Genomic DNA, 72,089 nt, shown 5'->3' on the forward strand with positions numbered 1-72,089 from the left:
TTGACACAACACTGCACATTATGACTCTAGTCACATATACCACAAAGTCCTGGGTTTGCTTGCATCCCACTCAACTAGGCCTCCAAATGGTCAAAACTATATCTTGCCTCTCCACTGTGTTGACTCCACTGGTGGTAAAATGTCATTTTCAGGCCATCTTCCACAGCGCAACTGATCTGCACATATCGTCAGCTGCTTGAGTCGAATTGGGTTGGCATGCTTCACACCTCATGTCAAATCACCCTATATCATGGTCACTTGGCACAAATGGATAACCTACAACTTAACTTTGTTCAAGATCTCTGCTTACTGTAACACAAAACCTTTGGAGGTAAATGTCACAATTCAACCAGTAACAATGTACGTTTTTTTATCAACAGGAGAACTCGGAACAGACTACAATTACCCCCCAGGATGAAGCCCTCAGTGATGACAAAACTCCTGTGCTTCTGGATGTGGAGGATGGTTCTGGTCCACCTGGGCAACCTGGTCAGATGACAACAGTGAGTCTTACTGTGGCCACAACGTCACATCCAAGCCCTCTTCCATCAACATCACAGGAAACCCTTTGCCCCCAATCTGTGTCCATAGCACAGTGTCCACCATCTTATGCCCCCCAGTCCTAGATCCTGAGTTGCAGTGCAATACTTCTGACCATGAGGGTCTAGCAACAATTTGGAGAGGGCACCCTGTGGTAAGGGCACCAGCCTGTGGGGCAGGGGGCATTAAAAGGATGCTGTGGGCCAGCAGGGTGAGGCCACTGGGGCTGCTCTTGGCCAGGACACCATCAGACACATCTTGGGTGTCTGTCAGGAGTCCCAAGGTGTGATAGGCCAGGTGTTCACCGAACTCCAGGAAATCAAGCAGCTACAGAGGAACCTGCATAAGGACATAAGTGAACAAATGGGGCCCACAATTCCAACATGTCCTCCCTAACAGGGGTATTGAGGGACATACATACCACTCTGAGCAGGGCTTTCCAAAATCAGACTACCCCTTCCTTTGGCTCATCAACATCAGACCTATCAACATCGGTGCCAGCCACAGGAAGGGAGGCTCTGCTAGAGGAAGAACCAGCCACAGACACTGCTGCCTCTGTAGCAGCTGATCAACCCCTGCCCCCACAAGCGGGGAAATCCAGCAAAGAATCCAGGTGGTGCAGATGAAAAAACACCAACCACTGCCAGCAATAATCCTCTTTCTTAAGGTCCTCCTTTGTGTACCACACATTCACTCTGTGAACTGATCCTGACCCACATTCCAGTTTCAATAGGAGGAGTACTCAGGACTTCCAATGGTGTGGCATCTACTCCAGTGAGTTTATTCACCATGACTGACCCCTTCACATATTTAGGGCCATATTTATACTTTTTGACGCACAACTGTGCCAACGCAGTTGTGCGTCAAAAATGTTAACGCCGGCTAACGCCATTCCAAAGCACCATGCGGGCGCCTTATTTATGGAATGACGTTAGCCGGCGCAGCTGACTGGTGGGCGTAAAAAAAAATGACCCACACCAGGCTGCGCCGGCGTAGGGGAAAATGGAGCTTGGGCGTCAAAAAATGGGGCAAGTCAGGTCTGAGGCAAAATATTGGCCTCAACCCGATTTGCGCCATTTTTTTTTACTCCCAACCCCCATTGAAATGACTCCTGTCTTAGCACAGACAGGAGTCATGCCCCCTTGCCCAATGGCCATGCCCAGGGGACCTATGTCCCCTGGGCATGGTCATTGGGCATAGTGGCATGTAGGGGGGCACAAATCAGGCCCCCCTATGCCACAAAAAAATAAAAATACTTACCTGAACTTACCTTAAGTTCCCTGGGATGGGTCCCTCCATCCTTGGGCGTCCTCCTGGGGTGGGCAAGGGTGGCAGGGGGTGTCCCTGGGGGCATGGGAGGGCTCCTTCCGAGCCCACAGGTCCCTTAACGCCTGCCCTGACCAGGAGTTAAAAAATAATTTTTTTTGACCCGCCCACTCCCGTGCGTCATTTATGCACAGGAGTTTAAATAAGGCGCACATGCCTTGGAGTCATTTTTTAGACGGGAACGCCTACCTTGCATATCATTAACGCAAGGTAGGTGTCCTCGCTAAAAAATGACGCAAACTCCAAGATCTTTGGCGCTAGACGGGTCTAACGCCAAAGTATAAATATGGAGTTAGCTTTGCGTCGGATTTGCGTAAAAATACTCCAAAGCTCATGCATCAGGTGGTATGACACAGACATATGTCAGTGTTTTGGCACAGGCACTGTGGCGTACAATGATGCTACACATCTACAGGTACATACAGGTCATTTAAAAAGAGTGCTTAGCCAATGTGAATGACTTGGTGGTAAGCTAGGACTACATACTTTATGACCACATGATGACACACATGGTGTATCAGGCCCACCACAGGACACAAAACAAGTCCAATGGGCACTTCTAAACTTCCATCCAACCACTATGCACACAGTCTTGGCACAGGTCTCATACAGCCAAACTATGTGACCTACAATACCTGGAATAATCCATGTCCACTTTGTATGTCAGAACAGCAGTCCATACCTACCAATGTCACAACTCTGAAATGCTCACAAGAAGATGTCATGGTGAAGGTACCTGTACAGATAACAGAACAAGAAGTATAGGCTTGGAACCATACATATGACACAAGTCACATAGAGAGCATCTGGAAAACAAAGTACATTGCTATAATTCTGACACAAACAAAACAACATCATCAAGGTAGGGATGTGTCAGAAGCTTTCTTATCAGTCAGCCTTGGCTGATTTTTGCAGTGTATCAACTCCCTAGCTGTTTGGAAAACACTCCACTCCACACATTCTTGTACCTATAGGTCATTGTATAGTCACTGTTATGACATCACATGACATACTCACACTCATGAGAAGCAGCTGTGGATGAGATCTTCTCGCAAGTCAGCTCCTTCCTCTTCACCACTGTCATCTTCAGTTGGCATTTCAGGATTCTCACCCGGTGGCAGTGCAGGCTCCCCCTCTTCTGAGATGTATGGGATATTCCTTCACAGGGTGATATCGTGGAACATGAAGCATGCCACAGTGATCTGACACACTTTCCCGGGTGAGTTGTGGAAGGCTCCACCAGTCCTGTCCAGGCACTGAAATCTGGGTTTCAGGAGCCCAAAAGCCCACTCCACTGCTCGCGTGTTCTTCCATGGGACTCGTTGAAGCGGACTTACCCTGGCGTAGGTGGATCCCTCAGTGGCGTCAGTAACCAAGGACTGTTTGGATATGTTGAGTCTCCTGTTAAGGAATGGCACATAAGTGCAACGAGTCATTAACTTTGTGATTGTAACACCTCACATTGTACACACACAATCAGGACAGACATGACTTACCAACCAGCCAGGCCTTGTCTGGCTGCAGTTGTGACATCAGCTGGGGTATGGTGCTGTTCCGCACTACAAAGGAATCATGGGCTGATCCAGGAAAATGGGCACACACATTTAAGTTGTAGTGATCTGCCAAACAGGCAACTTGCATGTTAATGGGATGGAAGTTTTTTTTATGTTGCAATAGACTTGTTTAATGGCCTGTAGTGGCACCAAGCCAACATGTGTGCCGTCAATGGCCCCACCAAATGTGGGAGGCTGGCAAAATCATAGAAGTCAGCCTTCAAATTGGCTAATCCTCACGTCAGAGGAACCTGACTTAGCTGTCAATGTGTTTCAACATTGCTAATAGGAAATCTCTCAACACCGTACTGAGCATAGGTTGGGACAAACCAGCAGATAAGGCTACGGTATGTTGGAAGAACCCTGTGGCCAGTAAGTGTAATATTGTCATAACTTGTACAATGGGTGGTATGCAGTATGGATTACTGATAGCTGGCACCAGATCTAGCTCCAACCGATTGCATAAATCCACTATTGTTTTCTTATTCAGATGGTACAGCTGGATGACGTGGTGTTCCTCCTTGGTCTGAAGGTCTGGCAGTGGACAGTAGACAGGAGGTTGTCGCATTCTCCCTCTCCCAGGGTACGTATGTGTGAAAAGATATGATTTGGAACATTAGTCACTGTGTCCACAGCAACATACATGCTGCATGCCAACAATATCATGTAACAAAGCATTTCCGAATGGATAGACATGACAACTAGTACACATCACCCCTGGCAACTACAGAAGGGTCAAATGTGACCCCCATGGTTGTGTACACGTGTCCACAACAAGGATTCGGGCGACACCCAACTATCTGCTACACAATTGCTCCTCGAAATGTGACTGTATTTTCGGCCATCAAAAATACCATCAGCAGTGGTGGACAGTGCACCGCTGTCATATGCCATCTGTGTCCTGCAACACACTAGACTGGTGGTTGTGTAGTAGGACCCACATAACAAGACAGAATAAGGATGTTTGTGATGATCCTACATATATATTGTAGGTATGATGCATTTTACTGGGCCATATACAGTATTTCAAACTGCCAAAATGGCAGATGCCTGACCTACTCCAGTGGACATTAGGAACCACGCGTGGCTGCTAGCGGAAATCATCTGCACGATTGGCAGTTCCATCCGCAACAGACACAGCAATAGGCTAACGTTGTTGCATGTGGCTGTGTCCGTCGGCGGTGATGACCGCCTTCGTGGAGTACGTGTCACGGCGCTGTGCAAAATCAGTCACTTGACTCATGACACTGCTGCCAGCAACACCTCCACTACTTCAGCTGCTGTGTGCCACCTCTGGGGGAGCAATCATACCACGTTCAGTGGGTGTAATGGCCCCTGCCTTCTCTCTAGAGGAGCTGGAGAGGCTTGTGAGCAAGGTCCTTCCCCTGTATGGACAGCTCCATGGCTCACCAGAGGATGCACGATTGACTCTGTTCAACACTATCCTTTGCTTCCTCACAGGCTACAATGTGCCCCTGTGTGTCCGTTAGACTTCTTGTCTACCTGTTGTTGCAGTTTGTGTTGCATCAATGGGATGTGCATGGTGCAAGTATTTGTGACCAGTACTATATGTTGAGTTCATTCACATTGCGTTGTGTGATGTTTTTTCGGGGCCTAGATCCTCCTTGTGGTGGATGCACATAACTAGGCAAGGAGACTTTACGACTATCCAGTGACATTTCTTTGTTGATGATGGTTGTAAATGTTAGTCAACATGTAAGTGCATGCCAGCATGAGCTATGTATGCATCTTGTATGAGTCATTTGAGGATCTTGTAAGCAATGTGTATAGTGCCATAGATCTTTCACCCCACATCTGGCCTTGCCAATCTGTTGTCTGAAAGGCATATCATGACTCACTCTGCCCTTCACGTTGCCACACAAGCCCCATTGATGATGGGCACATTATTTGCTATATAACATTACAAAAGTGGCTCAGCTAAAAGAACTGCCACAGGATGGAGCGGAAAAAGGATTTTCCTGTTGGAAAAATCCTCCCCGCCCCAGGGAGGTGAGCATTAGGTGAGCATTAGGTGAGCATTAGCAGAAGTGTTGCTTTGAGGAAAGTGTGACTACAAGCACACACCCCTCTCGGAGGAGCTATGATATGAGAATCCAAATACTAGTGAGTATCAATGACGGACACCATAAACGATAGGTATCATCTTATGACACCACATTAGTAAGGTGAATTGCACCATATCACAGTGCATGTATTATTTATGATTTCATTAAGGGTAGCCAAACAGTGAGTGGCACCAGGGAGTCCACCTTGGTCTTGAGGAGGAGCCTAGGGGTAAGACTCTGAAACATGTAGACTAGGAAGTTTTAGGAGGCTGGACTGGCTTGTAGTGAGTACCAAGGGGTACTTACACCTTGCACCAGGCCCAGGTATCCCTTATTAGTGTATAAGGTGTCTAGCAGCTTAGGCTGATAGATAATGGTAGCTTAGCAGAGCAGCTTAGGCTGAACTAGGAGACGAGTGAAGCTGCTACAGTACCACTAGTGTCATATGCACAATATCATAAGAAAACACAATACACAGATATACTAAAAATAAAGGTACTTTATTTTTATGACAATATGCCAAAAGTATCTCAGTGAGTACCTTCAGTATGAGGATAGCAAATATACACAAGATATATGTACACAATACCAAAAATATGCAGTATAGTATTAGAAAACAGTGCAAACAATGTATAGTTACAATAGGATGCAATGGGGACACATAGGGATAGGGGCAACACAAACCATATACTCCAAAAGTGGAATGCGAACCACAAATGGACCCCAAACCTATGTGACCTTGTAGAGGGTCGCTGGGACTGTAAGAAAATTGTGAGGGTTAGAAAAATAGCCCACCCCAAGACCCTGAAAAGTGAGTGCAAAGTGCACTAAAGTTCCCCAAAGAGCACAGAAGTCGTGATAGGGGAATTCTGCAGGAAAGACCAAAACCAGCAATGCAACAACGATGGATTTCCTGACGAGGGTACCTGTGGAACAAGGGGACCAAGTCCAAAAGTCACGACCAAGTCGAGAGTGGGCAGATGCCCAGGAAATGCCAGCTGTGGGTGCAAAGAAGCTGCTACTGGACAGTAGAAGCTGAGGATTCTGCAGGAACGACAAGGGCTAGAAACTTCCACCTTTGGAGGATGGATGCCCCACGCCGTGGAGAGTCGTGCAGAAGTGTTTTCCTGAAGAAAGACCGCAAACAAGCCTTGCTAGCTGCAAGTCGTGCGGTTAGGGTTTTTGGATGCTGCTGTGGCCCAGGAGAGACCAGGATGTCGCCAATTGCATCAGGGGACAGAGGGGGCGCCCAACAGGACGAGGAGCCCTCTCAGAAGCAGGCAGCACCCGCAGAAGTGCCAGAACAGGCACTACGAAGAGGAGTGAAACAGTGCTCACCCGAAGTTGCACAAAGGAGTCCCACGCCGCCGGAGGACAACTCAGGAGGTCGTGCAATGCAGGTTAGAGTGCCGTGGACCCAGGCTTGGCTGTGCACAAAGGATTTCCGCCGGAAGTGCACAGAGGCCGGAGTAGCTGCAAAAGACGCGGTTCCCAGCAATGCAGTCTGGCGTGGGGAGGCAAGGACTTACCTCCACCAAACTTGGACTGAAGAGTCACTGGACTGTGGGAGTCACTTGGACAGAGTTGCTGGATTCAAGGGACCTCGCTCGTTGTGCTGAGAGGAGACCCAGGGTACCAGTGATGCAGTTCTTTGGTGCCTGCGGTTGCAGGGGGAAGATTCCGTCGACCCACGGGAGATTTCTTCGGAGCTTCTAGTGCAGAGAGGAGGCAGACTACCCCCACAGCATGCACCACCAGGAAAACAGTCGAGAAGGCGGCAGGATCAGCGTTACAGAGTTGCAGTAGTCGTCTTCTCTACTTTGTTGCAGTTTTGCAGGCTTCCAGCGCGGTCAGCAGTCGATTCCTTGGCAGAAGGTGAAGAGAGAGATGCAGAGGAACTCTGATGAGCTCTTGCATTCGTTATCTAAGGAATTCCCCAAAGCAGAGACCCTAAATAGCCAGAAAAGAGGGTTTGGCTACTTAGGAGAGAAGATAGGCTAGCAACACCTGAAGGAGCCTATCAGAAGGAGTCTCTGACGTCACCTGCTGGCCCTGGCCACTCAGAGCAGTCCAGTGTGCCAGCAGCACCTCTGTTTCTAAGATGGCAGAGGTCTGGAGCACACTGGAGGAGCTCCGGGCACCTCCCAGGGGAGGTGCAGGTCATGGGAGTGGTCACTCCCCTTTCCTTTGTCCAGTTTCGTGCCAGAGCAGGACTGAGGGGTCCCTGAACCGGTGTAGACTGGCTTATGCAGAAATGGGCACCATGTGTGCCCATGAAAGCATTTCCAGAGGCTGGGGGAGGCTACTCCTCCCCTGCCTTCACTCCATTTTCCAAAGGGAGAGGGTGTAACACCCTCTCTCTGAGGAAGTCCTTTGTTCTGCCTTCCTGGGCCAAGCCTGGCTGGACCCCAGGAGGGCAGAAACCTGTCTGAGGGGTTGGCAGCAGCAGCAGCTGCAGTGAAACCCCTGAAAAGGCAGTTTGGCAGTACCCGGGTCTGTGCTACAGACCCGTGGGATCATGGGATTGTGCCAACAATGCCAGGATGGCATAGAGGGGGCAATTCCATGATCATAGACATGTTACATGGCCATATTCGGAGTTACCATTGTGAAGCTGCACATAGGTAGTGACCTATATGTAGTGCACACGTGTAATGGTGTCCCCGCACTCACAAAGTCCGGGGAATTGGCCCTGAACAATGTGGGGGCACCTTGGCTAGTGCCAGGGTGCCTACACACTAAGAGGGTCATTCTGACCCTGGCGGCCGGTGGCCGCCAGGGCCACCGACCACGGGAGCACCGCCAACAGGCTGGCGGTGCTCCAATGAGCATTCTGACCGCGGCGGTTCAGCCGCGGTCAGAAGCGGAAAGTCAGCGGTCTCCCGCTGACTTTCCGCTGCTCTTTGGAATCCTCCATGGCTGCGGAGCGCGCTCCGCAGCCATGAGGATTCTGACCCCCCCCTACCGCCATCCAGTTCATGGCGGGAAAGCCGCCATGAACAGGATGGCGGTAGGGGGGGTCGCGGGGCCCCTGGGGGCCCCTGCCGTGCCCATGCCAATAGCATGGGCACGGCAGGGGCCCCCGTAAGAGGGCCCCGAAAAGTATTTCAGTGTCTGCCTTGCAGACACTGAAATACGCGACGGGTGCCACTGCACCCTTCGCACCTTCCCACTCCGCCGGCTCGATTACGAGCCGGCATCCTCGTGGGAAGGTCGTTTTCCCCTGGGCTGGCGGGCGGTTTTACTGGAACCGCCCGCCAGCCCAGGGGAAAACTCGTAATACCCGCCGCGGTCTTTTGACCGCGGCGCGGTAATTTGGAGGGCGGGATCCTGGCGGGCGGCCTCCGCCGCCCGCCAGGGTCATAATGAGGCCCTAAGTAACCTAGCACCCAACCTTTACCAGGTAAAGGTTAGACATAGAGGTGACTTATAAGTTACTTAAGTGTAGTGTAAAATGGCTGTGAAATAACGTGGACGTTATTTCACTCAGGCTGCAGTGGCAGGCCTGTGTAAGAATTGTCAGAGCTCCCTATGGGTGGCAAAAGAAATGCTGCAGCCCATAGGGATCTCCTGGAACCCCAATACCCTGGGTACCTCAGTACCATATACTAGGGAATTATAAGGGTGTTCCAGTATGCCAATGTAAATTGGTAAAATTGGTCACTAGCCTGTTAGTGACAATTTGTAAAGAGAGAGCATAACCACTGAGGTTCTGGTTAGCAGAGCCTCAGTGAGACAGTTAGGCATCACACAGGGAACACATACCTATAGGTCACAAACATATGAGCACTGGGGTCCTGACTAGCAGGGTCCCAGTGACACATACCAAACATACTGAAAACATAGGGTTTTCACTATGAGCACTGGGCCCTGGCTAGCAGGATACCGGTGAGACAGTGAAAACACCCTGACATACACTCACAAACAGGCCAAAAGTGGGGGTAACAAGGCTAGAAAGAGGCTACTTTCTCACAGAAGTAAGGTACATTACATCCCCCACTTCCGTAGCCCCTTTTAAATCATGCCGCCTCCAAGAGATCCAAGAGGAATTACTAAGAGACAGGTATTTTTAACTCACCCAAGACCCCACCACTCCTATCCCTCCTGTGATTCACATTGACAAGACTGCATCAGTGCTCCTACATATCCCGTAGGTCGTAGCACTCCCGCTCTGTAGCGGAACGGGAAGAAATCCAATGATGAAGCATGCCACCAAAGGGTAACCCTGATGGGTGAGGGCTTTTCTAACAGGAAAATCCTTTTTCCTGTCCATCCTGTGGTAGTTCTTTTAGCTGGGCCTCTTTTGTAATATTATTTAGGCTATAAGGAGAACAGACCCAGACCCACAACCTCCTTCTCTGTCTTTGTTTTTGTACACATTATTTACTGCCATGCATGAAAGTGATGGAAATGTGAGTGTCGTGTAGGTTTTGTATGCTTAGCCCGCAGATACCAGTGCCTGTCAAATGTACCTCCCAGTATGGGACATAGTCCAGGCTGTGGAAGAGTCACTGTGGCTATGCAACTGTAGCACTGTGCCCACTTACTGTGGACCTGCAGATCCTGTCAGGTGGCCAGGTCTAGTTTCAAAACTTGCCCTGAATGCCTTAGTCCATTTACTAGGTTAGGAATGGGTACTGAGATAAATTCAAGAATTAGTCTACATGTGTGTTTTGCATCATTGTCAATGTGTGTCTTTGACCCGGTCCTTTACTCCCACAGCTCTGTTGTAACCTTCACAGAAGTCATAATTGTCCTGTACAGCCATTTTGCACAAATGACAGACCCACAGTGTACACTATGTAGATTCTTGGGAGGCCATGAAATGTGACTAAGGGGGTCATTCTGACCTCGGCGGTAAAAGGCTCTTACTGCCGGTCAGAAGACCGCCATCATACCGCCGCGGCCGCAGTAAACCGCCGCGGCCGCGGTAAACCGCCACGGTCATTCTGACCCACAACTGCCAAATCGCCAAAAACCCGACATCCACTGAAGGCCGCCTCATCAGCGGTCAGCGATAAACTGGAGATGACCAAACCTCCACCGTCACGCCAACACAAACACGCCCATGCCATTACGACCCACGAATCCACGCGGCGGTCTTTCAACCGCGGTATCCCATTGGCGGTACACACCGCCGCGGTCAAAATACACACACATTTACAAAACACAACCACATTGGACAATTCGAAATACACATACCTGATACACATACATACACCACTCCCACACACCCATCACTATATAAAACACACACCCACAACACCCACAAACCCCCACAACTCGAAATTCAGAGACAAGGCGCAAAACACAGAGAGAGAGCACAGGGAACGCAAAGCCCAACACACACAGGAACCCAACATCATCACCCACACCACATATACGCACAAAACACCACACACCACCACACTCATCACCACAAACACCACCCCACACCTCATCCACACCACCCCATGGCACCCCAAAGACACCCCAGGTTCTCGGACCAAGAACTCAGGGTCATGGTGGAGGAAATAATGAGGGTAGAGCCCCAGCTCTTCGGCACACAGGTGCAGCACACCACAATAGCCAGGAAGGCGGAGCTATGGCAAAGGATCGTCGACAGGGTCAACGCTGTGGGACAGCATCCCCGAAATCAGGAAGACATCCGAAAGCGCTGGAACGACCTACGGGGGAAGGTGCGGTCGATGGTGTCAAGACACAACATCGCTGTGCAGAAGACTGGCGGCGGACCCCCACCCACTCCACCCGAATTCACAGCATGGGAGCAAGAGGTCTTGAACATCCTGCATCCTGAGGGCCTCGCTGGAGTAGGCGGAGGAATGGACTCTGGTAAGTCTAATCTCAACTACTTCACCCCCCCCCACCCACCAGCATGCCAACCCACACCCCCACCCTCACCCCCAACCCCCCAGCACACATCCTCCCTGTTAATGTCTCACCAGCACAACCCACCCAACCCAACACCAACCCCTGAATGCCAACACAAACCATGGACACCCATCACCTAAGCATGACCACTGCACATACCCATCCCCCCCCCCCAAACCACCCTCACAACTCCTCCCACAAGGGACTGCCAGCACTGGGGGACAAGGGCACCCACAAATCGCACGCCATGGCACACACAAAAGCAATAACCATACTCTTTTACCCCTGCAGGGCCCGAACGCCAACACACCGGCCAGGAGGGTCCAGATTTGTCCATCCCACCCCCAGAACAGGCCCCCAGTGATGACAGCAGCTCTGTCGACCTAGAACCTGATGACCAGCCCGGACCATCGGGGACCTCTGGACAGTCGGTTACCCTCAGTCAGCCACAGGCCACAGCAGACCTACCCCCCTCTGGAAACACCAGCACAGCACCCACCCAGCGGGCCCATGCTTCTGTCTCCAGGACAGGTCAAGCAGCGGTGTGTCTACCAGTACAGGGCACCCAGGCTAACCCACAACCCCAACAACAACAGGGACCTGGGGGCAGTGGTAGTGGGCACACCGTCCAGGGGACAGAGGCCCAGGAACAAAGGGGAACTGGGAGGGCTGCTGTGCGACAGAGGGAGGACAGGCCTAGGGAACCCACTGTCCAAAGAGGCCCTCACCACCATCATGGGAGCGTACCACCACTCCCAAGAGACGATGGCGACGGTCCTGGCCAGGTTCCAGGAGATCCAGGCCATGCAGGAGGGCCAGTACATGCGTTCCGGGAAGAACTGCGCAGCATCAGTTCCGCAATGGGTACAATCGTGGTGGCACTCAACCAGATTGTCACCACATTGCGGGACCATGTGGCCCCCCCAAAGGGCCCCTGCCACTAGCATGGAGGAAGAACAGCCCACCACCTCCGCCGGCGCTAGTGGTCAGGAGGCCCCGACACAACAGCAACGGCCCACCCGGACCCCACCCCCTGCAGAACAAGAACCACCCCGCAAGAAAGGCCTGAGATCTAGGAAGAAGACAGAGTAGGATGTCAAGACCCCCGCCATGCACGGAATCCCCCGGATGTCATCGCACTGTCCCACTTGTTCACCCTGTCCAACCTTGAACTGCCCCTGCTCCACCTTCCACAGGCATATGGACCATGGACCTGTAGGAACGACAGTCTGGACACTGCCATGGACATGCCTCCACCATCACCCATCACCCTTTTAGAACTATACACCTATTTGAAAACTTCAATAAACACATTTTTTGCACAAAAACAAACTGGATTCTGCTATCTATTTATTTAAACCAAATGTATTCGAGATAACCAACAAAACATTTCTATTAACATTGTGATGACAACATACCAGTGTCACACAGCGGTAGTCCATGGGGAAAAAAAACAGAGGGCACTCCGTGGGGATCAGATCACTGAAATAGGAAGTGAAATACACAACTAAGTTACCATACATTGGGGTGAAAGGTCAGACAGTAGAGAGCCTCTACAGTTACAGATATAATACAATGCAGGAGTAGGGGCCAGATGTAGCAAAATAACATTTTGCGACTTGCAAATAGCGAGTCATTGCGACTCGCTGTTTGCAAGTCGCAAAATGTTATGCAGAACGGTGTCTCAGACACCGTCTGCAAGTCGGTATGGGGTCGCAATGACCCACCTCATGAATATTCATGAGGTGGGTCGCAAATTGCGGCCCCATACCGACTATGGGCACTCGCAAACATGGAGGCCTGCTGTAGTCAGCAGACCTCCGTGTTCGTGACTGCTTTAAATAAAGCAGTTTTTTTTTTTTTAAGTGTAGCCCGTTTTCCTTAAAGGAAAACGAGCTGCACTTAAAAAAAAAAACGAAACCTTTAGTTTCGGTATTTTTTCAGGGCAGGGAGTGGTCCCTTGGACCACTCCCTGCCCTAAAAAAATGTTTCTGGGTCCAGTCACAAACTGGAAGGGGTCCCATGGGGACCCCTTCCAATTTGCGAGTGGGTTACCATCCACTTGAAGTGGATGGTAACTGCAACACCATTTGCGACCGCATATGCGGTCGCAAATGGTGTTGCATACCACTAGGAATCGCAAATAGGAAGGGAACACCCCTTCCTATTTGCGATTCTGAAATGCATTTTGCTAGTCGGTCCGACTCGCAGAATGCATTTCTGCATAGGAAAATGTGATTTGCAACTCGCAAACGGCAGTTTTTGCCGTTTGCGAGTTGCAATTCCTTTCCTACATCTGGCCCTAGATTCTTACCTGTGTGTCACTGGAAATACTGCAGTATCACTCTGTCCCTGTTGTGTGTGTCGTCCTCTTCGTCTTCCTCCTCTTCACTCTCCGCAGGCTCCACAGCGGCCACAACACCACCATCTGGACCATCCTCCTGCAGGAAAGGCACCTGGCGTCGCAAAGCCAGGTTGTGAAGCATGCAGCAGGCCACGATGATATGACACACCTTCTTTGGTGAGTACATTAGGGATCCACCAGTCATATGCAGGCACCTAAACCTGGCCTTCAGGAGGCCGAAGGTACGCTCAATCACCCTCCTAGTACGCCCATGGGCCTCATTGTACCGTTCCTCTGCCCTGGTCCTGGGATTCCTCACTGGGGTCAATAGCCAAGGCAGGTTGGGGTAACCAGAGTCACCAATTAGCCACACATGGTGTCTCTGTAGCTGTTCCATCACATAAGGGATGCTGCTATTTCGCATGATGTACGCGTCATGCACTGACCCTGGGAACTTGGCATTTAAATGGGAGATGTACTGGTCAGCCAAACAGACCACCTGGACATTCATCGAATGATAATTTTTTCGGTTCCTGTACACCTGTTCATCGTCTTTTGGGGGAACCAAAGCCACATGGGTACCATCAATGGCACCAATGATATTGGGAATGTGTCCAAGGGCATGAAAATCACCCTTCACTGTAGGCAAGTCACCCACCTCAGGGAAAATGATGTAGCTCCGCATGTATTTCATCAGGGCAGACAACACTCTGGACAACACCTTTGAAAACATAGGCTGAGACATCCCAGATTAAATGGCCACTGTAGTTTGAAATGATCCACTGGCAAAAAAATGCAGTACTGACAGCACCTGCACTAGAGGCGGAATCCCTGTGGGTTGGCGGATGGGTGACATCAGGTCTGGCTCCAGCTGGGCACACAGTTCCTGTATAGTGGCACCGTTGAGTCTGTAGGTGAGTATGACGTGTCTTTCTTCCATTGTCGACAGGTCCACCAGCGGTCTGTACACGGGAGGATTCCTCCATCTCCTCGCAAGTCCCAGCGGACGGTGCCTAGGAAGGACAACATGGAGCACCGAGTCAAGCAACCCACAGGTAAGTGCCCGAAGCATGCACAGTACACAAATCTCTCGGTATTGAATGGCTAGTATGAATGTCGGTGCAAGGCCTAGCCATGTGTGACGCAGTAGGAATAAAGCCATTTGGGCCCTGGATATGGCGGCTGCCTGACCTGTGAAGTGTGACAATGTGAAGTGAGGTCATTGCGCAAGCGTGGCACACCGTGGCGGTAGGCGGTCGCAGTCCGCGGCGCAAAGCCGCATTGGACAACATTGAACCCTATGGGTTTCAGGAGCCAATGGCGGTGAGCGCCGGCGGTCGCGGTACGCACCGCTGCGGTACGCACCGCTGCTGCCGTAACCGCCATTTTCTCTATGCTTATTCACACGAGACCTGATCATCCACAGGAGAGGACCCATACTGCAAGTGCTGCTGTGACCTCGGTCTGGAAGTGACAATGGCTGCTGCGACTGGGGAAAGGGCCCCCGACTTCCGAGTAGTTGGAGAAGCTCGTGGACGGGGTCCTCCCCCAGTATGCGCTACTACGGGCCTCCAGACCAATAGGTGAGTACACGGGGGCAATGCATAGTGCCCAATGCCTGGGTTGAGTGGGGAGGATGTACGATGGAGGCGAGGGCAGCGAATGACGAATGCATGGCACGACAGATGAGAGCATGTGCCACATGGCAAGGTTGGGGAGGGGGGGCCACTCACATCGAGCATGCAGAAAAGTGATGATGTTTCTCTTCCCCCCCTGTACATGTCACATAGGTCAGCGCCCATCAGAAGATCGACATTTGGCGTGCCATCGCCAAGGACGTCCGGGCCCTGGGGGTCCACAACAGAAGGGGCACCCACTGCCGCAAGAGGTGGGAGGACATCCGCCGCGGGAGCAGGAAGACCGCGGAGGCTCTGCTGGGGATGGCCTCCCAACCTAGGAGGGGTGCCAGTCGTACCTTGACCCCCCTGATGTCCAGGATCCTGGCGGTGGCCTACCCCGATTTAGATGGGCGCTTGAGGACATCACAGCAGACACAAGGGGGTGAGTACCAGCACATTCGGCTATTTAGCGCGCAGTGGAGGTGCCTGGGGGGGGAGGAGGGCTGTGGGTATCCCTAGGCCAGGGCGATTTCTGTATGATAGGCCCGTCCGTGAGGTATGGTCCTGTGCCTCCGCCCCCCACCTCTGTAGGGTGCCTAGTAATGCGATTCATGGACCAGTGTATACTGTGTGGGCAGTTGTCGCCCATAGGCTTGTAGGGCATGTCCCAGTGAATGAGTAGTGTACCCCAAGTGCGCAGCGTAGTGCAGGGGGCTTCTGTGTCTGTCCTCTCCGCCAACGGTGTCCCCAATGCATGCACTCAACTTGTCTTTATGTTTTCCACCACCCCCCCCCATTTTCTTTGTTTTTCTGTGAATGTGTGCATTAGCATCATCAGGCGGAGGAGAAGTGGCATCGGCGCAAGAGGGAGCTGCATCTCACATGGCCCCGGAGGGCCATGCAACTGACTCCGAGTTCACCAGTGAGACGGAGGGCGAGGGGAGCACCACAACGGGGACCCGTGGAGACGTCGGCGACACCGACACGTCCTCGGAAGGGAGCTCCCTTGCGGTGGCGGCAACATCCGTGCCCACCGATCCTACAGGTACAGCCGCCACCCAGCGCACCAGCTCCGCCCTCCCAGCAGCCCCTCGGCCTTCGGCCCGTGCCCGCAAGGCCAGGAAGCCGGCCATCTCCTTCGCCCCAGGCACCTCAGGCCCTGCCCCAGTCACCCCTGCTGCCCTCAGTGAGGAGGTCATTGACCTCCTGAGGACCATCATTGTTGGGCAGTCTACCCTTTTGAATGCCATCCAGGGTGTGGAGAGGGAGGTGCATCAAAGTAATGCATACCTGGAGGGCCTTCATTCGGGTCAGGCTGCCCATCAACGATCGTTCAACGCTCTGGCCTCAGCACTGACGGCAGCGATTGTCCCTGTCTCCAGCCTCCCTCTTCTGACTCCCTCCACCCAGTCCCACTCCCCTGTTTCTCTGCCTATCCCATCCACACCTACAGACCAGCCTGCACACACCTCAACACCCAAGGGCAGCTCATCCAAACATAAGCACCACAGAACACACAAGCATTCACCCAAGCAACATCCAGATGCAGACATGCCAACAGTCACTACCTCCTCTGTGTCCCCCACCTCCTCGTCTCCCTCCTCCCTCCCTGTGACGTCTCCACACACACCTGCAAGCACACCACCATCAGCCATTGCACCCATCACCAGCACACCCTCCAGTACAGTCCGCACACGTGCAGTCACCACCCCCAACTGCCATGTACACGTCCCCTGTGTCCTCTCCCAGTGTGTCTGTCACCCCCGCTTCCCAACCACACAAACGCAGGCAGGCACCCAAACAACAGCCATCCACCTCACGTCAGCCTCCAGCCCAAGCACCTGCACCCAAAGACAGCACACTTGACTCTCCTACAACCACATCCTCTTCCTCCACTCCCATACCCACTCCAGCTACCCTTCCCATGGCTCCAAAGAAAATTGTCCTATCTAAACATGACCTCTTTTCCTCACCTGACCCACTCCCTCCATCCCGTAAGAGTTCCACAAACACCTCAGCCACCACCAGCCCAGCAACTCCCAAGAACGTCGTGCCTGGTTTTTGGAGTCCGCCCTTTCCTTGGTCTGGGACATCGTCCAGCAGCAAAGGCACAGCCAGCCCCCCCCCTGGGAAGAGGAGCAAAAAACTCAAGGGCAGGCGCGACAGGCCTGATACGCCTGCCCCCAAGGAGGGTAGCCTTACACCGTCACCTGCCACATCGGGTAAGGGAGCCAAGGGCCACGGACAGTCTGCCAAGGAGGGCAAGGGCAGCAAGGAGCAAAAGGCAGGGAGCAGCCGACCTGGCCATGAGGGCCCCACCAGCCCCATTCCGGGGGTATCGGAGGAGACACAGGGCCCGAGGGCTCCATCACAGGAGGGCCCCGCAACGGAGAGGTCCGATGCAGACTGAGCGGCAAGTATTGGCCAGGTGTGGTTCACTGGAAACACAAGACAGGCACCGCTGAACAGGGCACCGCCGTGAGAAGCACCGCTGAACTGGGCCCCGCCGTGAGAAGCACCGCTGAACAGGGCCCCGCCGTGAGAAGCACCGCTGAACAGGGCCCCGCCGTGAGAAGCACCGCTGAACAGGGCACCGCCGTCTCAAGCACCGCTGAACTGGGCCCTTCCTGTCAAGCACCGCTCCGCTGGGCCCTTCCTGTCAAGCACCGCTGAACAGGGCACCGCCGTCTCAAGCACCGCTGAACTGGGCCCTTCCTGTCAAGCACCGCTGAACTGGGCCCTTCCTGTCAAGCACCGCTCCGCTGGGCCCTTCCTGTCAAGCACCGCTGAACTGGGCCCTTCCTGTCAAGCACCGCTCCGCTGGGCCCTTCCTGTCATGCACCGCTGAACTGGGCCCTTCCTGTCAAGCACCGCTCCGCTGGGCCCTTCCTGTCAAGCACCGCTCCGCTGGGCCCTTCCTGTCAAGCACCGCTGAACTGGGCCCCGCCGTCTCAAGCACCGCTGAACAGGGCCCCGCCGTCTCAAGCACCGCTGAACAGGGCACCGCCGTCTCAAGCACCGCTGAACTGGGCCCTTCCTGTCAAGCACCGCTGAACTGGGCCCTTCCTGTCAAGCACCGCTCTGCTGGGCCCTTCCTGTCAAGCACCGCTGGCCCATTGGCAGTCCCGGTTCTGTGACGGGCAGGCCTTCACGATGCACTCTGCCCACCATGCCTCCTCCATGACCAGTGGTCTCTGTAATCCACCTGATGGACTGTGGGTTTGCACTCCCCAGGATGTAACAGTGGGCAAGCCACCCACTGTAGAGACTTGAGAGACTGTGGCTTTGCACTCCCCAGGATGTAACAGTGGGCAAGCCACCCACTGTAGAGACTTGAGAGACTGTGGCTTTGCACTCCCCAGGATGGCACAGTGGGCAATCCACCCACTGTAGAGACTTGAGAGACTGTGGCTTTGCACTCCCCAGGATGGCACAGTGGGCATGGAGGCCCTTCGTGGATCTGGCGTCGTGGACTCATGTGGCTGAGGTGCCCCCCCTTCCCTTCCCCCTGAGGTGCCTGTTTTATCTTTTTGTGATGCCCCAGCAGTGTTCTCTCCAATGGACTCGTTCTCGTGTGTGGGCTTTGCCCATGTGTTGCTGCACATTGGCCCACGGACATTTGGACTTTGAAAGACTGGGCCGGACTTTTGCTACTTGTATGTATATAGTTCTAGATGTGTATTTATTATTCATATATTGCTAAGATCGCTATACTTTATTGTTGCAATAATATAGTTCTACTTTTACATTCATTGCCTTTTGTCTTAGCTTTTTGGGGGGTGGGGTTTGGGGGTGTCACTCTGACTTTTTATATGCATGGGTGTGTAGGTATTTCGGTCGGGGTGAGGGTGGGGGTGGGTGTGTCGCGTATGTGTGTGCCCGTAACCTTTCCTCCTCCCCCCTCCCCTGTGTCGTAGGTGCAGTACTCACCGTTGTCGTCTGCGGCGAGGTTCGTGATCCTGGAAGAATAGCAGGAAGGCAATGGCTGGGAGGATGTGGAGTTCGGGTTCCATGCTGTTCCGATTCCTCATGGAGTGTGTCGAGGTAAGCGTTTTCCTTTTGAAATGTCTGTTTCCGCCGTGTTTTTATCGGCGGGGCTCCCGCCCCGGAAAAGGTGGCGGATTGGTGAGTCGTGATAGGGTGGGCGGTACATTGTCTGCCGCCTGCCTGTTGGCGGTGACCGCCGCGCTGTTTGTTTGTACCGCCGTGGCGGTCGGAGTGTTAATGTGGCGGCCTGTGTTGGCGGTTCCCGCCAGGGTCAGAATTCAATATTTTTGTCCGCCAGCCTGTTGGCGGGTTGGCCGCCGCTTTAACACTGACCGCCAGGGTCAGAATGACCCCCTAAGTAGCTTGGTTACATAGCAAAAAATGTATAATACAATGTCATCTCTGTAGGTTAGAAACATATGTCCAAAGAGTGTATTGTGGTACAGGTACGTACCACAGAAACCCACCCTGAGGTGGTATGAGTCTGCACTTGGTAGGCCACATGTCCACACATACACAGGGAAGACACTTTCAATTCCCACCATGCCAGCTCTTTCATTGTCACGCAAGTGTAAGGGCGAAGTCTGTACTATGGTAGTTGCCTGGAGGAACTGTATACAGTAAGTCAATCTTGCAGAGTGTAAATGTGTTGGTCTAGTCAGGCCGAAGGAGTTTACCCTTCAGAGGCCACATTGGTGTGTAGTCTTTCATTGTGGCTCACATCACAGAACATGTTGCTGGAATATGTGCTACCTGATGTCAGGCGACTTGCTTAGTCATTGTAGGCCATGAGCAGGGTAGTGGGTTAGTCTGCAGATGAATCCAAAAGTGTGTAGTCATGTCCAGGTACTTATTGGCATATGTGCTTTACACTTGTGGTGTATTTACATATTTACAATTTTATGCTTGGTGTTTCTGACATGGGTGTGACACAACCATTTGTGCAAAAACTTGTGTTAGTAATCACTTGATTTGTCTCTTGCTTCCATACAGGTCAACATCCATCAGAAGAAGGAGATTTGGAGAGCCACTGCCCAGAAAGTACGGACCCTGGAGGACCACCGCCAGGGGAGTACCCACTGTTTCAAGAGGTGGGAGGACCTGAGATGCTGGGCCCAGTAACTCGCAGAGGTCCAGCTGGGGTTGTCCTCCCAACGTGGGCGGGGTGCACGTTGGAGCATGACACCCCTAATGTCCCCAATTGTGGCAGTGGCATACCCGACTTGATGGGCATTTGAGGGGAGCACAGCAGCTACAAGAGAGTGAGTGCAGGACATATTCCTGCCTGTCACATAGCCAAGTGATATGTTAGGTTCTGACATCTTCCTCTGACGATTGGGGATGGGCCATGTGTGACACACTAGATGAGTCACTGTTTGTGTAGATACGTAATGTTGTACATTCTAATGTGCCTTGCCTATTAGCCCAGGGACCTTGGACACAACTGGGTACAATCCACAAACAAATTGCTCTCCAGGGACAACACATGGCTGTGTACATTGAAGTAATGTTTGTTGTTGTAGTGGGTGTAAATTCTACACTACAGACCACCTCTCCTCAGTGTTACAGGCCAAAGAACAAGAAGTGATGGATCACTATTCTCAGCCATGTGTCTCACCAAACGAGTAGATCAGCACCTGCCCACCCCCCAGAGGCCACTTGTCTTCAGTGTGTTATAAGTGCTGGTGCCTCACTACTTTAGTCTAAAAACAACAGATGATGGACAGAATGCCCAACAAATCAAACATTATCCCCCCGGTCACAGATCTGGGTTTCAAGCTTCAGTTTTTTTGCTTGCCATGCCATCCCAGTTTGGACCCAACCATATGCAAATCAGTCTTGACCCTGACCCCCACTCCAGCCTGAAATGCCAGGCCAGGTCCTCCCAGGACCACAAACAAGCATCCTGGGACCGGTTTCAGGGTATCACCCTTCATCATCCAGGCTAGCTTGAATCTGGTGGTTTAGCAAGCACTGGACCCACGTCTGAGCATATCCTTCCCACTTAGGGTGACAAATGCAAAAACAATAGATGATGGACAGAATGCAGAACAAATCAAACATTCACACCCAGTCACAGATCTGGGTTTAATCCATCAGTTTTCTTTTTGCTTGCCATGCCTGTAGGAAAGTAGCATCTTTCTTGGCATGTTACCCCCAATTTCTGCCTGTTTGTCGGTATGTTTTGCCTGTCTCGATGGGATCTTGCTGGCCAGGACCCCAGTGCTCATAGTTTGTGGCCTAATGTGTGTGTTGTCAGTAGTGCTTAACTGTGTCACTGAAGTTCTGCTAACCAGAACTCCAGTGCTTATGCTCTGTCTGCTTCCAAATTAGCCTCTATAGTTTAGTGACTTCCTATTCCAATTCCAGTTGGCACACTGGACCCCCCTTATAAATCCGTAGTAAATGGTACCTAGTTACCCCTGGCATTGGGGTTCCAGGAGATCCTTATGGGCTCCAGCATTTCTTTTGCCACCCATAAGGAGATAAGACAAACCTTTCTTCAGGAAAGCCACTGCAGTTTGAGTGAAATAGTGCACACAGTACTTCACAGCCATTTTCACTGCACTTAAGTAACTTATAAGTCACCTATATGTCTAACCTTCATTTACTGAAGGCTAGGTGCAAAGTTATTAAGTGTGAGGGCACTAGCAAAGGTGCCCCCACGCTGTCCAGGGCTAATTCCCCGGACTTCGTGAGTGCCGGGATACCATTACGCGTGTGCACTACATATAGGTCAATACCTATATGTAGCTTCACAAATGTAACCCCAAATATGGCCATGTGAGGTGTATAAGACCATGGAATTGTCCCCCCATTCCAATTCTGGTATTGGAGGGGCAATCCCATGCATCCTGGGGGCCCCACCATGGACCTCAGTACTGCCAAACAAGCTCTCTGAGGCTTGCACTACAGCTGCTGCCACCTCACAGACAGGGTTCTGCCCTCCTGGCATCTGAGCAGCTCAGTCCCAGGAAGGCAGAACAATGCATTTCCTTTGGGAGGAGGGTGTTACACCCTCTCCCTTTGGAAATAGGTGTTAAAGGCTTGGGAGGGGTAGCCTCCCAGAGCCTCTGGAAATGCTTTGAAGGGCACAGATGATACCCTCCTTGCATAAGCCAGTCTACACCGTTTCAGAGACCCCCAGTCCCTGCTCTGGCGTGAAACTGGACAAAGGAAAGGGGAGTGACCACTCCCCTGTCCATCACAACCCTAGGGGTGGTGCCCAGAGCTCCTCCAGTATGCCCCTGGCATTAGCCATCTTGTTTTCCAAGGTGTGGGGACACTATGGAGATCTCTGAATAGCCAGTGCCAGCAGGTGACGTCAGAGACCCCTCCTGATAGGTGCATACCTGGGTAGGTAGCCAATCCCCCTCTCAGGGCTATTTAGGGTCTCTCTTGTGGGTTCCCCTTCCGATTCAGCTTGCAAGACTCCTCCAGGAATCCTCTGCATCCTCTGCTTCAGCTTCTGACTGTTGGATCAACCGCAGACTGCTCCAGGAACCGCTGTAACTAAGTATCCAGGACGACTCCTATGACCTGCAACTTCAGCTCCAGCCAGCAACTGCAACAGTTTCCAAGGTGTGCACGCTCTGAGGACTCCCTGTCTTCACCCTGCACCAGAAGAACCAAAGGAATCTCCCGTGGAGTGACAGAGTCACTTCCCTGCTCCTCCAGGCACCTTCCAAGACGTTGACTGGTTCTCTGGGACTCCTCTGCTGATGACGAGCATGCTCCCTGGAACACAAGTGGTGGACCAACACGACCCAGACTGTCTTCAGGTCTAGCTGTCCAAATTTGGAGGCGGTAAGAGCTTGCCATCCCGGTTTGCGACAGTACCCCTGTGCACTGCGTCATCTTCAGCTCCTTGGGCTTCTATGCACTTTTTCCAAGAATCCTTCGTGCACAGTGACGCCCAGGTCCCTAGCACTCCATCCTGCGACGCACAACTCGCTGGGTTGTTCTACGGCGGCGTGGGACCCTCTTTTGTTGTGCTGCACCAACCTCATTTTGCATCTTCTTTGTCCCTGTGTCATGGGACTCTCATAGGTGCTGCCTGGTCATCCGTGGGCTCTCTCCAGTGCTGGGGGCCCACACTGCCTCCTCAGTCTGAGTTGAGGCCCCCAGGTCCCTCCTGGGTCCAGGCAGCGCCATTTTGACACAAACTATGACCTTGCTTGAACCAAGGCTTGTTGGACGAATCTAGCAACGCAAACAGCCTGCATCCAACATCTCAACATGGGACATATCCTGCACCATGCAGGAACCCACAGCCATCTTCTTTGGTGCTCTTCTGCAGACTTCGTCTAACCGCAAAACCTCTTTTGCACCATCTTCTGGGTTGGCAGGGGCTCCTGTCCTTCCTAGAATTTTCTGCGACTTCTGGACTTGGTCTCCTCTCTTCACAGGTCTTCAGGTCCAGGAATCCACCATTTGTTTGCAGTGTTGCTTGGTTCTTGCAAAAACTCTTATCACGGCTTTTAGTGTGTCCTGAGGAAACTTGCAGTACTTTAGTCCTTCTTTCCTGGGCTCTGTGGTGGGGTATTTTACGTACTTTTGGTGTTTTCTTACACTCCCAGCATCCCTCAACACATTACACTTGCCTGGGGGAGAATTTGTGATTCGCATTCAACTTTCTTAGAATACGGTTTGTGTTGCCCCTAGGCCTATTGCATTCTATTGTATTTTCTACTGTTTTGCACTATTCTATGACTATTTACTTACCTGATTTTGGTCTCTAGTGTATATATTGTGTATAATACTTACCTCCAGAAGGAGTATTGCCTCTAAGATATTTCTGGCCTTGTGTCACTAAAATAAAGTACCTTTATTTTTGGTAACACTGAGTATTTTTCTTTTATTGTGTATAAATACTGAGTAACTATAGTGGTATTGCAGGAGCTTTGCATGTCTCCTAGTTCAGCCTAAGCTGCTCTCCTACAGCTACTTCTAGACAGCCTAAGCTGCTAGAGCAGTGCCTACATTTCACTAATAAGGGATAACTGGACCTTGTACAAGGTGTAAGTACCTTAGGTACCCACTACAAACCAGGGCAGCCTCCTACATTGGTGGTGAAGCGGTGGGGTAAGTACTTGTAATTGCTTTAACACTTTGTTACTCATGCTTTTCATAAGAAAAGTGTACTCCAATGCTTAGAGCTATACATAATTGTACCTAGAAGTCATTCTTAACTTTCTAAAAAGTTCTTTAAAACTTTCTAAAAGTTAAAAAAGTTTCTGAAAAGGTTTTTTTTTTCTTTTCTCTAAAAGGTTAGGCCAAATAGTTTACTAACTTTTTACTCTTCTCCCTAAACTTTCTTTCACTATGTCTGTTGTAGAGGCCACTCACGGGGTTGTAAAGAAAACTTATGAGAGTTTGAATTTCGAACGTTTGAGGGGTCTCTGCATAGAAAGAAGTTTAGGGATTGGGAAGAACCCCAACAAGGAATTTCTCTTAAACCTCCTCCTGCAGGATGACCAGGCACATACCACTGTCAGGTACAGCCAGAGGGCAGAGATAGAGGATGATTCCAATCAGGTAGATTCAGGAGAACACTCTGAAGATCCTGGGAAGGGTCCTTCCACAGATCTTTCCATCAACAAACCTACTAGTGTAGCTGGTAGTGGGAAGGGGTCTCACACAAGTAGGGCACCTTTCACACCTAAAGTCCAGGTAACTAGAGTTACTCCAGTTAGGGAAAGATCTGCCTGTGCCCATTCCCAAGTCACCTCTGTCTCAGAGGTATCATACACATTCAACCATGAGGACCAGTCTCTAGATGGGGAACTCAGAAAGCTGAGGTTTGAGGAGGCCAGACTGAGGCTACAACAGCAACAGTTGGCCTTAGACAGGGAATCCCTGGCTGTGGAAAGGGAAGGGCAGGGGTTGGGGTTAATTCCCCATGGTGGCAGTAGCAGTAATTTCAGGAACTCCAGTGTTAGAGAACATACATTTGATTCCAGAAATCTGCACAAGGTTGTTCGTCCTTACAAGGATGGGGATGACATTTATAAGTGGTTTGCTGCACTTGAGAGGGCCTGTAACTTTCAGAGGGTCCCTCAAGCACAGTGGGCTGCTATCCTGTGATTGTCTTTCACTGGCAAGGGGAGAGACAGACTCCTTATTGTCAGGGACGATGACTCAGACAACTACTATGTTCTGAAAAGTGCACTCTTGGATAGTCTAGGCTTAACCACTGAACAATATAGAATCAAGTTCAGAGAGACCAGAAAGGAGTCTTCACAGGATTGGATAGACTTTGTAGATTGTTCAGTGAAGGCCCTAGAAGGTTGGTTAAATGGCAGTAAGGTGGCTGACTATGAAAGCCTATATAATCTAATTCCGAGAGAGCATATATTGATCAATTGTGTGTCTGATTTGTTGCACCAGTATCTTGTGGACTCAGATCTGACCTCTCCCCATGCATTGGGAAAGAAGGCAGACAAATGGGTCAGAAAAAGGGTGAGCAGAAAAGCTCATACAGGGGGTGACAATGACAGCAAGAAGAAGGATGGTAAGTCTCATGACAAGGGTGGGGACAGAGAAAGAAAATCATCAGAGTCTTTATCAGGCCCACAAAAGTCCTCTGGGGTGGTGGGTCCAAATCCTCTTCAAATCAGCAGAAAAAGCCTTGGTGTTATTTATGTAAGCCTAAAGGCCATTGGGCAAGTGAACCCACTTGTCCCAAGAGAAACACCAAGCCTTCCACCACCACAACCCCGACTGCTTCCACTAGTGCCCCTAGTAATAGCAGTGGTAGTGGGAAAAACACTACAAATAGCTAATCAAAGGGTGTAGCTGGGCTCACTTTTGGTAATGTAGTGGAGGTTGGTCTAGTTAGGGAGACCACTGAGGCAGTTTTAGTCTCTGATGGTGGCATTGACCTTGCCACCTTAGTTGCTTCTCCCCTTAATATGGATAAGTACAAGCAACTACTCCTAATTAATAATGTTCAGGTTGAGGCCTACAGGGACACAGGTGCCAGTGTCACTATGGTAATGGAGAAACTGGTTGTCCCTGAGCAACACCTACTTGCTCATCAGTACCTGGTGACAGACGCCCATAACAACACTGTTAGCCCCCCCATGGCTGTTGTGAATCTCAACTGGGGGCGGGGGTCTTTACTGGTCCAAAGAAAGTTGTGGGATCCATTGACTTACCTATAGAGTGTCTCTTAGGCAATGATTTGGAAACTTCAGCTTGGGCTGAAGTGGAGTTGGAGGCCCCTGCAGCAATGCTGGGCATTCCAGGGCATATCTTTGCTCTTACCAGGTCTCAGGCCAAGAAGCAAAGAGGACAGGGAAACTTGGGTCTGGGAACAATGGACCAAGTGCTCCCAAAAACTAGGGGTAGGAAGGGCAAACCCTTGTCCACTATCCCTTCCTCGACAGAATATTCCCCTTTTGATGAGGAGGAGTCAACTTCCTGTACAGAACCTACACCAGACGAGTTTGAAGCTGACACAGCTGACCTCTTGGGTACATGGGGGCCTGCCAGGGAGGAAGTGTGTGTGGCACCGCAGACCTGTCCCACACTAGAGGGTCTCAGACAGCAAGCTGTCAAACAGCAAAATGGGGATATCAGTGATTCCCACAGAGTTTACTGGGAGAATAATCTCATCTATACTGTGGCAAGGGACCCTAAACCTGGTGCCACCAGAAGACTAGTCATCCCTTTGCAGTATAGGGAATTCCTCCTAACTCTGACACATGGTATTCCCTTGGCTGGACATTTGAGGCAAAGTAAAACATGGGACAGACTTGTTCCTCATTTTCACTGGCCTCATATGTCAGAGGACACCAAGGAGTTCTGGTGCTCCTGTGTGACCTGCCAAGCCAGTAGCAAGACTAGTGGCATCCCAAAGGCCCCCTTAATCCCACTGCCAGTGTTTGGGGTGCCCTTTGGGAGGGTAGGGTTTGATATTGTTGGCCCCCTTGACCCTCCAACAGCTTCTGGCAATAGGTTCATCCTTGTGGTAGTGGACCATGCCACAAGGTACCCAGAAGCAATCACCTTAAGGACCCTCCTGGGAATATTTTCCAGTGTGGGTTTCCCTAAGGAAGTTGTATCAGACAGAGGTAGTGACTTAGGTGGTCATTACAACCCTGGCGGACGGTGTTAAAGCGGCGGTAAGACCGCCATCAGGCCGGCAGTAAAAAAAAATGTAATTACGACTGTGGCGGAAACCGCCAACACAGACAGCCACTTTAACACACCGACCGGCAGTAGCAACAAGCACCGCAGTGGTAACCGCCAACAGCCAAGCGGAAGACAAGGTTCCGCCCACTGTATTATGAGACACAAATCCGCAATCTTTTCTGGGGCGGTGCCAACGCCATCAAAAGCACGGCGGAAACAGTACACAGAAGGCAAAGGACTCACCTCTGGAGACTCAGGGAAGAAGCACGACGCAATGGAGCCTGAACTGCAGGTGTTCTCCATGCTGGTCTACCTCCTCCTACATCTGGAATACCAACGCCGGCGACGATGACCACGGTGAGTACTGCCGCCTAGCACACAGGAGAGGGGGGAGGGAAAAGAAAGTGACACACACACGCAACATGCAACACCCCCACCCCCAACAACATACACACAAGCAGATGCAATAATATCACATATTCACCCCCCACCCTTCAGGAATAATGCAAGGACAATATGATTTGAAGAAAGTGAGTGTAATAATATAAAATACTAGAAATACGTCCTCAAAAATCAAAAGAGTATTTACAGATATACAAATGAAGGGACACTGTCCAGTCCATAACATCTGTGGGCCAAAGGGCTATATCACATAGGCCAAGGCACCACTTGACTCCTGCCTCAATACGGAGAAAACACTGCTGGGGCATCAGGTCGAAAATACAGAGAAGGGGGACACCTCAGTTGGAAGATGGTACAACGCCACTGCTCCTGGAGGGGGCAACATGCCCACTGCTTGGTCCTGGGGAGTGCAAGGCCACAGTCACTAAAGTGGGTGGTTTGCCCACTTCTTGGTCCTGGAGAGTTCAAGACCACAGTCTTTCAAGTGGGTGGTTTGCCCACTGCTTGGTCCTGGGGAGTGCAAGGCCACAGTCTCTCTAGTGGGTGGTTTGGCCACTGCTTGGTCCTGGGGAGTGCAAGGCCACAGTCTCTCTAGAGGATGGCTTCTTCCACTGGTTCTGGAGGGGGATTTGTGCCCAGTGTGCTTCATCCTGGCAAGAAGGGGATGAATGGATGCCTTCTTTTACTAGTTCTGGAGGGGGCGTTGTGCCCTGTGATGCAGCACATGGGGAGTGCAAGGTCACAGTCTCTCACGTGGGTGCCAGATCCACATGATTTGCTGTGGGCAGGATGCATGACACTCCATGGAGGCAGGACTACTGTCCATCCACTGCTGGTGACAGCTGCACAGTGGTGGCAGTGCTGGTGCTGGTGTCGGTTTAGCCAGTGGTGGGGTGAGGCTCCAGCCCTTCCCCCGCAGCCTCGGACGGCTGCCCACTGGGGCTGCTGCTGGTGCCAGTGGTTCTGGTGGCAGTGGCGGTGGCAGTGCTGCTGGCGGTGCTGCTGGTGGTGCTGCCAGTGGTGGGGGGAGGTTCCGGCCCTTCCCCTGCAGCCTCGGACGGCTGCCCACTGGGGCTGCTGCCAGTGGTGCTGGTGGCGGTGCTGCCAGTGGTGGGGGGAGGTTCCGGCCCTTCCCCTGCAGCCTTGGACGGCTGAAGCAGCATGGTTGGTGGTGGGGGCTCAGATCCTGTCACAGCACCAGGCCTCCTGTCCCCCTCCTGCCTCCAGGGGCAGGCCCTTTGCCCTTGCCCTTGGCAGCCTGGTGGTGCCTCCTTTCCCTTGGGAGCTGGTGGTGCATCATTGGCCTTGGCAGCTGGGGGTCCCTTCTTGCCCTTGGCAGCTGGTGGTTGTTCCTTGTCAGCTGGTGGTTGTTCCTTGGCCTTGGCAGCTGGTGGTCCCTTCTTGCCCTTGGCAGCTGGTGTTGTTCCTTGGCCTTGCCTTTGGCAGCTGGTGCAGGCACACTGCCAGTGCTGATTGGTGTCTCCTTGGAGCCACTCACACCTGCAGTAGCTGCCGAAACTACAGTGGCCATGGACTGGGTGGCTGAGGTGCTGGCTTGGGTTCTGGCCCGAAGTGAAGGACGAGGGGGGGAGGGGTAGGGAAGCAGTCAAGGGTGGAGAGGAAAAGCTTCTTAGGGACACTGGTTTTGGAGTGGAGCAAGAGGGAGTGGTTGTAGGAGGTGTCTGCTGTTTTTGGGTGTAGGTGCATGGGATGGATGCTGTTGTGTGGTGGATGGCTGTTGGGTATCTGAGTGCTTGCGCTTGTGTACAATGGGAGGAGGGGGCACAGACACAGTGGGAGAGGACACAGGGGACGTGTGCATTGATGTAGGGGTGGTGACTGCCAGTGAGGGGTGTGTAGTGATAGGCGTGCTGGTGATGGAGGTAGTGGATGAGGATGTAGTGCATGCAGGTGTTAGTGGAGATGCTACTGGGAGGGAGGTGGACCAGGAGGAGGGGGGGACACAGTGGAGGCAGTGGATGTTGGTGTGTCTGCTTCTGGATGGTGTTTGTGTGAGTGCCTGTGGGATGATGTGTGGTGCTTGTGTTTGCCTGAGCCACTCATGTGTGTGGTCGTTGGTGCATGCTGGTCTGATTGTGTGCTTGGAATATGTTGGGGTTCAGGGGAATGGGAATGGGTAGAGGAAGTTGGAGGGGGAAGGCTAGAGACAGGGACAATGGCTGCCATCAGGGAGGAGGCCAGAGCCTGGAATGAAATATGTTGTCCTCCACACCAGAGTGAATGGATTTGTGTGTTACAAATGCCCTGCCAGCCCCTGGATGGCATTCACTATGGTTGACTGCCCAACAGAGATGGATCGCAGGAGGTCAATAGCCTCCTCACTCAGGGCAGCAGGGGTATCTGGGGCAGGGCCTGAGGTGCCTGGGGCGAAGGATATGCCCACCCTCCTGTGTGAGCGGGCACGGGAAACTCGCTGAGGGGCTGCTGGGTGGGCAGTGCTGGTACGGGGCTGGTGGCTGTACCTGTAGTTGGGGTGGCCACAGAGCAGTCCGCCACCAGCAGGGAACTTCCTTTGGAGGAGGTATCAATGTCCCCTCATGTCTCCGCCGTGGTGCTCCCCTCACCCTTCATCCCACTGGTGCCCTCATAGCTGGTGGATTCGGCCTCCAGGGCCATGTAAGATGCAGCTCCCTCTGTCGCTGGTGCCTCTGCTCCTCCACCAGATGATGCTAGTGCACAGAAGGACAGGGTGACAAAACAAAAAGGGGGGCGACAGAGAGAGGATACACTTGGTCAATGCCAGCAACAACACCACTGTTGGCGTGCACAACACATAGGGGACAGGTGGGATGCACTACCACTCACAATGCTATTCACCAGATCATGGACAGTAATACCTAACGCCAATAGCAGCATACCTGAGACCTACAGATCCCTGCCCAGTAGTAGATGCTCACTAGCATGTTTGGGGGTAGAGTGTATCAGCCCCTGCCCAACATGGAACCTACCCTGCAATGTCCGGCCTGGACTAGGGGCACCCTCTGGCCCACATCCCTGACCCAGAGACCACCCCTCCATGCGCAAGTAGTATATTGGGAACTGTACGCACCCCCTTGTGGATGCTGTGATGCCCTCAAGCTCCCATCCAGCTCCGGATAGGCCTCTGCCAGTATGCGGAACATCAGGGGGGTCAGGTTCGACGGGCACCCCTTCCTCGTTGGGAGGCCATCCCCAGCTGGGCCTCCACTGTCTTCCTTGCCCAGCATCTCAGGTCCTCCCACTTTTTCCGACAGTGGGTGCTCTGCCTGCCGTAGACCCCCAGGATCCAAACGTCCTTGGCGATGGCACGCCATATACCCTTTTTCTGATGGGCGCTGACCTGCAGAAAAATGGAAGTGCAAAAAGGGATCAGTCATACCGTCCGGCCTGTTAAACCCATGGCCCACCATATCCCTCCCATCCCCTTACGCACATACATTGCCCACCATACATGCTTCAAGCTGCCCAGGACCCCTCCACCCCCCCCCCTTACACAAAGCCTTCACACACATCACACCATGCATTCATGCCCCATGCATCTTGCCTACAGTGTACTCACCTGTTGGTCTGGGAGGCCCATAAAGCAATCGGTACTGGGTAGGACCCCATCCACCAGTTTCTCCAACTCCGCAGCGGTGAAGGCAGGGGCCCTTTCCCTAGTGACTTGAGCCATGGTCGCTTCCAGACCCAGATCACAGCAGCACTTGCAGTGTAGGTCCTCTCCTGTTGAAGGTCAGGTAGCAAGTGAGTGAACAGATAGAAAATGGCGGTCACGTCCGCGGCGGTGCATATCATCACCGCTGGCATACATCACCATTGGCCACTGTAACCCCTAGGGCCCAATGATAACAAAGGAGTAGCACAGCGGTACTTAACCGCCTCCCGCAATGGCACGTAACGTCAGCGGCGTTACCTCATTTCCACCTGTTCCGCCACACAGGACAGCCATCCGCCATTTCAGGGGGGAGCAGGCCATGGCACCTAACTGCGTCACCGCCGACATAAGCACATTTTGGGAATAAACATAAAGCTACTGTTTCTATCAGAACATGCAATGCATTGTACATCAAGGAAATGTTAAGAACTGACCAGATGCTCATCGTTTTGCCCCCTAGAGTACAACCGCTGAGGATGAATAGGAGATGGAGACATCCCCCGTGTACAGGCCCCTGGTGGACTTGGCAACAATGGAGGACAGGCACATTATCCTCAGCTACAGACTTGATAGGGCCACAATCCAAGAGCTGCGTGCCCAATTGGAGCCAGACCTGATCTCAGCTATCCGTCACCCCACTGGGATCCCCCTTCTTGTGCAAGTCCTATCTGTGCTCCATTTTTTCGCGAGTGGCTCCTTCCAAGTGACAGTGGCCATGACAGCAGGAATGTCCCAGCCAATGTTCTCAAATGTGCTGACTGCCCTGATGAAACACATGCGCAGCTACATTGTTTTCCCCCAGGTGGAGGATTTGACCACAGTGAAAGCTGACTTCTATACAATGGGACATATTCCCAACATTGTTGGGGCAATTGATGGTACACATATTGCCTTTGTCCCCCCCCCAGAGAAATGAACAGGTGTTCAGGAATCTAAAGAGTTTTCACTCTATGAGTGTGCAGATAGTGTGCCTGGCGGACCAGTACATCTCCCATGTCAATGCAAAGTATCCTGGGTCTGTGCATGATGCCTTTATCCTGAGGAATAGCAGCATCCCATATGTGATGGCTCAACTCCAGAGGCACTGGGTGTGGCTAATAGGTGAGCCCAGGGTCCCCACAAAGTGGATGTTGGTATATGGGTGTAGGGTTGGCCTTAAGGGTGAGTGTCTGGCTAGCAGGTATCCCTCGATATTTACAGGTGACTCTGGTTACTCCAATCTCTCATGGCTACTGACCCCAGTGAGGAATCCCAGTACAAGGGCAGAGGAATGTTACAGTGAGGCACATGGGCGAACAAGACGAATTATAGAGCAAACCTTTGGCCTCCTGAAGGCCAGGTTTCGTTGCCTCCATCTAACAGGAGGATCCCTGTGCTACTCACCCAAGAAGGTGTTCCAGATCACCGTGGCATGTTGCATGTTGCACAACCTTGCCTTACGTCAACAGGTGCCTTTTCTGCAGGAGGATGAGGCTGGAGATGGGCGTGTGACAGCGGTGGAGCCTGTGGGCAGTGACGAAGAGGAGGCAGAGGATGAGGATAACAGAACATCTATCATTCAACAGTACTTCCAGTGACACACAGGTAAGACGCTGTAACTTCATCTTCCATTGCAGTTTAGTATTGTAAATTTTCACTGGCAGACTGCTGTTCCCCGTACTATGGCCACTTATTAATGTACCCTTTGACATGTCTATTCACAGATATCTGTGCCCTTCTCTGGCTCCTGGTGTATTGACTGCAGCACACTACAGGTCATACCTATGTATACATTACTGTACAGTCTACTTGCAATGTCTACAGATTGTTAAAGGAATACATACTTAAATCATTTGACATATTACATACTTGTATTTTTTAAAGTGGTGTTTATTTACTTGCTGAAAATATAATAGGGGTGTGTAATGGGCTGGGGTAATGGTGGAGGAATGTCCAGGATAGAGTCCATTCTATGTGGATCACAGGTGCATTGTCCAAGGGGGCATAGGAAGTGGAGCAATGGCAGTTCAAGGTGGACATGGTGACAGAGTGGGACACAATGGTGACATTCAGGAGAGTCTTATTTACTGGTGGGGGTCTTAGCAATGTTCTCTGGCTTCTGCCTGGATTGCAGGGACTGTTTGCATAGTGGTTCTCCTTCTGCAAGGGGAGGGGTGCTGGTGGCCTGTTGTTCCTGTGGCAGGGCCTCCTGTCCAATAGTGTCAGCGAGGTGGAGGGCTGTTCATCAGTGTGGCTAGTGTCAGGGGCCCGTTGGTGTGCCACTGCCTCCCTCATGGTGTTGGCCATGTCTGCCAGCACCCCTGCAATGGTGACCAGGGTGGTTTGGATCTCAATCAAGTCCTCCCTGATCCCCAGGTATTGTCCCTCCTGCAGCCGCTGGGTCTCCTGCAACTTGGCCAGTTTCTGGCCCATAGTTTCCTGGGAATGGTGGTATGCCCCCAAGATGTTGGTGAGTGCCTCCTGGAGGGTCGGTTCTCTGGGCCTGTCCTCCCCCTGTTGCACAGCAGTCCTCCCAGCTTCCCTGTTGTCCTGTGCCTCTGTCCCCTGAACCGTGTGCCCACTGCCACTGACCCCATGCCCCTGATCATCCTGTGTTTGTGGGGTTGCCTGGGGTCCCTGTAGTGGTAGAGACACTGCTGATTGACGTGTCCTGGGGACAGAAAGATGGGCCCGCTGGGTGGGTGCTGTGATGGTGTTTCCTGAGGGGGGAGGCTCTGTGGTGGTATGGGGCTGTGGCTGGGTTACCGACTGTCCGGACATCCCTGGTGGGCCAGGTAGTTCATCCAGATCCAGGTGAGCAGAGCTGCTGTCATCACTGTGGGCCTCTTCTGGGGGGGCGGATGTTGCTGGCACCTCCTCTCCAGTGACATTGGGTGTGGGGTCTGTGGGGTTGTAAATGCAGTGTTATTGTTTCTGCGTGTGACATCTTGTGCATGGGTGTGTTGGCCTCTATGGTTGTGAGTGCCCTGTGAGCTTTGCCTTGTGTGAGTAGTTATTTTGTGGGCTAGGTGTCCATGCTGGGCTGTGAGTGGTGTCCATCCATTGGTGGTGCATGCAGTGCTGGGTACTGGGATGGATGGGTTGTGATGTGGGGTGTGTGGGAGGTGGTGGAGTGATGGGAGTGAGGGTGAGGGTGGGGGTAAGTGATGGCATGCAGGTAGGGGGGTGAAAGTAGTAAAGATTTGACTTACCAGAGTCCACTCCTCCTGCTACTCCTGCCAGGCCCTCAGGATGCATTATTGCCAAGACTTGCTCCTCTCATGTTGTTAGTTGTGGGGGAGGAGGTGGGGATCCACCGCCAGTCCTCTGTACAGCTATCTGGTGTCTTGCAACCACGGAACGTACCTTCCCCCGTACGTAGTTCCATCTCTTCCTGATGTCATCCCTTGTTCTGGGGTGTTGTCCCACTGCGTTGAACCTGTCCATGATCCTCCGCCATAGCTCCATCTTTCTTGCAATGGATGTCTGCTGCACCTGTGTTCCAAATAGCTATGGCTCTACCTGGATGATTTCCTGCACCATGACCCTTAGCTCCTCCTCTGAGAACCTGGGTGTGTCTTTGTGGTGCCATGGGTGTAGTGGAGTGGTGTGTGTGAGAGTGTGTGAGGTGATGTGTTAGGGTGTGTGCTGTGAGGTGCGTGGATGGTGTATGGGTGATGGTGTTCTGTGGCTCTGGTTCTGTGGGTGCTCTTGCTGTGTCTCTCAGTTGTCAATTTCTTTGAGTCGTAAAGGGATGTGGGTGGTGTGTGTGTTTTATAGTGTTGTGGGTGTGTGGGTGTGGTGTGTGTATGAGTGTCAGGTGTGTGTAGTGTGAATTGTCCAATGTGGTATTGGTTTGTATGTGTATGTGTATTTTGAGTGCGGCGGCATGTACCTCCAATGGTTTACCGCAGTTGAGTGTCTGCCGCGGTGATTCGTGGGTCATAATGCTGTGGGCGTAGTTCTGTTGGCGTAATGGTGTGGGTTTTGCTACCGCTAGTTTATCACTGACTTTTGGGCTGGTGGACTTGTGTTTGTGTCCGTATAGTGACGGATTGCTATGTGTGGGTCATAATATGGGTAGCGATATACCGCCGCGGTCGCGGTATGTTGGCGGCAGTCAGCATGTCGGTAAGCGGGACTTACCGCCAAGGTTATAATGAGTGCCTTTAATGTCTGCATATTTGAAAGCTATGGGGAAGGAGCGTGGTGTAACATACAAACTCACCACCCCCTATCATCCACAAACAAATGGACTGGTTGAGAGATTTAACAAAATTCTCAAGGGCATGATCATCGGACTCTCTGAAAAACTCAGAAGGAGATGGGATGTCCTCTTGCCATGCCTCCTTTTTGCCTACAGGGAGGTACCCCAGAAAGGAGTGGGCTACGGCCCCTTTGAATTCATCTTTGGCCACCCAGTTAGGGGTCCCCTGCTCTTGTGAAAGAGGGATGGGAGCAAACATTGAGGCCCCCTAAACAAGACATTGTGGACTATGTACTTCGCCTAAGATCCAGAATGGCTGAGTACATGAAAAAGGCCATTAAAAACCTTCAGGCCAGACAAGAGCTTCAATAGCAATGGCATGACCAGAAGGCTGTCCTGATTGAGTGCCACCCAGGAGAGAAGGTGTGGGTATTGGAGCCTGTGGCCCCAAGAGCAGTCCAGGACAAATGGAGTGGACCCCATCTCATTGTGGAGAAGAAAGGTGAGGTCACCTACCTGGTAGACCTTGGCACTGCCAGAAGTCCCCTTAGGGTACTTCATGCCAACTGCCTTAAACCTTACTATGATAGGGCAGACTTAGCCCTACTCATGGCCACAGGTGAGGGGCAGGAAGAAGAGAGTGACCCTTTCCCTGACCTCTTCTCCAACACTGAAGGTGATGACTTAGTGGATGGAGTGGTGCTTGCAGATTGCCTCACAGCAGAGCAGAGGGAGGACTGCAAAAACCTGCTAGGCCATTTTTCTGACCTTGTTTCTCCTCATACCTGGTACCACTACCTTTTGTGAACATACAATTGATACTGGAGACAGTTTGTCTGTCAAAAGTAAGATTTATAGGCAGCCTGACCATTTCAGAGACTGGATTAAATCTGAGGTGCAGAAAATGTTGGACCTAGGAGTTATTGAGCTCTCTGATAGCCTCTGGGGCAGCCCAGTGGTGCTTGTCTCCAAACATCCTTGCAAAGAAGGAAAGAGAGAAATGCGGTTTTGTGTGGACTATAGAGGACTTAATACTGTAACAAAAACAGATGCTCAGCCTATACCTAGGGCAGATGAGCTCATAGATACACTGGCTTCTGCCAAGTATCTAAGCACCTTTGATTTGACTGCAGGGTATTGGCAGATTAAGTTATCAAAGGATTCCAAAGCAAAAACTGCATTTTCTACCATAGGAGGGCATTATCAGTTCACAGTTATGCCCTTTGGTTTGAAAAATGCACCTGTCACTTTCCAAAGGCTGGTCAATACAGTCCTCCAGGGTTTGGAAGCTTTTAGTGCAGCATACGTAGATCATATTGCTGTATTTAGCTCCACCTGGGATGACCACCTGGTCCACTTGTGGAAAGTTCTGAAGGCCCTGCAAAAGGCAGGCCTCACTATCAAGGCTTCAAAGTGCCAGATAGGGCAGGCGAAAGTGGTTTATCTGGGCCACCTGGTAGGTGGAGAACACATTGAACCACTACAGGGGTAGATCCAGACAGTTATGGCCTTTGCTCCCCCTACTACTCTAGACCCAGGTCAGAACCTTCTTAAGTCTCACTGGGTATTACAGGAGGTTCATTAAGAACTATGGCTCCACTGTTGGCCTTCTTAATGACCTCACTTCCAAAAAGATGCCTAAAAAGGTATTGTGGACAGCCAGCTGTCAGAAAGCTTTTGAGGAGCTTAGGAAGGCTATGTGTACTGCACCTGTCCTAAAAAACCCAAATTACTCCAAAATATTCATTGTCCAGACAGATGCTTCTGAACTGGGGGTTGGGGCAGTGTTACCACAACTTAACTCAGAGGACCAGAATCAACCTGTTGCTTTTATCAGTAGCAGGATGACCCCTAGAGAAAAGTGTTGGTCAGCCATAGAGAGGGAGGCCTTTGCTGTGGTCTGGGCCCTGAAGAAGTTGAGACCATACTTATTTGGGACTCACTTCATTGTTCAGAGTGACCACAAACCTCTCTTATGGCTAAAACAGATGAAATGTGAAAACCCTAAATTGCTGAGGTGGTCCATTTTCCTACAGGGGATGGACTTCACAGTGGAACATAGACCTGGGAGTAACCACTCCAATGCAGATAGACTCTCCAGATATTTCCACTTAGACAATGAAGACTCATCTGGGCAAGCTTAGCCTTATTGTCCCTTGTTTGGGGGGGGGGAGTGTAGGAAAGTACCATCTTTCTTGGCATGTTACCCCCAATTTCTGCCTGTTTGTCAGTATGTTTTGTCTGTCTCACTGGGATCCTGCTGGCCAGGACCCCATTGCTCATAGTTTGTGGCTTTATGTGTGTGTTGCCAGTAGTGCTAACCAGAACTCCAGTGCCTATGCTCTCTCTGCTTCCAAATTAGTCACTATAGTTTAGTGACTTTATATTCCAATTCCAATTGGCACACTGGACCCCCCCCTTAATAGTCCCTAGTAAATGGTACATAGGTACCCAGGGCATTGGGGTCCAGGAGATCCTAATGGGCTGCAGCATTTCTTTTGCCACCCATAAGGAGCTCAGACAAACTTTTCTTCAGGACTGCCAATGCAGCCTGAGTGAAATAATGCACACACTATTTCACAGCCATTTTCGCTGCACTTAAGTAACTTAAAAGTCACCTATATGTCTAACCTTCATTTACTGAAGGCTAGGTGCAAAGTTACTAAGGGCCATATTTATACTCCGTTTGCGCCGAAATTGCGTCGTTTTTTTTGACGCAATTTCGACGCAAAACTAACGCCAACTAACGCCATATTTATACTATGGCGTTAGAGGCGAATAGCGCCAAAGTTCCCGGAATGTGCGTCATTTTTTAGCGTGAACCCCTTCCTTGCGTTAATGATATGCAAGGGAGGCGTTCCCGTCTAAAAAATGACTCCCAGGCCTTTACGTGGTATTTATACTCCCGGGCAAAAGAGACGCCCGGGAGTTGGCGTGGCAAAAAACGGCGCATTTGCGCCACTTTTTAACGCCTGCTCAGGGCAGGCGTTAAGGGGCCTGTGGGCTCAAAATGAGCCCACAGGTGCCCTCCCATGCCCCCAGGGACCCCCCCTGCCACCCTTGCCCACCCCAGGAGGACCCCCAAGGATGGAGGGACCCACCCCAGGGACATTCAGGTAAGTTCAGGTAAGTATAATTTTTTATTTTTTATATTTTTTTTTGGTGGCATAGGGGGGCCTTATTTGTGCCCCCCTACATGCCACTATGCCCAATGACCATGCCCAGGGGACAGAAGTCCCCTGGGCATGGCCATTGGGCAAGGGGGCATGACTCCTATCTTTACAATGATAGGAGTCATGTTGATGGGGGATGGGCGTCGTTAAAAAATGGCGCAAGTCGGGTTAAGACGATTTTTTCGACGTAACCTGACTTGCCCCATTTTAAGACGCCCATGCGCCATTTTCCCCCTACGCCGGCGCTGTCTGGTCTACGTGGTTTTTTCCCACGCAAACCAGGCAGCGCCGGTCTGATTGCGCCGTCTAACGCCATTCCATAAATACGGCGCCCGCATGGCGCTTCAGAATGGCGTTAGACGGCGCAAAACTTTTTGACGCTAAACTGCGTTAGCGCAGTTTAGCGTCAAAAAGTATAAATATGGGCCTCAGTGTGAGTGCACCTTTGCACTAGCCAAGTTGCCCCCACGCTGTCCAGGGCCAATTCCCCGGACTTCGTGAGTGCTGGGATACCATTCACACATGCACTACATGTAGGTCAATAGCTGTATGTAGCTTCACAATGGTAACCCCTAATATGGCCATGTGAGGTGTCTAAGATCATGGAATTGTCCCCCATTCCAAATTGGGTATTGGGGGTCAATCCCATGCATCCTGGGGGCTCCACCATGGACCCCAATACTGCCAAACCAGCTCTCTGAGGCTTGCAGCTGCTGCCACCTCACAGAAAGGGTTGTGCCCTCTTGGGGTCTGAGCAGCTTGGTCCCAGGAAGTCAGAACAATGCATTTCCATAGGGAGGAAGATGTTACACCCTCTCTCCTTGGAAATAGCTGTTACAGGCTTGGGAGGGTAGCCACCCAGAGCCCCTGGAAATGCTTTGAAGGGTACAGATGGTGCCCTCTTGCATAAGCCAGTGTACACCGGTTCAGGGACCCCCAGTCCCTGCTCTGGCGCGAAACTGGACAAAGGAAAGGGGAGTGACCACTCCCCTGTCCAACACCACCCCAAGGGTGGTGCCCAGAGCTCCTCCAGTGTGTCCCTGTGATTAGCCATCTTGTTTTCCAAGGTGTGGGGACATTCTGGAGATCTCTGAGTGGCCAGTGCCAGCAGGTGACGTCTGAGACCCCTCCTGATAGGTGCATACCTGGGTAGGTAGCTAATCCCCCTCTCAGGGCTATTTAGGGTCTCTCCTGTGGGTTCCTCTTCATATCCAGAAATCCTCTGCATCCTCTGCTTCAGCTTCTGACCAACAACTGCAACAGTTTCCAAGGTGTGCACGCTCTGAGGACTCCCTTTTTCAACCTGCACCAGAAGAGCCGAAGGAATCTCCAGTGGAGTGACGGAGTCACTTCCCTGCTCCTGCAGGCACCTTCCAAGAAGACATCCGTTTCTCTGGGACTCCTCTCCTGACGACAAGCATGCTCCCTGGAACACAGGTGGTGGACCAACACGACCCAAACTGTCCTAAATTTCAGCTGTCCCAATTTGGAGGAGGAAAGAGCTTGCCTACCCGGTTTGCGACAGTACCCCTGTGCACCACGTCATCTCCAGCTCCTTGGGCTTCTATGCACTTTTTCCAAGAATCCATTGTGCACAGTGTAGCCTAGGTCCCCAGCACTCCACCCTGAGACGCGCAACTCGCTGAGTTGTTCTCCAGTGGCGTGGGACCCTCTTTTGTTGTGCTGGACCAACCGCATTTTGCATCTTCTTTGTCCCCGTGTCCTGGGACTCCTGTGGGTGCTGCCTGGTCATCTGTGGGCTCTCTCCAGTGCTGGGAGCCCAGTCTGCCTCCTCAGTCTGAGTTGAGGCCACCGGTACCTCCTGGGTCCAGGCAGCGCCATTTTGACACAAACCGCGACCTTTTCTGAACCAAGGCTTGTTGGACAAATCCAGCAACGCAAACACCCTGCATCCACCATCTCGACATGGGACATCTCCTGCACCATGTTGGAACCCGCAGCCATCTTCTTTGGTGCTCTTCTGCAGACTTCCTCTAACCGGAGAATCCTCTTTTGTACCATCTTTTAGGTTGGCAGGGGCTCCTGTCCTTCCTGAAATCTTCTGCGACTTCTGGACTTGGTCTCCTCTCTTCAGAGGTCTTCAGGTCCAGGAATCCACCATTTGTTGCTTGCAGTCTTCCTTGGTTCTTGCAATAACTTTTATCATGACTTGTAGTGTGTCCCATTGAAACTTGCAGTACTTTACTCCTACTTTCCTGGGCTCTGGGGTGGGGTATTTTACTTACCTTTGGTGTTTTCTTACACTCCCAGCAGCCCTCAACACACTACACTTGCCTAGGGGGGAATTTGTGATTCGCATTCCAATTTCTTAGTATATGGTTTGTGTTGCCCCTAGGCCTATTGCATTCTATTGTATTTTCTGTTTGCACTATTCTATGACTATTTACTTACCTGATTTTGGTCTCTAGTGTATATATTGTGTGTAATACTTACCTCCAGAAGCAGTATTGCCTCTAAGATATTTTTGGCCTTGTGTCACTAAAATAAAGTACTTTTATTTTTGGTAACACTGAGTATAGTCTTTTATTGTGTGGAAGTACTGTGTAACTGTAGTGGTATTGCAGGAGCTTTGCATGTCTCCTAGTTCAGCCTAAGCTGCTCTGCTACGGCTACCTCTAGACAGCCTAAGCTGCTAGAACACTGCCTACATTTCACTAATAAGGGATAACTGGACCTGGTATGAGGTGTATGTACCTTAGATACCCACTACAATCCAGGCCAGCCTCCTACAATGCCATTCCAGTTTGGACCCAGCCACATGCAAATCAGTCTTGACTCTGTATCCCAGTGGAACAGTCCAGCCTGAACTGCCAGGCCAGGTCCTCCCTGGATCAGAAACAAGCATCCTGGGACCGGTGTCAGGGTATCACCCTTTATCAGTCAGGCTAGCTTGAATCTGGGGGCATAGTAAGCATGGGACCCACATCTGGACTACCCTTGCCACTTAGGGCGAGAAATGCGAAAACAACAGATGATGGATGGAATGCAGAAAAACATCAAACATTCACCCCAGTCACAGTTCTAGGTTTAATCCATCAGTCTGTCACGTGAAGGTGGCCATTATACATGTGATCGAGCATACATTGTTCTTTGTTTGTAGCTAGAGATCAAAACTTTCCCTTGGTAATTGGGGAATGTTCATTGACATGATTTATGTGCCATCACTGTTGCCAACATTCCTTTTGCCTACATGTTAGCATGTGTCCCTTTATCTTTTGACAAAATGTGTGCATGTGCACTGCTGTTTCTTTCATGGTCTACCTGTGTTCATGGAATGATTTCTGTATTCCCTCACACATATGTGCATGTCAACCGTTTTTTGAATTGGACATATGCAATGGGGCTACATTTCATATGGTAACACACACAGAAGTGTGTCACCATTGATTGTTGGCTCACACATACTCTCACCCATCATTGCATGTCTTTTGGCATGTACACCTGCGGTAGCAATGAGGGACATTAATTTACACACAGTGTGTATTTCCATGCCATTGATGTGGCATCATGTGGAAATGTGCACTGCACGTGTGTAATTGGTAAGGTTTGTTACCTGACTGTTGGCATGCATCATGGAGTGACTTGCAGTTATGTTGGAATCACATATGGTTGGTACAACCATTCATCCACGGACATCTGGGTTTGCAAGACCAAAATGGAGACAGTGATGTAGCTTCTCATTGGGTAACATATTGATAGCCTTCTAAAAGTACTTGGAAATCCCTGGGCCTCTCTAACATATAAAGGAGCAATGGCTTCCACTGATGCAATCACAGTATGTCATTATAAGGGGTGCAGACAGTAGTGGTGATTTCCCTGGGGCTTACTGATTCATTGTGTTGTGGATTTTAGAGACATATCGTCCTGATATTTTGCACATTTTGTTGACAGTGTACATTTTCATGCCAAATGTGTAGTATATCTGAGTAACATTAGTTCTACCACCATGACTCTATTAGGACAAATCACACATGGTGAAGTGGGCATTGTTGTTATGTTTCCAGAGTGTCATGAGCATTTTCATGTCACTTTCTTCAGGCTACTGTGCCACTATCAGCAACATGGCAGGATTTTGGACCATCATTTCTTATTGTTGTGGTATTGTGCATGTGACAAATAGATGTCTGCATGGCCTTGTGTGGGATCTGTGGGAATGAACTTGGCATTGGTCTGCTATCTACTATTGTGTGACAACAGGTAACTGAGGTATGCTCCAAGAGGCAACACATTGAAGGTGATGTGGTCTCCTGCTTGTTCAATGGTTACTGTGATTGCACAACTTCACCCATGCAATTGTAAATGTCTGAGATCCTATTTTCCTGTGAACATCTGTTGACAGTTCATGTGGCATGCATGCATATGGTATGATACATGTATGAGCCACTTTGATGTATTTTGTTCCTGGGGCCTACTTGATGTCATGGTAATATTTGCTAATCACAGCTGTTTAAGTGTGATCAGGAACATGTGGTTACCCTTTTCCTATTTGTATTTGCAGCATCAGCCAAGGTAAGCAAAGGAGACAGGGCACAACCAAGTGGGTAAGCATCTGGCCACAGTGTCTCCATTCATGACACCACCAACACAAAGGGACCCAGATGCCCGGAAGGTGAGGGGAGTGCCACAGACAACACAAGATCAACCTCATTATCTTCAGATTCTACCTCCAGTGGCCACTACTTAGTGGTGGCGGACCCATAAGGGCGTGCTCCTGTACCATCTTTGTCCGCCACCCCCAGTTCTATCACCACCCTCCCAGTTATCCATGCCCGCTCACCCAAGAGGATGGGTATCTCCTTTGCCCCAGGCAGCTTAGCCCCAGGCCCTTTTACCCACGTTGCCCTGAGTGAGAAGGCTACTGACCTCCTGAGGAGTATCTCTGTGGGACATGCTGCCATTGTGATTCCATCCAGGGGTTGGCAAGCCAACTTCAGCAGACCAGTGCTTTCCTGGAAGGCAATCATAGTGGCATGTCTGGCCTACAGATCTTTTTTTTAGGCTCTGGCCTACTCCCTGACGGCCGCCAGCCACCCCCACATACCTTCCCCATCTACCTCCCTCTTACCAATCTAAATTCCCTATTCCCCTACCTGTCCCAAGCACACAGACACATCCGCACGCACCCACCTTAACACACACAAGCAGCACATATTGACACAAACACCACAAGACACACCAGCATGCAGGCACTCAACATTCACCCACAGATACCACATCAGACACCATTTCAACAAACACAGTCCTATCACCCCCACTGATCCTCATACCACATCCAGCACACCCACAGACACCATCACGACATCCAGTGACACATCCACCCCACCCGCCATACACCCAGACAGTAGCACACAACCCATGGACCCGCACACCATAGACACCACACCCCAAGACACCAGCACAACACTCACAGATACATCTACCACATCCACCATACCCACAGACACCACCCCAACACACACAGGCACATTCACCATACCCACAGACACGACCCCAACTGACACACACACACACACTCACGCATGCAACAGACACCACCCAAACAGAAGCATATCTCACACACACACACCCAAGGCATCCTAACTGACACACAAGATGACCACTCTCTCAACATTCTTATCCCCAACCCCTTCTGATGACCTTCCCCATTTTCCCAAAGAAAGTTTATTTTTCAAACTTGCCCTTTCCTGCTGTTACCTCCAAACTCCCTCCCTCGCTCCCTCACTCCCAAGAGGCCCCCATTCACATCCCAGCCCATGCCTTCCACATCCAAGCCTTCCCTGTCACACCTGCCCCCCGCAAGCACCCATACCCCTCCCCCTAAGAAGCCCACCCCTCCAAAGAAAAAGACTCCCACTCCCAAACCCTAACCCACCCATCCCAAATCTGACCCCACTCCACCCAAGGATGATCCCTAAGGTGCCTGCCTGCCCACTTGATGCCCCTTCCTGTATAGTTTCACTGGCATTGATTGGAGTCAAGTTGGGCACATTAATGTGCATGAACATATGTGGACTGGCTTGGATAATGTCATCATCTATTGTGTTAGATTTGTCTCCCTGATATGGATTGGAAATTCGTCTTGTGTGAAAGCTAGAGTTTTGTTTGTCCACACATGGAGGGTGTTCAATTGTTCTACCTTCCTTTACATTTGTGTGACCATGTGTCCATGTGTTTTGATGTGTGTACCTGTTTGCATGTGCTTTCTTGACTTGCACTTACACATTATGCAGATAGTCATGTCACTTGGCTCTAATATTGTTTGCCCTTGAGATACATGAAGGGCCTGTTCCTGTGCAAATGTTGTTTTAGGGGCGTGTGGAAAGTGAACTGTGTCCAAGTGCAGTATCATTCTATGAGTGCTCCTGATGCTCCCATCCCTATTGTAGAGGTATTGTTTGAATTGTGAGCTTTGGAGATTTGTCTCTCAAACTATTGTGCATCCCACTGACCTTCGATTTTGTTGCAATGTGGGTGAAGTGTAGGTCCATTCCAGGGTTGTTTGGTGGAAGGGTTATTTGCGTTACATGCCACACCCATACATAAGTGTCTTCAAACTAACAATAGTCCAGGGCATGTGAGGAATGTGAGGGTGTCAGTTGAACTGGTAGATGTGATGTAGCTGTGGAGTTGCTGTTGTGTGACACAATGGCCCTCATTATGACATTGGCGGTAAGTCCTGCTTACCGCCATGCCGATTGTTGCCAACATACCACGACCGCGGCAGTATACTGCTACCCATATTATGACCCACTAGCAATCCGTCACTATACAGCCACACACACAAGTCCGCCAGCCCAAAGGTCAATGATAAAATGGCGGTACCAAAACCCACACCGTTACGCCAAAAGAACTACGCCCACAGCATTGTGACCCATGAATCACCGTGGCGGACATTTAACCGCGGTAAACCATTGGCGGTCCATACCACCGCACTCAAAATACACACGCACATACAAAACAACACCACATTGGACAATTCAAACTACACACACCTGACACACATACACACACCACACCCACACCAATATAAAACACACACTACCTACAACCCTTTATGACTCAAAATCATAGACAACAGGGAGAGAGAGAGACACCAAGAGCACCCACAGAACCAGAGCACCATCACCCATACACCATCCACACACGTCACAGCACACACCCCAACACATCACCCCACACACCCTCACACACACCACTCACACTACACCCATGGCACCACAAAGACACCCCAGGTTCTCATAGGAGGAGCTAAGGGTAATGGTGGAGAAAATTATCCGGGTAGAGCCACAGCTATTCGGATCACAGGTGCAGCAGACATCCATCGCTAGGAAGATGGAGCTATGGCAGAATCGTGGACAGGGTCAACGCCGTGGGACAGCACCCCAGAACAAGGGATGAAATCAGGAAGTGGAATGACCTACGGGGGAGGGTGCGTTCCGTGGTAGTAAGACACCAGATAGCAGTACAGAGGACTGGCAGTAGACCCCCACCTCCTCCCCCACAACTAACAACATGGGAGTAGCAAGTCTTGGCAATACTGCATCCTGAGGGCCTGGCAGGAGTAGCAGGAGGACTGGACTCTGTTAAGTCAAATCTCTATTACTATCACCCCCCCACCTGCATGTCATCACAAACCCCCATCCCTACCCTCACCCACATCACCTCACCACCTGACATAGACCACACCATCACACCCCACCCATCCCAATACCAAGCCCTGCACGCAACACCAATGCATGGACATCACTCACAGCCCTACATGGACACCCATCACTAAAGCATGCACATTAGAGAGAATCACTTAGGCCACAAAATATCTACTTACACAAGGCAAAGCTGCCAGGGCAATCACAACCATACAGGGCAACACACCCATGCGCAACATGTCACACACAGAAACAATAACACTGCATTTACATCCCCATAGATCCCACACCCAACGTCACCAGAGAGTAGGTGCCAGCAACATCCAGTCCCCCCACAGAAGAGGCCCACAGTAATGACAGCAGCTCTGCTCACCTGTATCTGGATGAACTACCTGGCCCATCAAGGACCTCCGGACAGTCGGTTACCCAGGCACAGTCCCATACCACCACAGAGCCTCCCCCCTCAGGAAACGCCACTACAGCACCCACCTAGCGGGCCCATACTCCTGTCCCCAGCACACGTCCATCAGCAGTGTGTCCACCACTACTGGGACCCCAGGCAACCCTACAAACACAGGACGATCAGGGACCTGGGGTCAGTGGGCACATTGTTCAGGGAACAGAGGCACAGGACATCAGGGAAGCTGGGAGGACTGCCGTGCGACATTTGGGAGGACAGGCCCAGGGAACCGATTCTCCAGGAGGCACTCACAAACATCCTGGGAGCGTACTACCATTCCCAGGAGACGATGGGCCAGATACTGGACAAGTTGCAGGAGACCCAGCGGCTGCAGGAGGGACAATACCTGGGGATCAGAGAGGACCTGAGGGACATCCACACCACCCTGGTCACCATTGCAGGGGTGCTGGCAGACATGGCCAACACCATGAGGGAGACAGTGGCACACCAACGGGCCCCTGAAACTAGCCACACCGATGAACAGCCCTCCACCTCCGCTGACACTAGTGGACAGGAAGCCTCGCAACAGAAACAACAGGCTACCAAGACCCCACCCCCTGCAGAAGGAGAACCACCACGCAAACGGTCCCTGTGATCCAGGAAGAAGCCAGAGACTATTGCCAAGACCCCCGCCAGGAAATAAGACTCTCCTGATTGTCACCCTTGTGTCCCACTCTGTCACCCTTTCCACCTTGAACTGCCATTGCTCCACTTCCTATGCCCCCTTGGACAATGCACCTGTGATACAAATAGACTGGACTCTATCATGGACTCTCCTCCACCACCCCCTAGCCTATACCAATACCCCATCCACTTAGTAGCACATGAATAAACATCCTTGTAAAAAATACAAGTATTGAGTCTGTCAAGTGATTGAACTATGTATTTGTTTCATAATCTGTAGCCATTGCAATTCAACTGTACAGTCATATATACTTAGGTGTGACCAGTAGTTTGCTGCAGTCAATACACCAGGAGCCAGAGTGGGTCACAGATATCTGTGAATAGACATGTCAAAGGGCACAGCAAGTGGCCATAGTAGTTGGAACATCAGCCTGCAAGTGAAAACTTACAACACAAAACTGCAATGGTAGGTGAAGTTACAGTGTCTTACCTGTGTGTCACTGGAAGTGCTGTCGAATGATTGCTGTTCTGTTGTCCACATCCTCATCCTCTGCCTCATCTTCGTCACTGTCCACAGGCTCCTCTACTGCCACACGCCCATCTCCAGCCTCATCCTCCTGCAGAAAAGGCACCTGGCGTCTCAAGGCAAGGTTTTGCAACACACAGCATGCCACAATGAGCTGGCACACCTTCTTGGGTGAGTAGCACAGGGATCCACCTGTTAGACGGAGGCACTGAAACCTGGCCTTCAGGAGGCCAAAGGTTCACTCTATAATTCTTCTTGTTCGCCCATGTGCCTCATTGTAACGTTCCTCTGCCCTTGTCCTGGCATTCCTCACTGGGGTCAGTAGCCATGAGAGGTTGGGGTAACCAGAGTCACCTGCAAATACCGAGGGATACCTGTTAGCCAGTCACTAACCCTCAGGGGCAACCCCACACCCATATACCAACATCCCCTGGGTGGGGACCATGAACACACCTATTAACCACACCTGGTGCCTCTGGAGTTGAGCCATCACATATGGGATGCTGCTATTCCTCAGGATAAAGGCATCATGCACAGACCCAGGGTACTTTGCATTGACGTGGGAGATGAACTCGTCCGCCAGGCACACTATCTGCACATTCATAGAGTGAGAGCTCTTTCAATTTCTGGAAACCTGTTAATTTCTCCGGGGAGGGGGGGGCAAAGGCAATATGTGTATCATCTATTGCCCCAGTTATGTTGGGGATATGTCCCATTGCATAGAAATCAGCTTTCACTGTGGCCAAATCCTCCACCTGGGGGAAAACGATGTAGCTGCGCATGTATTTCATCGGGGCAGACAACACTCTGGTCAGCACGTTTGAGAACATTGGCTGTGACATTCCAGCTGCCAAGCCCACTGTCACTTGGAAGGAGCCAGTTGCCAAAAAATGGAGCACAGATAGGACTTGCACACGAGGGGGGATCCCAGTGGGGTGACGGAAAGCTGAGATCATGTCTGGCTCCAATTGGGCATACAGCTCTTGGATTGTGGCCCTATCAAGTCTGTAGGTGAGGATAATGTGTCTATCCTCCATTGTTGCCAAGTCCACCAGGGGCCTGTACATGGGGGGATGCCTCCATCTCCTATTCATCTGCAGTGGTTGTAATCTAGGGGGCAAAACAATGACCATCTAGCCAGTTTTCAACATTTCCTAAATGTACAGTGCATTGCATGTTGTTACAGAAACAGTATGTTGATGTTTAGCCCCAAAATGTGCCTATGTCTGCTGTGATACAGTTAGGTGTCATGGCCTGCCCCTCCCTGAAATGGCGGCCGCCTGTCCTGTGTGGATGGACAAGTGGAAATGAAGTAATGCCACTGACGTTGTGTGCCGTTGCGGGAGGCGGTCGAGTACCGCCGTGCAACTCCTCATTGGTTAACATTGGGCCCTATGGGTTACAGTAGCCAATGGTGATGTACGCCGGCAGTGAAGGTACGCACCGCCGTGGACGTCACTGCCATTTTCTATCTGTTCACTCACTAGCTACCTGACCTTCAACAGGAGAGGACCTACATTGCAAGTGCTGCTCTGACCTGTATCTGGAACCGACCATGGTTCGTGTCACTGGGAAAAGGGTCCCTGCCTTCACTGCTGCGGAGTTGGAGAGACTAGTGGATGGGGTCCTACCCCAGTACCGAATGCTGTAAGGGCCTCCAGACCAACAGGTGAGTACACTGTGTGCACGGGGCATGAATCCACGGAGTGCTGTATGTGAAGGCCTAGTTGAGGGTACCTGGGCAGCGTGCTGCACGTATGGTGGGCAATGTCTGTACATAAGGGGATGGGAGAGCTATGGTGGGCCATGAGTGTAACAGGCCGGACGGGATGACTGATACCTTTTTCTATGACTATTTCTCTGCAGGTCAGCGCCCATCAGAAAAAGGGTATATGACGTGCCATCGCCAAGGACGTGCGGACCCTGGGGGTCTACGGCAGGCGGAGCATCCACTGTCGCAAACGGTGGGAGGACCTGAGATGCTGGGCAAGGAAGACGGCGGAGGCCCAGTTGGGGATGGCCTCCAAACGAGGAAGGAGTGCCAGTCGAACCCTGACCCCCCTGATGTTCCGCATACTGGTGGGTGCCTATCCGGAGCTGGATGGCCGCTTGAGGCCATCACAGCAGCCACAATGGGTGAGTACATTTCCCAATATACTACTTGCGTGTGGTGGGGTGGTCTACGGGTGGGGGATGTGCACCTCTTGGTGCCCCTTGGCCAGGCCGGACATTGCAGGGTAGGTTCCATGTTGGGCAGGGGCTGATGAACTCCACCTCCAAACAAGCTAATGGCCATCCACTACTGGGCAGGGCTCTGTGGGTCTCAGGTATGCTGCAACTGGCGTTAGGGATTACTGTCCATGGCCTGGTGACTAGCATTGTGACTGATACTGTATTGCCTAGTGCGTAGGGCTGTCCCCTGTGTGTCGTGCACGCCAACAGTGGTGTTGTTGCTGCCATTGACCAAGTGTATCCTCTGTCTCTTCCCCCCTTTTTGTTTTGTCATCCTGTCCTTCTGTGCATTAGCATCATCTGGCGGAAGAGTAGAGGCACTGGCGACGGAGGGAGCTGTATCCCACAGGGCCCAGGAGGCCGAATCCACTGACGGTGAGGGCACCAGTGGGACGGAGGGCAAGGGGAGCACCACGGCGGAGACAGGATGTGACAGTTCGGACAGTGATACCTCCTCCGATGGGCCCTCCCTAGTGGTGGCGGACGCCCCTGTGGCCACCCCAACTACAGGTACAGCCACTGCCCCCCATACCAGCACCGCCCTCACAGAAGCCCCTCAGAGAGTTTCCCGTGCCCGCTCAACCAGGAGGGTTGGCATCTCCTTCGTCCCAGGCACCTCAGGCCCTGCCCCAGTTAACCCTGCTGCCCTGAGTGAGGAGGCTATTGACCTCCTTTGATCCATCTCTGTTGGGCAGTCAACCATTGTGAATGCCATCCAGGGCCTGGTAGGGCATTTGCAACATACAAATGCATTTTTGGAGGGCATTCACTCTGGCGTGGCGGCCCAAAAGAGATCATTCCAGGCTCTGGCCTCCTCCCTGATGGCAGCCATTGTTCCTGTCTCTAGCCTCCCCCGCCAACTTCCTCTGCCAAGTCCCAAGTCCCATGCCCCTGAACCCCAACCTATCCCAAGCATACATTCAGACCAGCATGCACCCAAGACAACACACAGGAGTGACTCAGGCAAACACAGGCACCACACATCATCCCCCAGGCACTCACACAAACACCATCCAGATGCTGACATAACAACATCCACTGCCTCCACTATGTCCCCCTCCTCCTCCTCATCCAACTCCCTCCCAGTAGCATCTCCACTCACACCTGCATGCACCACATCCACACCCACTGCCTCCATCACCATAACACCTATCAGTACACGCCCCTCACTGGCAGTCACCACCCCCACATCCATGCACACGTCCCCTGTGTTCTCTCCCACTTTGTCTGTGCCCCCTCCTCCCAAAGTACACAAACGCAAGCACTCAGACACCCAAAAGCCATCCACCTCACAACAGCATCCAGTCCATGCACCTGCACCCAAACACAGCAGACACCTCCTACAACCACTCCCTCTTCCTCCACTCCCAAACCTTCGCTCTCTTCTTGCCCCACTGTCCCTAAGAAGCTTTTCCTCTCTGCCGTTGACCTCTCCCTACCCCTCTGCCCCCCCGTCCTTCACGTCAGGCCAGGGTGGGCAGAACCCAGGTCAGCACCTCAGCCACCCAGTCCATGGCCAGTGTAGTTTCGGCAGTTACTGCAGGTGTGAGAGGCTCCAAGGAGACAACCATCAGCACTGGCAGTGTGCCTGCACCAGCTGCCAAGGGGAAGGGCAAGGTGGCACAACCACACGGCAAGGAGGCACCATCACACAGCAAGGGTCAGGGCAAGGAGGCACCACCACACAGCAAGGAGGCACCACCAACCGACAAGGGCAAGGAGGCACCACCACATGGCAAGGAGGCACCACCAGAAGCCAAGGGCAAGGATGCACCTCCACACGGCAAGGGCAAGGAGGCACTACCACACGGCAAGGGCAAGGGCAAAGGGCCTACCCCTGCAGGCAGGAGGGACAGGAGGCCTGGTGCTGTGACAAAATCTGAGCCCACAAAACCAACCATGGCGCTTCATCCGTCGGAGGCTTCAGGGGAAGCGCTGGAGCCTCCCCCCACCACTGGCAGCACTGACACCAGCACCACCACCCGCACCGCCATCAGCACCACCACCAGCACCACTGCCAGCAGCAGGAGCCCCAGTGGGCAGCCGTCCAAGGCTGCAGGGGACGGGCAGGAGCCTCCCCCCACCACTGCTAGCACTGCCAGCAGTCCCAGTGGGCAGCCGTCAGAGGCTGCAGGGGAAGAGCTGGAGCCTCCCCCCACCACTGGCATCCCCAACACCAGCACCGCCACTGCCACCACTGAACAGCCGTCACCGCTGGCAGGCAGTGTGTAGTCCTGCCTCCATGGACTGTAGTGCGTCCTGGCCCATGCAAATCCTGTGGGTGTGACACCCAGGTGAGAGACTCTGACCTTGCACTCCCAAAGATCTGCATCACAGGGCACAATGCCCCCCCCCACAGAACCAGTGGAAGAAGGCATCCACTCACAGCATCCTTGCCAGGATGAAGTACACAGGGCACAATGCCCCCTCCAGAACCAGTGTAAGAAGGCATCCACTCACCGCATCTTTGCCAGGATGAAACACACTGGGCACAAGGCCCCCTGCAGAACGAGTGGGAAAACCATCCACTAGAGAGACTGTGGCCTTGCACTCCCAAGGACCAAGCAGTGGGCAAACCACCCACTTGAGAGACTGTGGCTTTGCATTCCCCAGGACCAAGCAGTGGGCAAACCACCCACTAGAGAGACTGTGGCTTTGCTCTCCCCAGGACCAAGCAGTGGGCAAACCACCCACTAGAGAGACTGTGGCTTTGCGCTCCCCAGGACCAAGCAGTGGGCAAACCACCCACTTTGAGAGACTGTGGTCTTGCACCCCCCAGGACCAAGCAGTGGGCAAACCACCCACCTGAGGGACTGTGGCTTTGCACTCCCCAGGACATTGCACAGGGCATGTTGCCCCCTCCAGGACAAGTGGCATTGTACCATCTTGTGGCTGAGATGCCCCCCCATTCCCCGTCCCCCTTAGGTGCCTGTGTATTTTCGACATGATGCCCCAGCAGTGTTCTCTCTGTGTTGATGCAGGAGTCAAGTGGGGCCTTGACCTATGTGATGTGGCCCTGTGGCCCACAGACATTATGTACTGGGCAGTGCCCCTCCATTTGTATATCTGTAAATATTGTATTGAATTTAGAGGATGTTTTACTGGATTTTGTATCTTATTACACTCATTTTAATCACTTCCTTTTGGCCTTGCATTATTCCTGAAGGGTACGGGATGAATAAGTAATGTTTGTGCATCTGTTTGTGTGTATGGTGTTGAGGGTGGGGGTGTTGCGTGTTGCATGTGTGTGTCACTCTCTTTTTCCTCCCCCCTCCCCTATGTGCTAGGCGGCAGTACTCAATGTGGTTGGTATTTCTGGTGTAGGAGGAGGTAGACCAGCATGGGGAAGATCTGCAGTTCGGGCTCCATGGCGTTGTGGTTGTTCCCCTAGTGTCCAGAGGTGAGTCCCTTGACTTCTCTGTTCTTTTTCCGCTGTGCTTTTGTTGTCGTTGGTACCGTCCCGGAAAAGGTGGCGGATAGGCCTGTCATAATAGAGTGGGCGGTACATTGTCTTTCGACTGGCTGTTGGCGGTTTCCGCCGCGGTGCTTGTTGCCACCGCCGTGGCGGTCGGTGTGTTGAAGTGGCTGTCTGTGTTGGCAGTTTCCGCTGTGGTCATAATCCCATTTATTTTACTGCCGGCTTGTTGGCGGTATTACCGCCGCTTTATCACCGACCACCAGGGTTGTAATGAGGGCCAATGTTCTGTACACTTCACTGTCCCTCTGCCTGAGATGGGCAGATGTGTGCTATTCTGGAGTGTGACGGATCAGTGTCAGTGACCTGCCCAAAGGGTTCATTTGATAGCTGTGAAAGGATCATTTATTGTGAATGACTCTGACCTGGGACACAATGACATATGTACTTGGTGTCCATACCGTGAGTCCCATGTCATGTGGATGACAGGGCAACAATCTGTTGTTGAGCTTAATTACACAGGTAGGTGTTTGTACATACCTTCGATTGCATCCACAGCGGTGTGAATTTTGGGCTCCATCGATGAGCTGCACGGCAGGATGTGTTTAATGGGCTCCCTGGTGTCACAGGAAGTGTAAAGATGCCTGCAGGTGATCTGCTTCCTTTATGCTCTGTTTCCCCCAACTGGGATTTGGTTGTTGGACTGCCACGGTCACGTTGGTGGTGTGCAAAATCATAATGTGTCTGGCGGAAACACTAGCTCCGCTGGACTGTTTGTCCTGATTCGCCACTCGGGCAGTCTGCGTTGCCTGGCGGTGCCGGCAGGCCTGCTGCAGTATTTTCTGTACCAGCAGTGGTCCAACCGCCAAGCTGATGGCAGTCAGACCGCCGACGCCATGGCAGTGCATGGACCGCCAACCTCGTAATCAGGCCCTCATTCTCTCAAACTTTTCAAAAGTTTCTGTTGACTAATGGTTGTTTGCGGTTGCATTTAAAAGTGATAGTATATTCTAAAAGTTTTACCTCTGGAACCTTCTGGTGGATTTTGTTCATCACGGTCGTAACAAATTCAGAAATAAATGTTCTTTTATTATAAATTGGAGTCCTGCTTCTTTCGTTTTGTGAGATTTTCTTATTGAATTGTTGTGGTATTGTTAAATGCTTTACACAATGTTCCTTTGCTTTGCCTGACTGCTTGAAGCCACAGCTACTCAGGGTTGAGCTAGGTTTTGCAAACGTATCTGACTGGGCCCAAAATTGTATATTTAAGTCATTTACAGACATTTAAATGTTGTTATGTGCTAGAAATAAAGATTTCCTTTTACAACTGCAGTAACCAGCAAGAGTGTCACAAAAATCCTCTCACTTTGAAGTCAGAGAAGGAAAAGAAAATACCCAAGCTCCTTCAGAAGACAGAGCCAGGACATTTGACCTCTGTTGTTGAAAGCACAGCAAATGTGAGAAGATAAAAACAAAAACTAAAGGCCTGTTTACAGAAAGCGAGCAACTATGGAAGAATGCAAGGAGCAGTGTTAAACAACTATGCTTTTCGGGAGCAACTAACTGAAGTTGAAAAGACTAAAACAAAGCCAGCAAATAGAAAGCAAGCAAATGTGAGTTAGAAAACACAAAGCCAATGATGAGCAATAGGCGGAATGCATTCCCAGGGAAGTTTTCAGAATATCCTCAGGAGGTTGTAGCAAACCTGACATCTGCACTTTCTGGTAGGCTTCGACTTAAAGATAACAGGCAGCCAGGAACATTTTACCCAGAGCACTGGAACTGCTATCCACTGACCATCTTTACTATCCACCCACTCTTATGTTGCCAACATCATTTTGCATGTTCTTATGTTTTGGTCAGTATTTGGCATTTTTAGAACCAAAAACACAAAATTCCCCCCAGCCTCCATCCTGAAAGATGCTATTGGCAGAAAAGTCTCTACTGCTTGATGGTCACAGCATTTAAAAACCAAAAAAACTCTTGTTTTCCCTTTTTAGTATTTATGTAGTACTTGAAAGGCTTATTTTACCCTGCCGGGTTTTAATCTATAACCACTAGGGTATCCCAGATCGCTGCAGTATGTGCACCGCACAACCAAGAAGCTTCTTACGGGACCTGTCTTTGCCTTATTCTCATCCATAAGATTCCGTCCTCATTTACTCTCCCTTGCCCATTCCTTCTTCTTTTCTTATCCATTTGTCTTGCCTTCCCTCAGGGCTTTAAGAGTTGTCCTCAGGTGTCACAATCTACTCGAGCAACATAACCTCCCTTTATTGATGACTTTATCAACCCTCCACCACTTCCCTGCCCAATTTCCTGGCCCAGTATTTACCGGTTGTTGGCCCTTTTCCTGGTCAGTTCCTGTTCTGTCAGTTGGCTATACTTTTACGTAGTTTTTGACTATCCCTTCGCCAATATTTAATCCCTCCCTTGCATAGCTCTTGAACAGTTCTTGGTCCATCCCCTGGCTATACTTTTGCTATTACTTGGCCAGATCTTTGCTAGCCTTTGATCACTACTTAACTCTTCCCTTGGCTATTCATTGGCCAATTTTGTTTTTACACCTTGGCTATTCCTTTGTTATTTCTTATTGGTTCCTTAATCAGTTCTTTGCTATCCATTTGTCATGTCTTGCCTAATCCTTCATCCTTGGCTAGCCCTTCACCATTTTTTGGTTCATGTCATGGCTACCCCTTGGCCAGTACTTGGCTAACCTCTATCCCATTTCTTGCATTGTTGGTGAAACAATGTTCTTCAGCCTGTTCTTTGGAATCCTGGTGAATAAACACTTCAACATCCTGTGCATCTCCTTCCTGGCACTGGTCCTCATGGTGGTGAAGGAGCTGCTAGAGACAGAGTACAAATGTCCCATGCCCAGCCCAACATTTGGCATCTCCACAGCTTGGCCTACTTCTTCTTTCTACCCACCATCTTGTTTCTCGTGGGTATCATGCTCCAGCCCAACTCCCCCCATACATTTTGTAATGGTGGCTCCTGTGGCTGCCTCTGTCTGCTGTGGGCACTCGCCTGGTGCCCTTGCTCTGGAATGTAATGCTTTTGGTCGATGGTCAGTACTTCCAGTTGCTGCTGGCTTGCATCACTAGGAGCAACACCACAGTGCATTTCCACAGAGATGCCTATTAATTGTTCCAGGTAAGTGAGAAGGTTTCTTAAAGTTCTGTCAAATCGCTGAGGTGAATGTAAGGGGGTGGGGTCCTTTCTAATGAATCCCACAGGCGTGTACAAGGCCTCCTCGTTTTCAAATCTAGGAGGTGAATCAGGGCCCACCTTCTGCTCCTATAAAATCTTACTGGTGAGAGAGGACGTATCCTATCAAACCTCACTGTTGAGTATGAGGAGTGTCTTCCTCATGTATTAGATCATCCAGGGCTCTTCCACTTCAGTCAAACCTCACTGGTGTGTCAGGTATGGTGCGCGTTCTACCACTTACACCAAATCTTTCAGATGGTGCTGTGGGTGGAAAGAGTTTTTTTTTTACATTGCTACAAACTCTCACAGGTGAGTGGAGGAAGGTCACTTCTGTCAAAGCTCACAGGTGAGCAAGAGGTGTTTCTTCCACTTCTGTCAGACCTCACGGGTGAGAACAAGGGACTGTGATAGGATTTACTGAATGTGTCATTCATAATTCATAAAACTATCTTTATAATCCTGGGCCTATTATTCTATGCTAAGCCAGTTGTGGACAATGCATAGGTAGTGAAGTGTGGGGGTGGGGAGGCTCGCTTAAATCTTCTTCGTTTGAAGTCAGAGAAAGAAGAGTAAAAACCAAGCTCCCTCAGAAGACAGAGCCTGGCATTTAACCTCTGCCTTTGAACGCACAGCAAAAGTGACAAGAACACAATTTAAAGGCCTATTTACAGAAAGGGAGCACTTGTGCAAAAATACAATGAACGCTGGTGAGCAGGCTTTACCCCAGGGTGGGTACAAAGACATGCCGAACAGCCTAAAACAAGAAAAGCCAACAAACAGAGAGCAACCAAATGTGAGTCACAAGCCACAAAGCCAATGGTAAGCAGTGGGAAGAATGCATTTTTAGGTCAGCTTTCAGAATGTCCCTTAGCTACCTTAAAGAAACCAGGCAGTTGACCTATCTGGAAGGCTTCAACCTAATCAGAGAGGGAGAAGAGTAATAGAACGGAGAAGAAAAAGTTAAACTTTTCTTTCCAAAGGGAGAGCAATCTTACCGAAAGGAGAATAGTGTGACGTAAGTAGCTGTAATTTTGGAACTTGCTAAATTTAGTGCTAGATGCACCCCTAAATGTCAGTTACATCTCTGGCTGAACTTATAAAATTATGCTAGCAAAAAGAAATGAGGCAGCATCTGTGTAGTCACTAAGAATATATTTACAGAAAATGAAATCAAAATAATTAACATTTTTACACTTATGGGCATATTTATGCGTCTGGTGGCGTAGAGCAGCACAGCAAGTTACTGCCTGAGCTGCCCTTCATCATCAGGAAAGTGCAGACATTTGCTGCATTGATCCAATATGGTGCATTGCTGTCCTTTCCCCTGTGCTGGCGCCCTTTAGGCAGCCTAGTGCTAACGGATGCACCCTTGCACCATGGCGGTGCATGCAGGTTTGGTTTTGTGCAGGAAGGTATGCCTTCCTGCACAAAAACAATCCTGAGGGGTGTTTTCCTCTTTCTGTGTGTGCTGCAGAATGATTCACACATAAAAAGATAAAAGAACGAGGAGAAATAAAGGTATTTCTTCTTGTTAAGCCTCACCTGAGTAGGCGTAATATTTTGGCACATTCTCAGGTTTACAAGCCCTTGTAAATCTGGGATCTGGGAATGTATCAAAATCGATGGGAGTTCCACTGTGTTAGACCTGGCAGCTCTTGGCGTGGTTTCCCTGTACTTTTTGCTTCTGACCCCTGTTTTTGGATCCTGTGCTGTAATTCGTTTTAGCTGGTTTTGATACTCTGGGCACTTTACCACAGCTAACCAGTGCTAAAGTGCAAGTGATCTCTGTGTAAATTGTATTGGCGATTGGTTATCCTTGATTGGCATTTTTGATTAACTAGTAAGTCCCTAGTAAAGTGCACTAGAGGTGCCCAGGGCCAGTAAATCAAATGCTACTTGTGCTCCTGCAGCACTGATTGTGCCACCCACATTAGTAGCCCTATAAAACATGTCTCAGACCTGCCACTGCAATGTATGTGTGTGCAGGTGTAAACTGCCAATTCCGTCCCAAACATTCCCTTTTACTACATATAAGTCACCCCTAAGGTAGGCCCTAGGTAACCCCATGGGCAGGGTGCAGCGTATTTAAAAGGTAGGACATGTATTGGTGTTTTCTACATGTCCTGGTAGTGAAATACTGCCAAATTTGTTTTTCACTATTGCAAGGCCTATCTCTCTCACAGGTTAACATGGGAACTGCTTTTAAATATCTTTTTCAGTTTCCCATTGGGAGCAGTCAGAGATTTGGAGTTTGGGGTCTCCGAACTCACAATTTAAAAATACGTCTTTTGGTAGAGTTGGTTTTTAGATTATCTGTTTGAAAATATCACTTTTAGAAAGTGGGCATTTTCTTGCTTAACCATTCTGTGCCCATGCCTGCCTCTGGAATCCCTGTCTGGGTCAGACTGACAGTTGGGCTGTTTGTGACTTCCCGCTGGACAGTGGCACAAAGGGAGCTGGGGAGTGTCCTGCATATCATGAGGAGTCTCCTGGGGTAGAGTAGGGAGGGAGGGAGGAGCCGACAGGCTGTGCCTGTCCTCCAACACCCTGGAGTGTGTCTGGGAACAGGCCTGGTCAAAGCAGGATCTTGTGAACAACAGAGACTTTCCTTTGAAGTTTACCTATTTCAAAGGCAGAAATGAGTATAATTAGTGGACCCAAAAGCCCAGATTTTCAGATTACTTCTGGATCAAGAGGAACCTCTGCCAAGGAGAAGAGCTTGATGCTTGAGGAGGACCTGCCACTCTGCCTGTTGCTTTGCTGCCGTCCCGCGTCCTGCGGCTGAAAATTCGACATAACGCCTGCCTCTTGGCTGGAGAAATGACACAGCACCTGTTCTCACCATGGACTCTTCGCATAACGTGTCGGAAATTTCCACGCATGGATCCTGGGCATCTAAGTCTTCAATATCCCCACACGGACCCAAGGCTGCGCACCTGGAATCAACATACGTCCTCCCTTGCAAGAAAAGAATCAATGCACGGCCTCCAGTGCGGGTACAGAATCAATTGACAGCCTCATTTGAGAGTAAGGAATTGACGCACAGCTTGCTTTTCTGATGCACCTTTGCCCTTGCAGCTTTATTTTTGACGCATACCGTGTACTTTGTGCTAAAACAACACATCCATTAATTTCTATGGATTAAGGCTCTTTTTATCTTAAAAATTCATATCTTTGCTTGTGTATGTTGGATTTTTGTTGTTTTGGTCTTGTTTAATCTAGATAAATATTGGCTATTTTCTAAACTGGTGTGGAGTCCTTTTGTGGTGTTTTGACTGTGTTACTGTGTGTGTTTTGTACAAATACTTTACACATCACCTCTGAGATAAACCTGAATGCTTGTGCCAAACTACCAAGGGGGTGAGCAGGGGTTATCTGAGCTGTGTATCTCCTTTACCCTGACTAGAGTGAGGGTCCCTACTTGGACAGAGTTCAAACTGACTGCCAACCAGAGACCCCATTTCTAACACTGGTGATCAGCAATGAGGATAAGACTTGTATTTTTACTTGACATACAGTGATTGGTGTACACTACTGTTTTATTGCAGACCGTTACACAACCACATACTGTTTATCCTTGGCATTTTTTTTTTTTTTCTTTTTCCTGTTTTCTGATTTTTCATCTTTCTGAAATTTGCACCTTTGTTGAACCTTCTTATAATCATGTCTCAGTCTGATGAGCCATCAGTTGGAGCTGTAGAAGTAGTGTTTGAGCAGGCGAGGCTTGAGACCTATACCGTGTCTCAGCTCAAAATGTTCTGCAGAAAGTTTAAGTGTCCTATTAATACCTCACTAAAAAGGAGGAGCTGCAAAAGGTGCTGAAGGCCTGGCTGGCAACAAAGGAGGCTGATGTGCCTACAGAGGAGGAGAATGGCACTGGAGAGGTGGAGGTGCAGAGTATTCATGATGTTTTGTTGGACTACCAAGGCCTGCCTGGAGAGTGGGCTTCCAGGGTGGGCAGTTCTATGTCTTCCAAGGGACTGACTCAGGAGGACCTGGAGGACAGGTGGTAAACCAGGAGGTACCAACTAGAAATGGAAAGGCTCAAGCATGAAAGGGAGCTGGAGCTGGCTTGGATGAGGAGGGAGGAGAAGAAGGAAAGGGTTGCTATGGAAACAGAGGGAATTGCCATGGAAAAGGATCAAATGCATTTAGCTCAGGAGCTGAGCTTGAAGGACTGAATTGCAGGCGCAGGTCCAGCATAGATGGGGCAGCGTTTTTTCAATGCACCCTGAGAGGAGAGTGCACCTTCCCAAGAGTGTAGGGAAGTAGTACACTAAGGAGGATGACATCCACAGGTGGTTTCAGGGCTATGAGGCAGCTCCCCACATGCACAAGATCCCTGAAAGAGATTGGGGGTGGGCCTGTGGAACTACTTCACAGCAGAAGGGAGGGACACCTTGTTAGCACTAGAGGCAGTTAGGGAGCTCACCTATTCTAACACGAAGGATGCCCTTATCACAATGTACGGCCTGACACCAGAGATGTATAGAAAGAAGTTCAGGGAAAGTAGGAAACTTGATTCTCAGTCCTGGCTTGAATGTGTGGATTCAGATTGCAGAGCACTGTATGGTTGGGTGAAGGGCAGTGAGGTAACAGATTACCAGGGGCTTTACAGTTTGTTTGTATGGGAGCACTTGTCTAATCTGTGTTTTCCAGAGCTGCCCCAGTACTTGATTGACAGCAGGCTTACTAAACCCAGGAAGTTTGCTCAGGAGGTGGACCGTTGGTGAGTACCAGGATCTACAAAAAGTTGTATGGGGAAATTCTGTCTAGGATAGGCTGCGGCCCCCATAAAAGAAGGAGGGGGTGACACGGATAAAAGTAAGGAGTTTTCTAAAGGGCCCCAAACTAGTTCCCAGGGGAAGGATTCCCAACCCCCTGTTGAGAAGAAGAGTTGGTTCCCTTCAAGTGAGCCTGCAGGGAAGGGACCTATCAAGTGCTTTGTCTGTGGTCAGGAAAGGCACATTAGAGGGAGTCCCAAGTGTCCTAAGTGGGCAAAGCTCCCCCCAGTGGGCAGGCACATGGGGTGGCAAGTATAGCACTTTGGGAACAGTTGGCCCCAGATAGTGGTGGGGAGCCATCTGAGTTAACCCTAGTCTCCCTGGGTGAGGGTGAGGTAGTCCAGAGAACCCTCATGCCTGATAATACAAAGAAGTACAGGCATTGGGTGATCATCAACGGGGGCAGGTGGAGGAGCCAGTATAACAACAGTCCACTGTCATCTGGTGTCTCAAGAGCAGGTAGTCCCTAATGTGGTCCACCAAGTTGTAGCAGTAGACAACAGTGAGTGCCAATGCTTGGTAGCTCATGTCCCCTAGAAAGAGTGGGGTCTCAGGCTCCTTGAGGGTAGCTGTGACTCCATCCATGCCTGTTGACTGTTTGCTCGGGAATGACCTAGAGCATACTGCCTGGAAGGAGGTTGAGCTCAGGTCCCATTTGGAAATGTCAGGATTGCCAGAGTGGGCGTGAATGACCACACGGTCCATGGCCACCAGAGAGGATAGCCAAGAGGACCTGGAGCCTAAAACAGTGGCCCAGGTGCCTGCCAAGAAAGGAACGGGTGCGGAAAACCCGCTCCTGAAATTCCCACGGTCCGAAAGGAGGCTGAACCTGAGGGGACGCTCCAGAACCTACAGGGGAAGGGGTGGCTGAACTGGGGGACCTGCCTGAGCTGACCCATTGGCAGCAGGATGGAGGCCACACCAGGGAAGAGTTCTGTGCAGCGTAGAAAACATGCCTCACCCTTGAGGGTCTTTGGTAACAGATCGAGGCCCAGGCAGCTGGTGACACCTCTGGAACTCACCTACTTTACTGGCAGAATGATCTCCTGTACTACGAGCCTATGCTTGCTGAGCCTAGGGAAGCCTGTGTGCTGGTGGTACCCAAGTGTTTTACAGCCTTCCTACTGGGTCCGGCTCATGATGTGCCACTGGCAGGTCATGAAGGGCAGGACAAGACCTTTGACAGGCTTGTCACCCACTTTTATTGGCCTCAAATGAGAAAGCACTCAAATGCGTCCTGCAGGACTTGTCAGACCTGTCAGGCAAGTGGCAAATCTGTGAAGGGATGCAAGTCCGCTCTTCAACCCTTTCCTTTCATGCCCAGCCCTTTTGAGCAGGTGGGCATTGGCAGTGAAGGGCCTCTGGATCCAAAGACAGCCAAAGCAACAGGTTTATCCTGGTCTTGGCTGACCAAGCCACTCAGTACCCAGAAGGTATCCCACTGAGGACTGTGAAAGCTCCACAGTGGCCGGGGAACTGATCGGATCTTTACCTGTGTGGGTTTCCCCAAGGAGGTGGTATCTGACTGAGGTACCAATTTCATGTACATGAAGGCTATGTGGAAGGGGTGTGGTATAACATTCAAGTTCACCATGCCTTACCATCCCCAAAACAATGGGTTGTTTGAGAGATTTAACCATACCCTGAAGGGCGTGATCATGGGTCTCTGAACCCATGAGGCGTAAGTGGGACGTCTTGTTACCCTGCCTGCTGTTTGCCAACAAGAAGGTCCACAGAAGGGGGCTGACTTCAGCCCCTTTGAACTTCTGTATGGGCACCCTGTGAGAGGGCATCTCAGTTTGGTGAAGGAGGGCTGGGAGCAAGCTCCCAAGAAGCACCCCCAGGATGTATTCAGTTACATGCTGGCCTTCAAGAACCAGACAGCCTGCTTCCGGCAACTCGCTCAAGAGAATCTGGAAGCTAGCCAGGAAGACATGAAATGCTGGTATGACCAGAATACCACTCTGGTTCAGTTTCAGCCTGGCCAGAAAGTGTTTGTAATGGCCCCAGTAGAGCCCTGTGCTCTCCAAGACAGATGGTCTGGGCCATTTAAGGTGAAGGAGAGCAAAAATAGTATCACCTACTTGATGGACATGCAGACTCCTAGCCTGTTACCTTAAAGGGTGTTACACGTGAACTGCCTCAAACCGCACTTTGAGAGGTCTGAGTTGGCCATGCTCTTGGTCACGGATTATGGGGTGGAAGAAGAAAGTGAACCTCTCCCTGATCTCCTGTCTGCCAAAGAGCAGGATGGGTCAGTAGGGGATTTGAACTTCTCCCCTACTCTGACCCTAGAACAGCAGAGGGACTGTCGCCAGTTACTGGGTCAGTTCGCCTCCCTGTTCTCACTCACCCCGGGGTCACCCATTGGTGCATCCACAATATGGACACTGGGGATAGTCTACCTGTCTAGCAAAGGTTTTACAAGGTGACTGGCAGAGTGAGAAACAGCCTCAAGCGGAGGTCTCTGACTTGCTGGACTTAGCTTAGGCGTGTTTGAACACTCAAACAGCTCTTGGTCCAGTCCAGTGGTTCTGACCCCAAGGCTGCTCCCCTTGGGGTCACATCTGAACTTAGGTTCCGTGTTGACTACATAGGGCTCAATTCTATCACCCGGACTGACGCACTCCCCATGCCCAGAGCTGATGAGCTCATTGACCAGTTGGGATCTGTCCAGTTCCTCAGCACTTTTGATCTGACGTCTGGGTTCTGGCAGATTGCCTTAACCAAAAGGAGAAAAGAGAGGTCTGCATTCTCAACACCCGAGGGGCACTACCAGTTTTGTGTCATGCCCTTTGGGTTGAAGAACGCCCTTGCCACCTTTCAAAGACTGGTCAACCAGGTCCTGGCGGGGTTGGAGAACTTCAGTGCCGCCTACCTAGACAACAGTGCTGTCTTCAGCTCCACATAGGAGGACCACTTGCACCACCTCCAGGAAGTGTTGAAAGCCCTGCAAGGTGCAGACTTCACTATTAAGGCCAGTAGGTGCCAAATAGTGCAGGGATCTGTGGTGTACTTGGCACAACAGGTAGGAAGTGTCCAGGTGACACCCCTACAGGCAAAGATTGACACCATTCTGGCTTGGGCACCCCACCGAAGACCCAGACCGAGGTGAGGGCCTTCTTAGGACTCACTGGATATTACAGGAGATTTGTCAAGGGCTATGGCACCATTCTTGACCCGTTGACAGAGCTGACTTCCAAGAAGCAGCCACATCAGGTGATCTGGACAGAAGTGTGCCAGACTGCGCCTGGAAACCTGAGGAAGGCCAGGTGCACAGCATATACATACAGTTTTGCCATGCGATTACCCCAATGTGGCCATTCTAGAAGTACTCCTGGCTTCAACACTTTAACCTCCTTGAGGCGAAACTGCAGATGGGAGAGATATCAGATCGTAAAATAACACAGATATAGTGGTCATTAGTCATTAATACCCCACAACCCCTGGTTGATCATACTTCAAATTAACATTGAACTCGACAGATATAAACAGCCCTTGCTGTGGCTGGGTTTCCTAGCTGCCAAAAGGGTCATTTCCGACGCTTGGAAGGAATGTGAGATCCCAACACTGGGCAGACAGAAGAAGGGCCTAGACCAGTGTATGAACCTGGAATGCCCAGTGTACCTGGCGAGAGGTTGTCCTCTGAAATTGTTATGGGATCTGGACAGACTGGGGAAACTAAAGAGGAATCACCTTGGCTCCATATGAACCTCAACCATGGAGAGTATGAGGAACTTGGTTACGGGGGGAGAGGGTGGTCTTTCATCTAGAGCACATGGAGAAGAAATCTGAAATGATTGACATGCTGATTTCTGGGGTTTATTTATGTTTCCACTACATCCTGATGATACTGTGGAACGGTGACTTTAAGACCTGTAATCATTGACATCTTGAATGTCTGTTGAGTTGTGCAAACTTAATAAAATGTTTCATGAAAGTTTTTGGCATACACATCATATAAAACATCAAAATGAAGTACAGATTATATTAAAAATAAATTATTAGAGCTTTGAGACACCAATCTAGTTTCACAAAAAAATCTGTTTGCTAAAAAAATCTGTTTGTACCAGTATTTGAAGTTAACAACAAAGCATATGCTTTTAGCTTACTATATTGTGATTGTGCAAAATACTTTGGGGGTCATTTCAACCCTGGCGGTACAGGACCGCCAGGGCTGAAATGACGGAAGCACCACCAACAGGTTGGTGGTGCTTCCAAGGTCATTACGACTGTGGCGGTTGCGCCGTGGTCGCACCGCCGGGGCCGGCAATTTCCCGCCACATTTGCCCCGGCGGTGATAATCCGCCTGGGCAGTGCTGCTAGCAGTGCTGCCCAGGGGATTACGAGTCCCCGACCGCCAGTTTTTTCCTGGCGGTAAAAGGCTGGTGGTACGGGGAGTCGCGGGGCCCCTGGGGCATGACTGCTCTGCAGACAGTGAAAAGCGCGACGGGTGCAACTGCACCCGTCGCACGGCCGCAACACCGCCGGCTCCATTTAGAGCCGGCTCCCATGTTGCGGCTCACATCCCCGCTGGGCCAGCGGGCGGAAACTCGGTTTCTGCCCGCCGGCCCAGCGGGGATGTCAAAATGGGCACTGCGGGAGTGCGGCCGCACGGCTGTTACAACTTGGCGGGCAGCGGTTGCCGCCCGCCAAAAATGTAATGAGGCCCTTTATTTGTAATATAATCTATACTTCTTTTGAGCTGTTATATGATACATTTCCCAACATTTGAAAAACTATTAGCAATGTCATGTCACTTATTATATTTTCAGTTTCTGTAAATATATTCTTAGTGACTAGAGAGATGATGCCACAGTTCTTTTAATTAGCATGATTACCACTAGGAGAGTCCAGCTCTGTGTCCTAGGCAGTCCATTCCCATGTTGGATACTTTTGCCTTTATAAACTCTAGGTCTGGATGGAACTGCTTTGCTCCACCTCAGGCCTGCCATAGTGCTACCTTGCTCTGTCTGACATGAGATAGTGCTGTCTTGTTCTACTCTAGACCTGGGATAATACTGCCTTTCTTCTCTCTAGGCTTGAGATAATGCTGCCTTGTTGTATCCTAGGACTGGGTTAGTCTAGCTCTTCTTCACCCTAAGCTTGAGATAGTGATGCCATTTTTAGGTCGTAGCCTACCTGAAAGTGCAGCTGTGTGGTCAGTGCTTGTAAATAAAAAACGTGCCAGTGCCGAAAGCTTTCCTCTGAAACAAGCGGCTGCTGCAATTAAATGTGCGTGCACAGAATACTGAGGCAGGGTATTTCTGAAGCAATCTCGGGCCTCTTTAATCCATTCATGGCCACTCCCTACCCCTTCAGTTCACTCTTGCTGCTTTCTCCTTTCTCCCTTTGTGGTGCTTTTTTGTTTTTCTCTTCCTCTGTCTTTCCATAAGAGTCTTTCACTTGCAGTAAATGCTTGAGGCAGAAATATAAGTGCTGGCCCTCAAAAATAAGTGCCAGTGCTTCGCACCACAATCATCAAGCACAAATTAAGCACTGTGGCCCTCATTCTGACCCTGGCGGTCGGCGGAGAGACGGCGGTCGGACCGCGAACAGACCGGCGGTATTAAAAATGGCATTCTGACCGCGGCGGTCCCCGCCGCGACCGACCGCTACTTCTCCACTCCGACCGCCACGGCGGTCATGACCGCGGGGCTGGAGTTTGCGCACTCCGGCCCGGCGGTCGTCCCAAGACCGCCAAGGGTATTATGACCCTGCCTACCGCCGCGGTTTCTTGCGGGCGGGAACCGCCGTGCGAACCATGGCGGTAAGCACTATCGGGGCCAGGGAATTCCTTCCCTGGCACTGATAGGGGTCTCCCCCACCCCCCACTACCCACCCGAGTCCTCCCCCCACACCCTCCACCCCCCTGCCACCCCCCAGAGGTGGTACGAACCCCCTCCCCACCCCCACCCCGACATGCACATACATGTACCCCGACATGCACACACCCCCAACATGCACATATACACACCCCCTACACACACATACACAACGGGGACACATACCCGCACACATACATGCCGACATGCGCACCTGCCGAACAGCACACAGTACCCATAGACACAGCAGCACCCCCCGCCCGCATACACGCACTCACACACTCCCTCTACACACTCACACGCACACCCCCATGCACGCCCACATCACACAACACCCCCCCACCCCCTCCCCTCACGGACGATCAACTTACCTTGTGCGTTGGTCCTCCGGGAGGCGACGGGAGCCATAGGGACGTGACCGCCAACAGAAGACCGCCAACAGAAGACCGCCACACAGAAATGTGGGTCGTAATTCTGTGGGCGGTGTTCTGCTGGCGTGGCGGTGGAGGTTGACCAGTCTCCACTTTCCCGCCGACCGCCAGTGTGGCTGCTGGCGGTTTTCCGGCGGAACGCTCCCAGCGGTCAGAATGCGCACAGCGGCACACCGCCGCGGTCGGCGGTCTTCACCGCGGCGGTAACTCAGCGGTCTTGCGAAAAGACCGCCAAGGTCAGAATGAGGGCCAGTGTGTGGTATAGGTAAGGCACCTTGGGCCAGATGTATCATCACGGCCCTTTGCGATTCGGAAATAGCGATTTTTAAGAAATCGCTATTTCCGACTCGCAAAGTGCCATGTATCACATTTGCGATTCGGTAATAGCGATTTCTTAAAAATCGCAAATGCTATTACCGAATCGCAAATTGCGATACCGGACCCATTCACAGCTCTGGGCCTGTTGGCCCATAGCTGCTAATTTTTTGCATTTCCAAAATTGCGATTTCTGAACCAGAAATCGCAATTTTGGAAATGCAAAAGCCCAGGGTGCTGGGGGCCTAAGGCCCCCTCTGCTGCACCCCAAACATGTTTTGGGGGACATGTAAGGTGCACACATGCCAAAAGGGCATGTGTGCTTTACATGTTCAATTTAAAAATGCATTTTAAATGCATTTTTAAATTTTGCACCAGGTTACCACCTGGTTTCGTTTAATGGTATTTTGCATGTGCAAAATGCCATTCTGCGAAAAATCGCAATTTGCGATTTTGTGCAGCATCGCCTTGCGATGTGGATTTTGCGAATCGCAAATTGCGACTCGCAAAACCAGGTCTCAACATAGGAAATCGCAATTTTAGCGATTTCTTATTTGTGGTCTGCGAATGCCTTTCATGCATCGCAGACCACTTTTTTGCACTCGCAAACGGCCGAATTTTGCGATTCGCACCGTTTGCAAGTGCAAAAAAATGTCATACATCTGGCCCCTTGTGAGGTTTCAGAAGGTTGACTTGATAAAGCATTCTGCCCGTTGATTGCCATTAGTTTTGTGGTTTGTAACTCACATTTTCTGGGTTTGCATTTGCTGGCTTTATTTGCATTAGTCTCCCCACCACAAGTTCGTACCTCACCATGCCAAAAGCTTGTTTGCAGTATTCTTCCACAAACTCGTTTTCTGTAATAAACAGGCCAATCTTCTTATCTTGTCACATTTGCGGGGCATTCAAAGACTGAGGTCAAATGTTAAGCTCTATCTTTGAGACATCCTGGCATTTACTATGCTTTCAGGTGACTTCAAAGTCAGAGGGTGCACAGGAAAGAGGAATGCAGCATATTTTCTCCATGGACCCTGCTTGTACCTTTTTTATTTTATTTTAGATATAGCCATCGCAAAAGGGATCTTGTTCTTCAGCTGCACAAAACATTTGACTTTCATTTGTGGGGCATGAAGTTCACTATTGGCATTGTCAGGGTGGGTGGAAGCATGAACATTTCTAAAATCCTCTTTGAAGACTTAGGCAATGTACAGTGTTTATGGCCCATTCACTGTCAAGCACAGCAAACAATATTTTCACACCAAAAAAACAGACACACTGTAACACAATTTAACAATGCTTGGTTTTCACTTTGATGTGCAAAGCATATGCTTTATTTATGACATCTGAGGCAATTCATTTTGGAGGGCTGGATAAGTTTAAAGGCACTTTTTATGAAGGTTTTTGTGTTTATGTTTAGCTAGACAATAATTATGTATTCTGTCTGCAACTGGGCCTTTTTCCAAACACACACATTACTGGATACAAACGATTTCCTCATTTGTCCTTGCAGACAGTAGGGTCATGATTTGCATGGTGCATTGGCAAGAGGGCCAAACGCTTTAGGAAACCCACTGAATACTGATTATTGCTATATTTTACTACTAAGCAAGAAGTCACAATTGCATTTGCCTTGCAGGCAATAGAGCCATGATTTGAATGGTGCAGAAGATGCAGTGGCACAGGGCCAAAACTCTAGGAACCCACTGAAAAACAATTATTGCTCACCCACTGAGCACAGGATTTTACTATATTTTACTACTAAACAAGCAGTCATGAGTGCAGTTATCTTGTAGGCACTAGGGCCATGATTTGAATGGTGCAGCAGGTGCAGTGGCACAGGGACTAATAGCTATAGGAAATCCACTGAATACCTATTATTGCTATGTTTAACTACTAAACAAGCCATCATAAGTGCAGTTACCTTGCAGTCCCTAGAACCATGATTTCAATGGTGCAGCAAGTAAAGTGGCACAGGGACCAAAAGCTCTAGGAAACCCACTGAACATCAATTACTGCAGATTATGGGCTCCAGCTCAGCCGGAACGTAGGGACACCTAGCAAATATGTATATTTTTGAAAACTAGACACCTAGAGGAATCCAGGATGGGGTGACTTGTTGGGCTCTCACCAGGTTCTGCCACCCAGAATCCTTTGCAAACTTCACATTTTGTCTAAAAACACATTTCTTCACATTTTGGTGCTGCAACGTTATTGAATCTGAGGGGAGCCACAAACTTCCTTCCACCCAGAATTCCCCTAGGTCCCCCAATAAAAATGTTGCCTCACTTCTGTGGTAATAATGATAACTAAGGTGAGTCCTGGAATCGGGAACCCAGGCGTTTCTGAAAAGTAGACATCAAGGGGAGTCCAGGAAGGTATTGCTTTTAAGGATTCCCCAAAGCTTTTTCCCTAGAATCCTCTGCAAAGGTAAATTGTTGAATAAAAGCACTATTTTTCCTTGCATTTCTGTGATGTAAATTACAGGAGTATGCAGGGATCCACAAACTGCTTATCACCCAGCATTCCCCAACTTGTCTTGATATAAAAGCTACCCCACTGGTGTGCCTGGGCCTAGAGCCCTTGGCACAAATGGATCACACAACGTTCAATGGTAGTCTTTACATGAGGACTGCTGTTGACCCTGGGGTGATCAATTCCTGATGCAAGCACTAGGCACAGGCACACAAGTGTGGCAGCGCTTTTTCAGGACAAGTGGGGAAAAGGTGGGTGGTAGGAATGTTGTGTTTCCCTGCATATTCCTGCAGTTTGCATTACAGAAATGCAAGGAAAATTGAGTTTTTATTCAATGTTTCAACTTTTCAGGGTATTCTGGATAAGAAAACTTTGATCAATCCACACAAGCCGCACCTCCGTGGACTCCCCCGGTTGTCTAGATTTCAGAAATGTCTGAGTTTGGTAGGTTTCCTTATGTGGCCACCGAGTCAAGGACCAAAAACGCAGGTGCCCGCCCTACAAAACCAGGTTGTTTTGTGATAGATAATTTTGATCTCTCCACAATACGATTTGGGCCCTTCCAAGTTGATACCCTGCGTGAAAATGGGGGTTACCCAAACCATGTGAGTCGTCCAGTACGACTGTAAGGTAGGTGTTGGACCCAATCTTTTTTGCCTCCCTCCTCCTATTTTTTCTGACCAGTTTTTGTTGGCTTTAGGACTCTGGGCACTTTACCACTGCTAACCAGTGTTAAAGTGCATATGCTCTTTGTGTAAATTATATTGGTGATTGGTGTATCCCTGATTGGCATATCTGATTTACTAGTAAGTCCCTAGTAAAGTGCACTAGAGGTGCCCAGGGCCTGTAAGTCAAATGCTAATAGTGGGCCTGCAGCACTAGTTGTGCCACCCAGATTAGTATCCCTATAAACATGTATCAGACCTGCCACTGCAGTGTCTGTGTGTGCAGATTAAACTGCCAATTAGACTTGGCAAGTGTACCCACTTGCCAGGCCTAAACCTTTCCTTTTTGTACATGTAAGGCACCCCTAAGGTAGGCCCTAGGTAGCCCCGTGAAAAGGGTACAGTGTCTGTTAGAGGTGGGACATGTACTGGTGTGTTTTACATGTCCTAAAAGTGAAATACTGCCAAATTTGGTTTTAACTGTTGCAAGGCCTATCTTTCGCATAGGTTAACATGGTGCTGCATTTAAACATCCTTAAAGTGCAGTTTCGATTTGGGAGCAGATAGAAATGTGGAGTTTAGGGTCTCTGAACTCACAA

The sequence above is a fragment of the Pleurodeles waltl genome, chromosome 4_2 (assembly GCF_031143425.1).
Source record: "Pleurodeles waltl isolate 20211129_DDA chromosome 4_2, aPleWal1.hap1.20221129, whole genome shotgun sequence".
NCBI classification, from domain to species: Eukaryota; Metazoa; Chordata; class Amphibia; order Caudata; family Salamandridae; genus Pleurodeles; species Pleurodeles waltl.